This window comes from Oryx dammah, unplaced genomic scaffold, assembly GCF_014754425.2.
Source record: "Oryx dammah isolate SB20612 unplaced genomic scaffold, SCBI_Odam_1.1 HiC_scaffold_8, whole genome shotgun sequence".
Classification (NCBI taxonomy): Eukaryota; Metazoa; Chordata; class Mammalia; order Artiodactyla; family Bovidae; genus Oryx; species Oryx dammah.
The window spans coordinates 29,322,889-29,394,375 of NW_024070192.1; the positions used below are offsets into that span (position 1 = coordinate 29,322,889).

The 71,487-nt window shown below is 48.5% G+C and overlaps 1 protein-coding gene across 2 annotated transcripts; it reads left to right on the forward strand.

Annotated features, from left to right (window-relative positions):
- Positions 1–8,906: 8,906 nt before the first annotated feature.
- Positions 8,907–34,190, forward strand: CDRT4 (CMT1A duplicated region transcript 4). Of its 2 annotated transcripts, none has more exons than XM_040245928.1 (4): positions 8,907–9,145; positions 22,976–23,057; positions 29,103–29,177; positions 30,823–34,190. In XM_040245928.1, exons 3-4 carry the CDS (start codon positions 29,138–29,140, stop codon positions 31,275–31,277), a joined length of 495 nt encoding a protein of 164 aa, XP_040101862.1. In that variant the 5' UTR covers positions 8,907–9,145; positions 22,976–23,057; positions 29,103–29,137; the 3' UTR covers positions 31,278–34,190. The 2 variants fall into 2 exon arrangements, with proteins under 2 accessions (XP_040101862.1, XP_040101863.1); XM_040245929.1 differs by having other exon boundaries at positions 30,826–34,190.
- The last annotated feature ends 37,297 nt before the right edge of the window (positions 34,191–71,487 follow it).

Below are 71,487 nucleotides of genomic sequence, written 5' to 3' on the forward strand. Positions count from 1 at the left end.
CATGTAGTGACCACTTGCCTGGGAGTGGAGCCCAGACTGAGGATGGCAAAGCTTAGAGAAACTGAGAATCACTGAGTTCTGATGACATTGCTTTTTCTGCTTCCGCTAGTGTCCATCTGTATTAGTTTTCTAGAGTTGTCATAACAAAGTACCTCAAACTGGTTGGCTTAGAGATCCAGGCATTTTGGATTGGGGCCCACCCTAATGACCTAATTCTAGCTTGATTATCTCTATAAAGACCGTATTTGCAAATGATGTCACATACACTGGTACTAGGGCTTAGAACTTCAACATTTTCTGGGGGGGGGATTGGGGAGGGACATGATTCAGCCCTTAGCTCATCTCTTGCAGCTGGGAGCTTTACACAGTTAATGTTTCATGAAGCAAATCAAGTTCCATAAGGCAAATCAATAACATCAAGTTTGTCTTCCTATGAAAAACTACCACTTTCTGGCGTTGGTCCATCTCACGGAAGTTTGCAATAGAGTAGCCAATGACCAGCATTTATTTCCTGAACATCTTCTGCATGGATTTTGATGTGGGCACAAGGTCCACTGGAGGTCAGGAGAGCCACAGGCCACTTCCAGCTTCCTGGACTTATAAAAACCAGAAATGAGAAAGCAAGTGTCTAGATTCATTGTGAGAGTTTTAATGTTTATGTGGAAAAAGTAAAGATTTTATGCTCTGCATGATGTGTCATCTGGGGGAATTGCAAATTAAAACACACACTTGTTAGAATGGCCAAAATCCAGAACACAGATAACAACAGGGGCTGGAGAAGATGTGGAGCCAAGAGAACTCTCGGTTGCTGGCGGGGATGCAAAGAGGTGCAGCCTCTTTGGAAGACATTGGTAGTTTCTTACAGAATGGAACACTTTTGCTGTGTCATTGTTGTTCAGTTGCTAATTTGTGTCTGATTCTTTGCGACCCCATGGACTACAGCACACCAGGCTTCCCTGTCCATCACCAGCTCCCAGAGTTTGCTCAGGCTCATGTCCATTGAGTCAGTGATGCCATCCAACCATCTCATCCTCGAGCCATTGTGCTCCTTGGTATTTATCCCAATGAACTTAGATCTTCATTCACATAAAAAGCTGCTGCTGCTAAGTTGCTTCAGTCGTGTCTGACTCTGTGCGACCCCATAGATGGCAGCCCACCAGGCTCCCCCGTCCCTGGGATTCTCCAGGCAAGAACACTGGAGTGGGTTGCCATTTCCTTCTCCAATGCATGAAAGTGAAAAGTGAAAGTGAAGTCGCTCAGTTGCACATGGTCATTTACAGCACTTTTATTCATAATTGCCAAAACCTGGAAGCAACCAAGATGTCCTTCAGTAGATGGATGGAAAAACTGTGGTCCATCCAGACAATGGAATACTATTCAGTGCTAACAAGAAATGATCAAGTCATGAAAGGATACAGAAGAATGTTAAGTGCCTATAACTAAGTGAAAGAAACCAACATGAGAAGGCTTCATATTGTATGGTTCCAACTATAGGACACTCTGGAAAAGGCAAAATTATGGATACAATGAAAAGATCAGAGGTTTCCAAGGGCTTGGGGAGTGAGGTGAATATATAGAGTATTTTTAGGGCAGTGAAAATATTCTGTATGTTACTATAATGATGGACACAGGTCCTGTATACGTTTGTCCAAACCCATGGAATGTGCAGTGTCAAGAATGAACCTTAAGGTAAACAATGGACTTTGGGGATTCTGATGTCTCAGTGTAGATTCATCCTGGGTGAAGCATGTCTCACTCTGGAGGGTGATGCTGATTATATGGAAGCTATGCATATGTGGGGGCTGAGGGTGTATGGGAACTCTGTACCACCAGTGTGTTTAAACAGGAAATCATCCTAGAAAATAAAGTCCTTATACAGAGGGCCTCCCAGGTGGCGCTAGTGGTAAAGAACCTGCCAGTGCAAGAGACTTAACAGATGTGGGTTCAATCCCTGGATGGGGAAGATCCCCTGGGGGAGGGCATGGCAACTCAACTCCAGCATTCTTGCCTGGAGAATTCCATGGATAGAAGAGCCTGGTGGGCTAGAGTCCACAGGGTTGCAAAGAGGTGAATGTGACTGAAGGGACAACACAAACACACACATACATACAGGGTGAAGGCAGTCAGAAAGAGAAAAAAATATTGTACATGAATGCATATATGTGGAATCTAGAAAAACGGTATAGATGATCATATTTGCAAAACAGAAATAAAGACACAGATGTGGGGAACCAACATATGGATGCCAAGGGGGAAAGTGGGGGTGGGATAAATTGGGAGATTGGGATTGACGCATGTACACTGCTGCTACTGCCGTTAAGTCGCTTCAGTCGTGTCCGACTCTGTGCGACCCCATAGACGGCCTCCTACCAGGCTTCCCCGTCCCTGGGATTCTCCAGGCAAGAACGCCGGAGTGGGTTACCATTTCCTTCTCCAGTGCATGAAAGTGAAAAGTGAAAGTGAAGTCGCTCAATCGTGTCCAACTCTTAGTGACCTCATGGACTGCAGCCTACCAGGCTCCTCCGTCCATGGGATTTTCCAGGCAAGAGTACTGGAGTGGGGTGCCATTGTCTTCTCCGGCATATACACTACTGTGTATAAAATAGTGAGAACCTACTATACAGCACAGGGAACTCTACTCAGTGCTCTCTGGTGACCTAAACTGAATGAAATCCAAAAAAGAGGGGATATGCATATATGTATAGCTGATTCACTTTGGTTTATAGCTTTAAGCAATAAAAAGCAATGCTTTTTAGTCTTAAGCAACTCCAATGAAATAAAAATGAAAAAATGTATTTAAAAAGGACCTACCTCCCAGAGTAATGGAAATAAATGCAAAAATAAACAAATAGGACCTAATTAAACTTTAAACCTTTTGCACAATGAAGGAAACTATAAGCAAGGTGAAAAGACAGCCTTCAGAATGGGAGAAAATAATAGCAAACAAAGCAACTGACAAAGTATTAATCTCAAAAATATACAAGCAGCTTATGCAGCTCATGGAGCAGGAAATGGCAACCCACTCCAGTGTTCTTGCCTGGAGAATCCCAGGGACAGAGGAACCTGGCAGGCTGCCGTCTATGGGGTCGCACAGAATCTAATATGACTGAAGTGACTTAGCAGCAGCAGCATGCAGCTCAATACCAGAAAAATAAACAACCCAAGCAAAAAATGGGCCAAAGAACTGAACAGACATTTCTCCAAAGAAGACATACAGATGGCTAATAAACACAAGAAAAGATGCTCAACATCACTCATTATCAGAGAGATGCAAATCAAAACCACGATGAGGTACCATCTCATGCCGGTCAGAATGGCTGTCATCAAAAATTCTGCAAACAATAAATGCTGGAGAGGGTGTGGATAAAAGGGAACCCTCCTACACTGTTGGTGGAATGCAAACTAGTACAGCCACTATGGAGAACAGTGTGGAGATTCCTTAAAAAATTGGAAATAGAACTGCTTATGACCCAGCAATCCCACTGCTGGGCATATATACCAAGGAAACCAGAATTGAAAGAGACACATGTACCCCAATGTTCATCACAGCACTGTTTACAATATCTAGGCTATGGAAGCAACCTAGATGTCCATCGACAGACAAATGAATAAGAAAGCTGTGGTACATATACACAATGGAATACTACTCAGCTGTTAAAATGAATGCATTTGAGTCAGTTCTAATGAGGTGGATGAAACTGGAGCCTATTATACAGAGTGAAGTAAGTCAGAAAAACACCAGTACAGTATATTAATGCATATATATGGAATTTAGAAAGATGGTAACAACGACTCTATATGCAAGACAGCAACAGAGACAAGGTTGAGAAGAACAGACTTTTGGACTCTGTGGGAGAAGGCGAGGGTGGGATGATTTAAGAGAAGAGCGTTGAAACATGTGTATCACCATATGTGAAATAGATCGTCAGCCCAAGTTCAATGCATGAAACAGGGCACTCAAAGCTGGTGCACTGAGACTACCCAGAGGGATGGGATGGGGAGGGAGGTGGGAGGGAGGGAGGGTCAGGATGGGGAACACATGTACACTCATGGCTGATTCATGTGAATGCATGGCAAAAACCACCACAATATCGTAAAGTAATTCAGTTCAGTTCAGTTCAGTTCAGTTCAGTCGCTCAGTTGTGTCCAACTCTTTGAGACCCCATGAATCGCAGCACGCCAGGCCTCCCTGTCCATCACCAACTCCTGGAGTCCACCCAAACCCATGTCCATTGAGTCAGTGATGCCATCCAACCATCTCATCCTCTGTCGTCCCCTTCTCCTCCTGCCCTCAATCTTTCCCACCATCAGGGTCTTTTCCAATGAGTCATCTCTTCACATCAGGTGGCCAAAGGATTGGAGTTTCAGCTTCAACATCAGTCCTTCCAATGAACACCCAGGACTGATCTCCTTTAGGAGGGACTGGTTAGATCTCCTTGCAGTCCAAGGGACTCTCAAGAGTCTTCTCCAACACCACAGTTCAAGAGCATCAATTCTCTGGTGCTCAGCTTTCTTTATAGTCCAACTCTTACATCCATACATGACCACTGGAAAAGTAATTAGCCTCCAATTAAAATAAATACATTAATCTTAAAAAAAGGTAATGCTTTTCAATATACTTAGGTCCCAGGGCAATACAATTGCAATATGTTAAATTAGTTATAGGATTTCCAAAAAATGAGCTCAGTCATTTAGTTGTGTCTGACTCTTTGTGACCCTGTGAATATACCCTGCCAGGCTTCTCTGTCCCTGGGATTCTCCAGGCAAGAATACTGGAGTGGGTTGCTATTTCCTTCTCCAGGGTTCTAAGAAATAGTGGTTCAGTAATGTACAGCAGGAGTGTGCCAGGTACATCGCCAGCCCTTTATGGCTCAGATGCAGCTGCCAACTAAAACACAGCTGCTACCCTCAAGAAGCCATTGACCATTTCTGCCTTATAGCGAAGTGAGTCAGCCATATGTATACATATGCCTCTTCTTTTTTGGATTTCTTTCCCATTTAGGTTGCCACAGAGCATTGAGAAGAGTTTCCTATGCAACATTGTAAAGCAACTATACTCCAATAAAAGTTAATTAAAAAGATAAGGCAAAATTAACTTCTCTGATAAATATTATTGTGTAGTAAACACTTTGATTATATTTACAATATTGTTTTCATGCCTTTATATTTTTTTATGTGTAATTTATTTGTATTTACACACTTCTGTAACTATTAGGAGGGAATTGCTCGATCTAATATACCAATGAATATGTTTGTGTGTTAGATGCTCAGTTGTGTCTGACTCTTTGCAACCTCATGGACTGTAGCTCTCCAGGCTCCTCTGTCCATGGAATTCTCCAGGCAAGAATACTGGAATGTGTTGCTATTTCCTTCTCCAAGACCAATGAATACATAATGGCCAAAAAAAAAAAAAGAAAAGAGGAAGAAGCCATTGACCCACTGGGGGTAAACATGCCTATGAAGAGGTGATGCTGTTACCATGAGACAAGTATGCATGCCACATCGGGAACCTCCAAGGGGGAATTAGGGGCTCTGCCTGGTGGGATGAGAAGCCTCATAGAGGTGAAGTGAGCCTTGAAGAATGAGCGGTTTTGCATGTAGAGAAGAGGGCTTTTTGGGTGGAGGGCCCAGCAGGAACACACCTGATGGAGCTGGGAATGGGGAGCATTCTGGAGCCTCACTGGCTCAGCTCAAAAGGAAGCAAGTCCCCACCCCAAATTTCCACTTGATTTCTACAGGGCAAGATTTTGCTTTCATGTCCCCAACCCATCATGAGGCTTTTGAGTCTCTCCTCCTGCTGGACTGTGGGGGGGCTGTTGGATGGTGGGTGTCTATAGTTGATGGGTCACTCAGGGCCCACAGCTGAGATCAGGTTGGCCAGGGTCCCTTGCTCTCAGGGTTGCAGGACTCCCACTGTGGACTTGGCTCCCTTCTCATCTCTCCTCCATCCCCTCCACCTGCACCTGCTGCTCCAGAGTTTCACCTGGGAGCAGTGGGAACTCCTATTAATAGACACCAAAAGACTCTTCCCACAAAGCGGGAGACCTGGGTTTGATCCCTGGGTTGGGAAGATCTCCTGGTGAAGGGAATGGCTACCCACTCCAATATTCTTGCCTGGAGAATTTCACGAACAGAAGCTACAGTCCATGGGGTCGCAAAGAGTCAGATACCACTGAGTGACTACATACAATAAGAGGTAGAATTAGGTATGTGGATCTCTTGTGAAATAAATTATGCAGTGTTTCAAAGAGAAAAATTCCTGCGGGCTTGCCGGGGTCTGGAGCACTGTACACAGCAATTTGTCTTGAGTTGAGAGTGAGGGCTGACTGGGGGAAATCCGTCTTGTGCTCCGACCTGATAACAGGATTCCGAGCTGGGGGCAGCGATGCACAGAGCAGCAGTCTACCCGGACCGCGTTGGGTGCCGGGACTGGTCCGAAAGCGATGTGTGTATGTGGCTTGGTGTCTAATGCACTCTCTGCTGTTTGCTATCTTCTTAATAACTTAGCGACTCTCATGATTTATTGATGAGCCTTCCATTTTCTTACACTGATGATCTCGAAAGGTAGGGCATGAGGAAGAACATAGCCAGGAAACATGTCTATTATCTACCTATCTAGGTGTCTGTCTAGGTGGCTTGCTAGCTAATCTATCATTGCCTGTTTTTTTTAATTAACTGTAACTTTCATCTATTCTCCTTCTTATCTAATCTTTGGCATATACTTGGAAAGATAACTCAGAAGGTGGTTTTCTCCTTTTTTTTAAAATAGCTTTATTGAGATATGATTCATATGCTGTAGAATTCATCAGTCTAAATTGTACAATTCAATGGTTTTTTTCAGTATAATTAGCAGAGTTGTGAAACCATCTCCACAGTCAGTTTTTGGGGGGCATTTTCATCACCCTAACAAGAAACCCCATAGTTTTTAGCTGTCATGCCCCCAGCTTCTCCATCCTGTCCAGCCCCTGCCCAGGGCAACCCCACTTTACTTTCTGTCTTTATGGATTTATCTATTCTGGATGTTTCATAAAAATGGAATCAGCATATGCTGTCTTTATGACTATCACATAGCCTTTATCCATGTATGTTCTGTAGTTGATTCTTCTTATAGACTGTGTGTCCATAGACAACTCATTTACCAGCTCTGTGCCTCACTGTGTTCACTTATAAAATGGGGATTGAAGTAGTGAAACCTGCCTGTTAGCACTTGGAGAAGATTTTGAATGGTGGATTGGGGAGGCCCTGGTGAGTTGAGGACAGTCCCTGGCATGGGGGGCATGTACCCGGAGCTGGCGCTTGACCCCTGGGTGTCCTAACTCATTGTGTGCCCAGTGAAGGGAGGGTGGGGCTGAGCACGTGCTGCAGGGCGATCACAGCGGAGCCAGGGAAGAGGCTGGCCCTCCCCCCCGGGGGGGGACGCTGGAAGCCTCGGGGGCACCGGGAGGCCCACGGCTCGCCCTGCACGTTCTCTTAGGGGTCCCTTTGGAGGTGACAGCAGTGGGTGGGTGACTGCAGAGCCACCGTGTGCTGACTCTCAGGGAATTTTCTGCCCACAGAGAAGGGGAAAATGCACCTCTCCAAGAGGGGACAATCCGAGGCCAGGCAGGCCCAGTGGGAGGAAGAGAACTCAGGCTGTAGGTTTCCTCTGTGGGGCCTGCAGCCTCGCCACAAACAGCACAGACACAGCGTCACTAGCATCATGGCCCCCTGTGTGCTGGCAGGCTGTAGGGCTGAGGTCACTCCCAAAAGGCTCCTTAGCTGGTTGGTCCAAGGGCCTGGTCCCTGTTACCTGCAGCGCTAGGCCTGTGAGGGCTTAAGCTGCAGAAGGCTTTAAGCTTAAGCTGCAGAAGGCTTTACGGGCTGGTTCTTTGGAGGTTCTTGTGAATCTGTGTTTACCTGCCCACCCTCCACGCTGCAAACCAGCCGCCAACCCAGGCCTTTGCACACAAGTGTCCACAGTCTCCTTAGACTCCCAAGGAGAAGGCAGAATGTTCTCTGAGCCCCCAAATATCACACAAGTGTCCACAGTCTCGTGTCTCTACACCCACCAGGAGAGAGGGCAGATTCTCAGAGCCCCCAAATGTCCAGAAATATGGACAGGTGAATTCCAGATCTACTGAATCAGAAACTCTGGGGTGGGGTCTGGCAATCTGGGTCTCAATAGACCTTCCAGGTGACCACTGAATAGGGGTTTATTTGCCTCTCTGGGGCAGAGAACCCCCCTGCTACCTGGGCTAAGGCCCAGAACCCAGTGGGCGTTTACAACCGGGCCAGGGGTGGGGGGATCCCATACCAGGGTTTGAGGACAGCACCCTGCAGCAGGCTGAGCTCCAGGGGGATGAAAAGAAGAGGGCAGGAGCCTCTTTTGCTGCTCTTCTGCTCAGGGTGGGGACCATACCGCCTGCTGACATCACAATGCCCATTTACTCTGGCCGCAGGCTCCTGGACCCCCTGGGGCAGTGGAGAGAGGATGGCTGGCGGCCACGAGTAGAGGACCAACGGGGAAGTAGGGCCAAGGACACAGGGACGTTTGAGGGCGAAAATAAGCCCCGGGAGGGAGAGTCACCAGGCTCCTGAAGGCAGCATGGAGAAGCACAGAAACCTCTCAGGTAACTCGGGGGTAGGGTCCTGTCTTGCCTTGGAGCACCAGGTATTCCAGAGAGGTCAGGAATGAATGTGGAGCAAGGCCAGCCTGTCCCAGCAGCAGGAGCCCTTTTGCTGGACGTCGGAGCCTCGGTCTTCCTCCTTCCCTGCCGTCCACCCCTGGACTCTAACTCTACTGAGGTCTGGATTAACTTTGCAGGAACTTAGGCCTGTCTTTTAAAATGGTCAGGTGACTCCACAAGGCAGCCAGGGCAACAAGTCTATTTGAACAGCAAAGAAACCAAAACAAACACACGAAATACACCTGCTTCCTCCCTAGGGGTTGGGGACGAGGCTCCTATAGGATTCCCTCCCCACCCACCAGGAGCTCAGCACCCAGGACATGCTACACCGGGACTGGGGAGGCCTTGACGGTTAAGGACCTATAGGAACCCGGAGGGGAGAAGGTCGTGACAGCCACACAGACAGCAGATTTTAGAAAAAGTGATGATGAATATTCCAGTTGCTTATTGAAGAATAACAAAGAACAGGCGGAAAAAGGGTGAGTACGTGAACACAGCAGTCCATAAGCATTCTGATCAGCGTGGACACAGTGTGGATGGGGGAGGGGAAGAGGCAGGGGGGCTGGGCTCAAACCCAGGCCCCCAGAGGCCACCTTGTCTGTGCCAGCAGCTGCGGATTTGCATGTGCTCGAGGTCTGAGGAGCTGCTGTGGGAGAAGCAGGAAGGGAGGGGAAGGGCAAGGATGAGGGGGCTAGAGTCCTGGGTTCAGTTCAGACTGCCCCGTGTCCGGGAGAGGGTCACTGGCCAGCCTGGGGTCAGGGAGCCGGTCCTGTCCACTTCACCCGCTGCGTTCCAAGGTCACAGTCTTCCTTCAGGCCTCCAACCAGCACTTCCCTCCTTCCTTTTTGGCTGAGTTAGTTTGGGGTGTCTTCTGAGTGCTCCCAGCTGGGACCTGTGTAGAGTACAGGGACGCTTCTTCCCCAGTAATGAATGGTCAGGCCCACATGGCCTGGGTTGGAATGTAAGGCAGCCATTCCGGTGTCTTCTCTTTGCCCTCCTGGTGCTGCCACGAGGGGTCTGGAGCCCTGGGATCCCTCCTCCTCCCCTAGTCAGAGCGGGGGCCCTTGGTTGCTGTATCGGAATGGGTTATTGTGTGTGTGTCCTTGTGTCTGTGTGGGCATGTGTATATATGTGCTTGTGTGTGTGTTGGGGGCTTTCCTGGTGGCTCAGTGGTAAAGACTCCACTTGCCAATACAGGAGACTCAGGAGATGTGAGTTTGATCTCTGGGTTGGGAAAACTCCCTGGAAGAGGAAATGGCAACCTGATCCAGTATTCTTGCCTGGAGAACTCCATGGACAGAGGAGCCTGGTGGACGATAGTCCATGGGGTCGAAAGAATCAGACATGACTGAGCATACACATATGTTTGTGTTTGTGTGTGGATTTCTGTTGCCTCTGTGTACTTGTGTGCGTCTGGTGGACTCCAGTCTCCCATGGACACGGCTGAGCACGCACACGTGCATGTCTGTATGTGTTTGTGTCTGTGTGTGCATTTGTTGCCTCTATGTACTTGTGTGTGTCTGTGTGTGCATGTCTGTATTTCTGTGTGTGCCTGTGTGTACATGTTCATGTGCATTTGTGTATGTCTGTGTTCCTATGTGCATTTGTGTCTGTGCTTGTGTTTTTGTGTGCATCTGTGTATGTGTGTGTGTGCACATGGGCCCAACCCCTGCACTTTCGAGCCCCTCCATGGCCGTGCTCCCTGTCCTTCCCCGTCAGGCTGTCAGTGGGGCTGTGGGGCTTGGTGGATGGGTGCCAGGCAGCTGGGCCTGAGGGAGTGAGGAAGGAATAGCAGCTGGTACAGGCCACTCCCTGGGGAGTTTTGGCAGAAAAAGGAGGAAAATAGAAGTCAGGGAAGCTTGGGGTCAAGGGAAGAATTTTCTAGAGGAGGGGAGACTTGGGAATGTTTGAAGCAGAGAGGGAGGGACATTTGGAAAATGCTGGTGATTGGGGAGAGGAGTGAGGCCAGAGGGCGGGGTGAGTGAAAGGGGCCGAGCGTGGACAGTGGATGTCAGCACTGCTGCAGTCTGACTCGGGCCAGTCGCCATGTGCCCAGTTGCTCGCACCCCCAGCATCCATGCTATCGATGTCCCCAGTGAGCGGTGACCAGCAAAGGGCGCAGAGAGAAGATGCCGAACACCATGCCCAGGCCGGGAGCTGGTCTCTGCCTTTAACAGGCTCAGCATCTCCTGGGACAAAGACGTATCAGCCTCCGGCGCCTGAGGGCTTGCCTGGCCCATGGGTCTTCACCCCTCTGCCACCCTTACCCTCACCCCTGCCCCACCCCCACCCCACCCTCTCTTCACTGGAGAAAAATGAGGCCAAGCGAGGTTGGTAATTTGCCCAAAGTCACACAGCTGGCAAACAACAGAACTAGGACAGAAACCCAGCACCCTCTGACCCCAGTGTTCGCGCTCTGGGCGAGTGTAGCGCATTGGGTTCCCAGCCCCTCTGGGAACTCTGACTCCGTTGCCTGTTTGACCTCCTGTCACTTTGCCCACTCTTGACACGGCCCTTCACTGTCCGGACCTCAGCCAGTCCACGTGCCAGTTCTGGCTCTGCCACCAACTCCTGGCCCCTGCTTCTTCCCCAGGACCTCAGGACCTTCTCCTCCCAGTTCCCGTTTTCCTCAGGCTACCAGGTCTCGGGGATGGGACAGGCGGGTGTGTGGGCAGGCAGGCTCTGAGGAGGGGCTGATGACCGGGCGTTTCAGAGGGAAGACGGGAAGCCGCTTCCACAGCTCCTGGAGGCTGGTGCTGCAGGGAAAATGCCCGGAAATCAACAGAGGAAGGAAAGGTTGGCCAAGTTGCTGTGAGGGATGCTCACGAGAAGACTCTTGAGAGTCCCTTGGACTGCAAGGAGATCAAACAAGTCCATCCTAAAGGAAATCAACCCTGAATAGCCTTTGGAAGGACTGATGCTGAAGCTGAAGCTCCAATACATTGGCCACCTGATGTGAAAAGCCAACTCATTGGAAATGACCTTGATGCTGGGAAAGATTGAGGGCAAGAGGAGACGGGGGCAACAGAGGATGAGATGGTTGGATGGCATCACTGACTCAATGATGAATTTGAGCAAGCTCTGGGGGATTCTGAAGGACAGGGAGTCCTGACGTGCTGCAGTCCACGGGGTCACAAAGAGTCAGACTTGACTGAGCGACTGAACAACAACAAGCGAGTGTCTGGTCTAGGTTAGGCATCAGGAATGTGCAGCAGGTCAGGCCAGCAGCCTGGGAAATGCTTGGCCCATTTTGATTTTCACTTTTCATTGTTTATTTCTAACAAATATTTATTTCACCGTTGTAATTCTTAAAGTTTTTAGGAACATGCCAGAGAATGACTTTGTTCTGGTTTTTAGACTCTTGACTTTTGGTTGCAGAGAGACAGAAGCCAATTAGCTAATCATAGTCATAGGCTGTCAGCCAGGGCTTCTTGGAGGGGCCACCGGCAGGATGTCTCCAGCCTGTACTGTTCTCCAGCCTGTACTGTTCTCCAGCCACCCTGGAACCAGCATTTCACTCTTGCTCATCGAGACTCTGACCCTGCCTGACTCTGTAGCCCACTGGTTTTTCCACCACATCTGATCTTTTTTTTCTTCTTCCCAACTTCTTCAAATCAAGTCTCCTCTCTGATGCTAAAGAGAATCCCCTCTCCATATCTAGATGCACCTCCAACTGGTGGCCCTACAGCTGTGCTGACAGTGAGGGATGTAAGGGTCCCCCGACTCGTCTCTACAGTCTCTCATCTCTCTTTTCACTTCCAAGTTTTGGTCCATTCCTGCCCACACTCTCTGCTCCCTTTTCTGGCCCCTGCCATCCTTACATCCTTAAAACATTTTACATTAATATGTGGTCTGCTGAGTTGCTTCAGTCATGGACTCTTTGTGACCCCATAGACTGCAACCTGCCAGGCTCCTCTGTCCATGGGATTCTCCAGACAAAAATACTGGACTGGGTTGCCATGCCTTCCTCACAGGAACTTCCCAACCAAGAGACTGAACCTACATCTCTTGAGGCTCCTGCATTTACAGGTGGGTTCTTTACCACTAGCACCACCTGGGAAGCCCTTTACATTAATACACTTTACAATCAGCTTGTGAGTTTCTATAGATACTTTCAACTTGGTTGAGGTTACATTGAATCTACAGCCCAATGTAGGAGAACTGATATTTTTACAGTGAACATGGCATTTTTTCCATTTATTCAGACTTCTAAACTAACACCCCCCAAAGATGTCCTTTTCATTATAGGGGCCTGGAATGCAAAAGTAGGAAGTTAAGAAACACCTGGAGTAACTGGCAAATTTTGCCTTGGAGTACAGAATGAAGTAGGGCAAAGGCTAATAGAGTTTTGCCAAGAGAACACACTGGTTATAGCAAACACCCTCTTCCAACAACACAAGAGAAGACTCTACACATGGACATCACCAGATGACCAATACTGAAATCAGATTGATTATATTTTTTGCAGCCAAAGATGGAGAAGCTCTATACAGTCAGCAAAAACAAAACTGAAGCTGTCTATGGCTCAGATCATGAACTCCTTATTTCCAAATTCAGACTTAAATTGAAGAAAGTATGGAAAACCACTAGACCATTCAGGTATAACCTAAATCAAATCCCTTTTGATTATACAGCGAAGTGAGAAATAGATTTAAGGGATTAGATCTGATAGAGTGCCTGATGAACTATGGACAGAGGTTTGTGACATTGTACAGGAGACAGGAATCAAGACCATCCCCAAGAAAAAGAAATGCAAAAAAGCAAAATGGCTGTCTGAGGAGGCCTTAGAAATAGCTGTGAAAAGAAGAGAAGCGAAAAGCAAAGGAGAAAAGGAAAGGTATATCCATTTGAAGCAGAGTTCCAAAGAATAGCAGGGAGAGATAAGAAAGCCTTCCTCAGTGATCAATGCAAAGAAATAGAGGAAAACAATAGAATGGGAAAGACTACAGATCTCTTTAAGAAAATTAGAGATACCAAGGGAACATTGCATGCAAAGATGGGCTCAATAAAGCACAGAAATGGTATGGAGCTAACAGAAGCAGAAGATATTAAGAAGAGGTGGCAAGAATACACAGAAGAATTATACAAAAAAGATCTTCATGACCCAGATAATCACAATGGTGTGATCACCCACCTAGAGCCAGACATCCTGGAATGTGAAGTCGAGTGGGCCTTAGGAAGCATCGCTACGAACAAAGCTAGTGGAAGTGATGGAATTCCAGTTGATCTTATTTCAAGTCCTAAAAGATGATGCTGTGAAAGTGCTGTACTCAATATGTCAGCAAATCTGGAAAACTCAGCAGTGGCCATAGGACTGGAATAGGTCAGTTTTCATTCCTATCCCAAAGAAAGGCAATGCCAAAGAATGCTCAAACTACTGCACAATTGCATTCATCTCACACACTAGCAAAGCAATGCTCAAAATTCTCCAAGCCAGGCTTTAATAGTACTTGAACCGTGAACTTCCACATGTTCAAGCTGGTTTTAGAAAAGGCAGAGGAACCAGACCTCAAATTGCCAACATCTGCTGGGTCATTTAAAAGCAAGAGAATTCCAGAAAAACATCTATTTCTGCTTTATTGACTATGCCAAAGCCTTTGACTGTGTGGATCACAATCAACTGTGGAAAATTCTGAAAGAGATGGGAATACCAGACCACCTGACCTGCCTCTTGAGAAATCTGTTTGCAGGTCAGAAAGCAACAGTTAGAACTGGACATGGAACAACAGACTGGTTCCAAATAGGAAAAGGAGTACGTCAAGGCTGTATATTGTCACCCTGCTTATTTAACTTATATGCAGAGTACATCATGAAAAATGCTGGGCTGGATGAAGCAAAACCTGGAATCAAAATTGCCAGGAGAAATATCAATAACCTCATATATGCAGATGACACCATCATTATGGCAGAAGGTAACGAAGAACTAAAGAGCCTCTTGATGAAAGAGAAAAGGAGAGTGAAAAAGTTGGCTTAAATTTCAACATTCAGAAAACTAAGATCATGGCATCTGGTCCCATCACTTCCTGGCAAATAGATGGGGAAACAGTGGAAACAGTGGCTGACTTTATTTTTGGGGGCTCCAAAATCACTGCAGATGGTGATTGCAGCCATGAAATTAAAAGACACTTACTCCTTGGAAGGAAAGTTATGACCAGCCTAGACAGCATATTAAAAAGCAGAGACATTACTTTGCCAACAAAGGTCTGTCTAGTCAAGGCTATGGTTTATCCAGTAGTCATGTATGGATGTGAGAGCTGGACTATAAAGAAAGCCGAGCCCCGAAGAATCGATGCTTTTGAACTGTGGTGTTGGAGAAGACTCTTGAGAGTTCCTTGGACTGCAAAGAGATCCAACCAGTCCATCCTAAAGGAGATCAGTCCTGGCTGTTCATTGGAAGGACTGATGTTGAAGCTGAAACTCCAATACTTTGGCCACGTGATGCGAAGAAGTGACTCATTTGAAAAGACCCTGATGGTGGGAAAGATTGAAGTCAGGAGGAGAAAGGGACCACAGAGGATGAGATCGTTGGATGACATCACTGACTCGGTGGACATGAGTTTGGGTAAACTTTGGGAGCTGGTGATGGACAAGGAGGCCTGGCGTGCTGTGGTCCAGGGGGTCACAAAGAGTCAGATGTGACTGAATTGAACTGAAACATGTTTTTTTAAATAATGTATAATTTTCTGCAGAGAGGACTTGCACATCTTTTGTTGGATTTATTTACTGACTTTGGCATTTTTGAAGTAATTGTAAATAGTAACGTTGCAGACATTTATTTCTGGCTGGTATTTAGTAGTATGTTGTCTTTCCCTCCAACAAGCTTGCTAAACTCGATAATTCTAATAGTTTATTTGTAGATTCACTTGGGTATCTACAGATATAGTCAGAGTCTTCCCTCTGTGTCCTTGGGTGATTGTTCCAGGACCCAAGGTGATCACCCACCTAGAGCCAGACATCCTGGAATGTGAAGTCGAGTGGGCCTTAGGAAGCATCGCTACGAACAAAGCTAGTGGAAGTGATGGAATTCCAGTTGATCTTATTTCAAGTCCTAAAAGATGATGCTCCCTTACAGTTGGTCCCATATATGCGGATTCAGCACCCATAGCTCCAAGGGGCACCTGTCTGCTAGTTACAAGCAGGTTTTAGAATCAAATTGACTTGCTTTTGAATTCTAACCTCAGCATTTGCCAACTGCAGGGCTTTGAGACAGTTGCTTGGTGTTTCTGAGGCTCATTACTCCCTTTACAGAATGGGGACACCATGTCATAGGTGGACAGTGGTAAGGAATGAATGGCGTGAAGTGTGTCCCTCTGGTGGCAGTGCTGGCCCTACCATTTACATTATTTCCATCCCTGTCCCCACATCCGCCTTCCCCACGCACTCTGTAGCTCTCCCAGTTCTGGCTTTCACCCCCATCATTTTATGGAATCACCCTCATACACACTCCTAGGGTCAATGTCAATGGATTCATTTGGTCCTTGAGTTTCTTGATGCCTCTGTGGCCTTCACACGTCCATGTCTGTGACATCTTCTTTGTGACACCAAATGTGTAGCTTCTGACACCAGCTGATTCTCCCCTCCTCCACCACCAGCTGGGTGCCCACACGTGAATTCAATTCAGCTTCTGTCTACCCGGAGGGCGTCAGATAGAGGGCTCAGTCTCACAAGACTGCCCCCATTTCAGTTCAAGTCCCAAAGGCCTCCTCTACTTCTCACTGGCTATAAATTTGGGGGTTCCCATCACCCCTTCCTTAGATTTGCTCATTTGCTAGAATAACTCACAGAACTCAGGAAATGCTTTACTGTTACTTTACAGGAAATGTTCACCAGGTTATTGTGGAGGATACAGTTCAGGAACAGCCAAATGGAACAGATGGAGTTTGGTGACATGCAGTTGGTCAGTTGCTCAGCTGTGTCTGACTCTTTGCAACCCCATGAACTGCAGCATGCCAGGCTTCCCTGTCCTTTACCATCTCCCAGAGTTTGCTCAAACTCATGTCCATTGAGTTGATGATGCCATCCAACCATCTCATTCTCTGTCACCCCTTTCCTCATCCTGCCTTCAATCTTTTCCAGCATCAGGGTCTTTTCCAATGAATGGGCTCTTTGCATCAGGTGGTCAAAGTATTAGAGCTTCGGCTTCAGCATCAGTCCTTACAATGAATATTCAGCATCATTTGCCAAAGGGACAAATGAGATTTTACTTCCTCAGTCAGTACTTTTCTTTACAAGTCCGCTCAGTCAGAGAGTCTGGCTGTATCCTCTCCTCGTCGCCCTTTGAAGCACTAGATGAGGAGGGAGCCGTGGCAACAGCAGGGCCTCCAAGCAGAGCTGTGACGCGCCCAGGGCCGGCAGCTGCTGCAAGAGCCAAGAAATCTCGTCGTTTTCTTGCCTGCCCCTTGGCTTCAAAGTAAAGTTTTAGAAACCACCCGTCAAGGGTGACCACACTGAGGTGGAAAAAGTGTTTCTGAAGCTGGAGTCAAAAATTTCCACTGACACCAGAGTTTGGCACAGCAGTTCTTAGTCCAGGCGACATTCACACACCATTTCTGTGACTTCCTGGAAGCCAACATGAACCTCTCAGCCTTTCTCTGCTATCCGGTGGGGAGATGGCAGAGGACAGCTCTCCTGTGAACCAGCATCACCTTGCAGGCTTGTTGAACTCAGGTCCCGGCCCCATGCCAGAATTTTCGATGCAGCAGGCCCAGGCGGACCGGAGGGAAAGCATTGCGAGCAAGCAGCCAGGTGATGCTGAGGCTGGTCCCCCGACCACCTTGGTGACCTCTGGTCCGGGTCATACACTCGCTGAGAGCAGGGAAGTGCCAGTGGGAGTCATCAATGTGTGCATGTCCAACCCTTGGCGACCCTATGGACTGTATGCCATACTCCTCTGTCCGTGGGATTTTCTAGGAAAGAATACTGGTTGCCATGCCCTCCTCCAAGGGATCTTCCCGACCCAGGGATCGAACCTGAGTCTCTTAAGTCTCCTGAATTGGTAGGCGGTTTCTTTACCACTAGTGCCACCTGGGAAGCCCAGTGGGAGGCATCAATAAGTCCACTTAAATATGCCCTCTGTGCATCCTTTGGGGCTGAGGATGGGGTGAGAGCCGTGGTGAGGGTCAGGGCCCACAAGGTGGCCGTGCAGCTCTGTTGCTGCCCCTAAACTGCCTGGCAGCCCCGCTGGAGGTCCTGGGGCAAAGCAGCTGTCCTCAGGTTCTGTCTGCATCATCTTGAAGCCTTCCTGACTTGCAGGGTTCCTCCTGAACTGTGACTGTCAGAAACTGTCAACAGTTCCAGTCAGGCCTACCTGTTGGCAGGGGCACTTTAGGCAGAGGGATGCCATGACCCACAGACACCTTCCTGGGACCACCACGTAGCCCCAGGAAAAGTCAGCCCCTCGTCTCCCCACCCCAGAGCCAGAGAACACGGGGTGGGGCCAGGCCCACGGCTCCTACAAAGCCAGGTAGATGCTGGCGGTCACAGCGAGCCCAGCACTTGTGGATCCTGGTTGCAGGTGCTGCGTCCCCGCTGCATACACAGAGCCTCCTTTCTTCCTCCAGGAGAAGCCACTCTTTCATGAGCGGTGCAGTCGAAGGAACTGGAAAGTCCCAGACAGAGCCTATGAGCCCCTCTGGGTCCCTTTGCCTCTTCTGGCCCCTCCTAAGGACAGGGAAGCACGGCCTCTGCAGGTGGGCTGGGTCCTGCCCAGAAATAGGGTTTCTGGAGCCAAGGCCAGGATCGAGGGAGGGAAGGGGAAAGCCCCAGGCCTGGGCTCTGGGCTGGACCGCAGCCCCGGCCGGCCCTCCAGCCATGGCCCAGGAGGGCCGCGCTGAGAAGCTGCTGATCTCCACCCCGCCGGCTCCACATTCCTAGATGCTGAGGGAGGGATCCCAGTGTTTATTCCGAACAATGTTTTCCTCTGTCTGAACCGACTGGGCATTAAATTCTTCCAGATTTCTGGCTCCAGCGGGAGAGAAACTCCAACGGGAGAGAAACAGGTTTACGGCAGTTGGCAAGGGTGGGAACGCAGGGTCGGTTCCTGTACCTCGTGCGTCGAGAATTTCCATGGGTGGATGGAAAGACTGCTGGCTGTTTGGTGGTGGTGGTGGTGGTGGGGGCTCGCCCTGGCTCTGCACCCTGCCTTTCACATTTCCCACCCTAGAGGGCAAAGTGTGCTTTCTCTTCTGGAACCGGGCAGAAAGGGGGCTGAGTGCTGAAGCTCAGGGCTTGCTGTGCTTTCTTGGTTGCAATAAACTCAGAAGTTGGGCTCACATGGAACTCATTTGGTGGGGTGCTGGGAAGCTGGCGTGCATCCTGGGTCCTGGGCTGCTGTGTGGGGAGGAGGTCAGAGCTGGAGAGAGAGAGAGAGGGAAAAAAAAAAACCCTATCTTCACAGAGAAATCTAGTAACATGAGGGCTAGACTGTTGGGTCAGAAAGACCCCAACATAGCTGGTTGGGTCTCAGAACCATGCTGGTTGGTGCCTGTGATGATCTGTGACTGTTACTGTCCTTTAACAGGATGTCCTTTAGCAGGATGATCACACAACGTGGCCACAGAGACCCTCTTCTCTTTATTAACGATATAGAGACCTTTGGGAAACCAGTGGGATCAATTCAAAGATAAAGGCACCCTTCCCTTTGAACACAATAACCTGGTTCCTGGTTTTTTCTCGGGGATGATTTGCTCTCTGTGGGGTCCTGGGTGAAGCCTCAGCCTTGGGGGCAGGTGCCCTTCAGCCTTTTGGATAGGAACAGCCTAGATCCACATCAGGCAGGGGGTAGATGGTGGCCTTGAAACCCCCAGTTTTCTTATCCTGTGCTCTCAGACCCTGAAAACCTACTCCTGAATCCCTTTCATGGTTTGTGTGTGTATGCGTGTGCACGAGTGCACACATGCGCTCATGCACACACAGCAGGAGAGAAAGGTGGCTGGCCAGCCACCCAGATCCAGAGCCCAAACAGCATTTATGTAGTAGAAGGGGTGGATGGGTAAAATAATTGCATGATAGAACTTGACTTTATAATCTGGCTGCTTTCACAAAGCCATTTTGATGCAAAGTCATTTTTACTTGGTCTTAAACCACTAAAGCTACAGCTTTCTGAACCTCTCAAGGAACATGTGAAGAAAGCATCCTGGCATCATCTCTGAGCCCGACCTCCACCCCTTCCCACCCTTCCCTGTCCCCTCTCTGCCTTGACCCCTCCAGCCACAGCAGTGTGTCCACAGCATCAAGATGGCCTTGTCCAAACTGGCTTTGTTAGACGATGGCCTCATTTCTGTGGTGTTTGATAGCCATGAATTATTTATGTACACATGCTCCCTTGTAGCAGGAGTTGCATTGTTCCCCAGAGATGGGAGCAGGGTGGAAGGAGGAACTGTGTAGGGGAATTACCCCCATGGCTGGCAGAGTCCACGTCTCTGTTCAGTATCAGGAGTAGGATCCTTCCTTGGGAAGTCTGATGTGGGCCTTGTATCAGTTACTTCTTGCTGTGTAACAAATAACCCCGAATTTAGTTTCTTAAAACACACATGTACCGCCCAGTCTCCATGGGTTGAGAATCTGAGTGGGACTTAACTGCCTCTGTCTCCAGGCCTCTCTGTGGGGGACAGTTGTGGTTTTGGCTGGGGCTGTGGTCCCACCTGAGAGGCTAACTGGGGAGGGTCCCTGCCCAAGCTCACTCGCATGGTTATTGGCAAGATCAAGTTCCTCACAGGTTGTGAAACTCAGGGCCTCAGTTCCTTGCTGGCTAGAAATGTCCCTGGCCATTAGCTTTCCCCTAGGGTGGCTTATAATAGGGTTCCCCTCTGACGTACAGAGACAAAGAGAGACAGACAAGACAGAGACAGAGAGTGAGTTCGAAAAGGAAGCCAAGGTTTCTGTGTAACCTAATTGCCATGTAATGTCCCATCACTTTGATCACATTCTATCTGTTAGAAAGGAGACATTAGATGTGTGTGGCGGGGCTGGGTTTCAGAGGACGTGCGTGCTCGGCAAAGGATATTTGGGGGCCTTCTGGGAGGCAGCCTGCCAAGCCTTCTGGGCCCAGTTCTGTTCAGTCTGTTCAGCCTGTGGGCCCTGGCACCCCAGTGGTTCTGATAAGCCTGTGGCTGTGAGGGGCAGAGATAAACGAGTTTTACGGTCACCAGAGAGTAAGACACAATGTTCTGAAGACCACCCGGGGGCTGGTGATTCTGAGCTCCTGAACTGGTTACACTTGCCCTCCACTCTCTCCTCTCGTCCCACCTCCACACTCTGCCCTCTCTGGAATTCATCTAGTTCTTGTCTTGGGTGCCCATGTTACGGCATTATCTTGCTACCCACACACGCCCCAGTCACACATCAGAGAGGTATGTTCATGCCATTAGTTCAGGCTTCCTGATCTCTACAAAAGCAGATAGTTTAGAACTTACTGATCATGACATCCTTCTCCCTGAATCAACTGGATTGGAGTAACATCTGTGGGACAGGGTGTTTCTCACGGAGAAACTGAAATTTGGAAGGACCGAGTAACCTGCTCAAGACTGGACCTAAGATGCAGAGCTGGGTCTCAGAACTCTCCTCCAGCCCACGTCCCCTTTAAGCTGCTCACATACCCAAGTCTCCAGATTGTTTCCAGCAGGAATCTGGCGAGACTTTTTGGCCCGGTTTGCTCATGAAGTCATTGCAGGCTGGAGCTGCAGTGGCCTGAGGAGAAGAGAAATGGGGTCAGCTGGGACCAGGGGTGTTGAAACTGAGGGTTGTCCAGAGGCATGCCTGGGGACATTGGGGAGTTGCACGGGGCATGTGTGTGCATGTGTGCATGTGCACATGTGTGTGTGTAGGTCATAGACACACCCCCTTCACCTTGGGGGTCAGGGCCGTGCATATATCTGTACATTTGGACTCGAGTGGCTGCAGATTGACTGGGATGCCTCAGACCTGCTGGGCTTGGGTCACCTCCAGAGGGTGTCCTTTCTGCAAGCAGACGATATAAGCAGGGCTGCTGGGATCTGAAGAGTGGCATTGATGTGGGGGATGGGTGAGACTTGGGGACAGAAGTGTGTCCCCCTCCCATAGCCCATCCTGTCATCTCCCCCTGCTCCAGCCTCTTCCTGGGTGTCACAGTCCTGCATGACAGTCACCCAAGGAGGGTGAGGGCGATCCAACCTGGGCTCCTACCTGCTTCACATAACGTACCTCACGACAGAGCTGTCAAGGCCAGAGAAATCCTGTTACTGCCCCTAGTTTACAGACAAGGTCATCGAGCCTCAGGAAGTTTAAGTATCCCACTGCAGGTCACACAGCTGGGCAGCAGCCGGCCTGTCCTGCCCTCATGCTCTTAATTGTACGTGCTGTGCTGTGCTTAGTCTCTCAGTCGTGTGTGACTCTTTGTGACCCCATGGACTGTAGTCTGACAGGCTCCTGTCCATGGGGATTCTCCAGGAAAGAGTACTGGAGTGTGTTGCCATGCCCTCCTCCAGGGGATCTTGCCAACCCAGGGACTGAACCCAGGTCTCCCACATTGCAGGTAGATTCTTTACCGTCTGAGCCACCAGGGAGGCCCACGAATACTGGAGTGGGTAGCCTATCCCTTCTTCAGGGAATCTTCCCGACCCAGGGGTCGAACTGGAGTCTCCTGCATTGCAGGCAGATTCTTTACCAACTGAGCTACCAGGGAAGCCCCTTAATTGTATACTTTACTCCAAACAACTGTTTCATATGCATCTTTGTCCCGCTAGGCACATTCTCGTATGTTGCCTCCCTGAGATGTTGAAATACAAACACAGTTAGATCATAGAAACACTGTGGGAGCACCGAGGAGAGAGCTGGTTCTCGTGCAGGGCTACACGAGGGTGGGTCTGCAAGGTCGGGCCTCTGTCAGGAGAGGGTGTCCCCCCAACACATACCGTGGAGGGCCCGTTCCCGGAGAGTAAAAGTGCTCCATGCACCCCTCCACTGTGCCAAGGAGAGACACATTAAAACCCTTGTTGAATTGGATTTCTGACTCAACAAAAACTCCTTTTGTCAGAACCTCAGGACTTCCTGGCACGTGACCCGCACATATTTCCTATGTGGTAATGGGTCGCTGTGGACTGTTTGTATATCGGTGCCTAGAAAAATTCATTTAAAATGAGTAACTCAGTATTTCTCTCCAATTTCAAAGACCCCTTTCTTGATCTTTGGGTACTCGATCTTTGCTATTTTCTCTTTTAACTGCAGGCTACAGTTTTCCTGCATATTCAGCTGTCCATTTCCCCTAGAGCACCCATGGTAGTTACATGATAGTGTATTTTACCAGTTTACCTTCCTCATTCTGTGTTTTTCAGAAACCTCTTGAAATGAGCCACACCAGAGACTTTCAGATGCATGCACGCTGGAGAAACAGGAACCAGAGACGGTCAGAGTGAGGTGAGCAAACCTGGGGAGAGAGACCCCAATACCAAGTCATGCACAATGGGACAAAGGGCCCTGGTAGACCAGGCACAGATAAGACACTTGAGAGAAGAGGTTAGAGCAGGTATAAGGCCCCTGGGGGTACTGATCGGCCTCCCAAAAGAGGAGTCAAAACAGTCCTGGAGGGAAGAAAAGACCACTCCATCCTCTAAGAGCAGATGGGAGACTGCCCGGGGCCGCCTCTAGTAGCAGTGACATCCCTGTGTACGGTGGGCATGCAGGAGACGGAGCGCATGTTGGACCAGACAGGGAGATGCAGCTTCTGAGGAAAAGCGGGGTTGGAGTTCAGTCTGTTCAGGCCCTGTGGTTTTCTGTGTGAGACAGGGTTTCAGTGAAGCCCGAATCCTGGACTTGGTGGCTTCAAGCCAGTGTCTTGGGCTCATTTCTGGGCAGGGCTTCCCAGGTGGCACTAGTGGTATATCCTCCTCCCCTCACTCCGCCACTTTGCAGGAGACATAAGAGAGGCAAGTTCGATCCCTGGGTGGGAAGATCCCCTGGAGAAGGGCATGGCAACCCAGTCCAGTATTCTTGTCTGGAGAATCCCGTGGACAGAGGAGCCTGGTGGTCTATGGGGTTGCAAAGAGTCGAACACTGAAGCGATTTATATGTATATGTATGCATGTAAATGTATATGTATATGTATATATATGCTGTGTAGTTGTTCAGTCCTATAAGACTCTTTGAGACCCTAGGGAGTGTAACTCATCAGGCTCCTCTGTCCATGGAATTTCCCAGGCAAGAATACTGGGTGGGCTTCCAGTTCCTTCTCCAAGGGATCTTTCTGACCCAGGGATCGAACCCCTCTCTCCAGCATTGGCAGGCAGATTCTTTACCACTGTGCAACCAGGGAAGCCCATAGGTTATGTGTAGGTTGGGATAACTGACCTCTGAAGAAAGTGGCCACATTAGCTGTTTGCTTCCAGGCAGAGTCTCAAATGCAATCACCTTTTTTCTTTTTTTAAGAAAAAAACAAGATAGGGGTTTTAATATGATTAAGTGAAGTCGCTCAGTCATGTCCTACTCCTTGTGACCCCATGGACTGTAGCCTACCAGGCTCCTCCGTCCATGGGATTTTCCAGGCAAGAGTACTGGAATGGGTTGCCATTTCCTTCTCCAGGGGATCTTCCCAACCCAGGAATCGAACCGGGACCTCCTGCATTGCAGGCAGATTCTTTACCAACTGAGCTATGAGGGAAGCCTCCTCATATTTTATCCTTTTAATATGATTAAAGTGAAGTTAAAAAAAAATCAGGTGAAACATGGCCTTATAAAAATCTTCCAATTAAGAAAAATATACAGGTAAACAGGCAAAAAAATCAAATTAATATTATATAAGGAGAAGGAAATGGCAACCCACTCCAGTGTTCTTGCCTGGAGAATCCCAGGGACAGTAGAGCCTGGTGGGCTGCTGTCTATGGGGTCGCACAGAGTCGGACACGACTGATGCTACTTAGCAGCAGGAGCAGTAAGGATACATAAATAAAATTTTGCTCATAATTATTATCTAAAATATTAACTTTTGAAAAAGAGAGCATTATTTCTAGGATTTGCTTGATATTTATTATTTTTTTCTTAAAGATATTTGAAATGAAAGTAATACATGCCAGGTTGAAAATTCACAGTGTTCATTGCGAATGAAATGAAATTTGATTTCCCTCTTTCACTCTCTGGTCTCCAGGTCTGTGACTTGAAGGGTAATCAATGTTAGCTGTTAGCAAGTCACCATCTTTAAAGCAAACCCTGGGTTCCTGGTGCTTTGAACACTGTAGAATCGCGTGGTGGGGCCCGCTGATTGCGGCCCACCCTGGAGATGCCTGTCTGTCCTCTCATTGTTCCAGTGGAGCAGGGCTTCCTCTCTCTGATTGATTACACTCTGCGAAGCCACATGTTTTCATGGTCCCTTTACTCCTGAGCCAGCTGTCAGGCAGAGAGAAGGTCCCTGGGCACACACTGCTTCACGCCTTTCATGTCTGATTTCCTGAGTACGAAGGCAGGGCTGATTCCTGCTGCCTGTCTTTTCATCTTTCCTAGCCGTCTTGCCTGTCAGTGTACCCGGCCACCAAAAACTTCCACGGAAGGAAAAGGTTGAACAGTGTTCCTCTGATTGTGCCTGTTAAGCTCATTTTGGAAATTTTATTTAAAAATTTGAACCTTGATCTCTAGACAGTATGGCCACGGGTGCTGTTTGTTGAATGAGTCTTCATATTACATTTAAATTGGGAATTTTACTATTTATCATTGAACAGTCCTCAGATAAATATGAAATTTAGATTTGTAGTTTTACCCAAGGCTCAGTTCTACTTCCTGCAGCACGTCTGCCAAGTGTTTATTCTGCCAATTCAGCATCGTGGTTCATAGGCAGAAACTCTGCAGCCTGTGTGAGCTGCACCCAGAGAGGAAGGTGGGACCGAGTAGAGATGCACTTCACTCGGGACTTGAACTCCTCAGGACTCACTGCCCGTCACCCGCCAGTCCATCAGGACTCAGCACAACCATCTTCTCTTCTTGAACCTGTTTCATGCTTTCCCACCCTGACCTGAGTTGAGTTGGGAAGATTGTGGTCTGGCTCCTCAACGAGCCGGGTGTTCCTTGAACCGAAGCTCCAGGCCTGGTATGTGGTGACAGTGGACCCCCCATCTGCAGAGTGGCTGAGAGGACTGCTTCTGGTCTCTGCAGGAACTTCTCTTCTTTTATTTCTGGTGACTCAGATGACACGGGCCAGTTGTGTTTGATGTGTTATGGGCATGGGAGACACATGTGCTTTGTGGACCCTTGGTACTGCGAAGGGTAGACCCCTTCCCCCGACCCCCCGAAAGCAAGAGATGAACATGGAGAATCCACTGTGGGTTCTCGGGGAGAGTGGGACCCACACCTCTTAAAAGTGCTGTGTTTGGGGCTCAGTATGGATTTGGTGAACACCTGTACCCATGCATGAACTGATGTGCGTGGCAGTGGGCACTTCAAATCTGCTTCCACTTCTGCTGTCCCTCAAAGTCCACGTGTAGTCATTAGAGAACATGGATGTGCAGAAGTGTCTTCAGGAAGCAGCGTGTCCCCCTTCTCCCTCCTGCCACTGTGATAAGTCAGTGATGCCAGGCCTGTGTCAGAAGATGGGCACTTCGATGAGGCTCCTGCCTCCTGCCCCAGGGTGGTGCCCACCCCCTCATCCCCTGCCCTGGAAAGAGGCGTGGTCTCGATCATGACCAGCTGATAGCTACCAAAGCTGCCCATCGAGCACAAGTAGGCTTTTTAGCAGAGCTCAGTAATGGGCTTGTTTCTCCTCTCTTGGAGTAGGCGTGTATTTGAGGTTGAGAAGGTGACCAGCAAGTTGTCTCATAGGGAGGGGGCAGGGGAGGCAAGCTTGCCCCTCCCCACCCCTGTCCCCTCTGTCTTAGCTCTGGAATTCTCAGGGCTTCCCAGTATCATATCAGGATCTCCTGGGTGCCCCCTGGAGCCTGTCAGCTCCATAGTATTGGGTGGGGGGATGGGGCAGTGTGAAGAGGTGGAGGGAGTCTTGGTAAGTGAGCGGTGGGCTCATGGTAAGTCTGTCGGGGGGCCCAGTGCTTCTCTAGGTCTGAAGTGCGGGGTGTCAGAGAGTGTTCTCAGCCTATAAGACCAGGGTCTGCTCAGGATGAAAGTCACCATGGGAACACCACGTGGCACCAGGCTGGTTCACGTCTTAGAGATAAGACTCCCAGGACACTTCTGCCCTAAGTGGAAGCTTCCTCTTCAGACCAAAATAAATGCAGAGTAACCAGAAGGCAGACAAGGAAACGGGCAGGCCAGGGAGGAGACCGGAGGTTGAGAAGGGTAAGTGCAGAGGTGGAAAGAAACTCTGCACCAGCTTCCTGCTGGGAAAAATATGGTTCTCCATCCGTGGGGGGTGAGTTGGGGGTGGGGGTCGAGGGGGTCAGACAAACTCCTCTGATGGCTCAGGAAGAAGAGGGAGATGAGATGCAAGCAAGACAAGATGCCTGCAGGCTGAAGCAGAGCAGGGGGCAGGCCAAGCAGAAGGAAGGAAGTGGGTCTACTTTCCAGGGAGCACTGGGCCCTCCATTTGGCTTGGCTCTTCCCAGGTGGCCCTAGTGGTAAAGAACCCACCTGCCAATGCAGGAGACATAGAGATGTGGGTTCGATCCCTAGGTCAGGAAGAGCCCCTGGAGGAGGCCATGGCAACCACTCCAATATTCTTGCCTGGAGAAACCCTATTCTTGGCTGGGAAATCCCATGGACACAGGAGCTTGGCAGGCTATAGCCCTTGGGGTTGCAAAGAGTTGGACATGACTGAGTGACTAACACTTTCACTTTTTTCACTTTTTCTTTTGCATTCTGTGGGGCACAGCTTGGGAAACACTGGATTAAGACACTGTCCTGCCCATCAGGGGTGTGCATACAGCACTATTTTCACAGTTTTTGTGGGGCAAACAATCTGAGTGTTCGGGGTGGATTTGTACCCACTGATTCATCAGTCTTGCCTGGAACCCACGAAATCCGTTTGCAGGATGGTTTCCTGAGATAAGAATGTGGCTGGTGGCCATGGACAGAGTGTGAACCAGTTCTGCATGAAAGCACCATCCTTAGCCCCCACTTTGAGACACTGGTTCTTTAATCTTCCTGATTCCAGTATTAGCAGGTGGTGGTGGGAATCCTCCACAGCCCTTAATTAAAAAAAAATTTTTTTTTAAGATTTTTATTTTGATGTGGAATTTTTAAAAAGTCTTTATTGAATTTGCGGCAGTATTGCTTCTGTTTTATTTTTTTTTTTGGCTGTGAGGCATGTTATAGTAAAATTCTGACCTTGGAAATGATTTACTTTATAACTACAGTAGGATTGATGGTGGCCCTGTCAAGAGCTCTCTTCCCTGCCTTCCCCAGTGGCTCCTCAGTGGGGAGGGAAAAGGGGCAGAGAGTCTTGGAATTGCTCACCTGAGGGGCGTTTCCTGCCTGCACAAGCCAAGCCTTGTGTATGTTGCAGCTGAAAGATTTAGAATCGTCATTCAGCCTCTAACAGGGCCACTAAAAGTAGGTCCTCACACTGGCAGCGGCACCTTGGCGTGACTTCGACACGCACATTCTCAGGCCCCCAGAGCCGGCGGCAGACCCTGCATCCCTGGTGCGGACCCTGCTGGTGTGTTTTCCCAGCCCCAACCCCCAGGGTTCCCATGAAGTGGCACTGCTCTGGACCCATGGTTCTCAAAGCAGGGTCTGCTGGACACAGCTCTGGACTCACCCTCAAGCTTGTTCAGAGCCACTCAAATTCTTAGTCCCTGGGTGTTGACAGGATGCAGTGGGCATGCTCCCTGGGCCTTCCCAGTGCTCAAGGAATGAATCTATAAAGTCATCCATTCTCCGATGTGCATTTCTGGGGCTTGGAAGTAGAGAGGAGCTGAAAAGGTCGCTAAGTGGTTAATAATAAAAGCTCACCAATCTTCCTTGCTGAAGATTTGAGTTGTGGCTCTGGACCTGGGCCCAGGGATGTTTTAACAACCCTCCAGGCGGATGGACCCTCAGGTTCGAGAGTCCCTAGACTGCAGTTACCATTGGTCATGTTGGGCAGGAAGGCAGCCTTATTGCAGCCTCTGCCTGCGGGCCTGAGGTTGACTCCAGGCAGCTGCCCATCTCTGCTGCCCCTTCCCCTGATAGCAGGCCAAGGGTGCTGCCAGGGAGAGACGCGCTCACTTGGGCTCTGGTGGAGAAGAAGACGTGGTTTTGAAGTGGGGGCGTTTCTTTCTTCACCTTTTCCCTAGTCCAGCCTTGATGTAGCCCCCAAGCCAGCCCCGCACTGGGTCCTCAAAAGCCGGCAGTCAGGAGGTGGAGGCCTGGACCTGGCCTGCCCTCCCAGCATGCCCTGGGCTCAGCCCATCTCTCTGGCTCCCAGAGGCTCTTCCTTGTCTCTGAGCCGACAGAGACCCTTGAGCTCAGGCTCCCAGGGAGGCTGCTCATTGCTTTCTTCCAGGACTCTCTGTGGGAGTCCAGGCTTACAGATGTTTTTCTCCAAAGGTATCTAGGCCTTTGCTGTGAAGAATTCGGTAAACATGGAGAGGCTCGATGCAAGAAAGATGAAGATGGAAGAAGGTAAAGCTCAGGTCTTCGCAGTGGGTGGGGCTGGCCGAGGTTGGGGGGTGGTGGGGGCGGGGGAGACGCTGAGGTGGCTGCTCTTGTCACACTGGTGCGAGGATCTGGTGGCTTGGAGAGACAGAAGGGGCAGGTCTCTGGGTAGTTTCATCTTTGTCCTGTACAGTGGATGCCCTAACCCACAGGACCCTGGAGTTTTGCGTCTGCTTTGGGCAGGCAAGGACGGGTGGTCATGTCTGTGCCTGGAAGCTTGGATGCTCTTCTTCTAGAGCGAGGTGATGTCATGCATCCTGTCTCCCCCCAGGCACAGTGACACCCTTGCTGGGACCTGGAACCTTCCACGATGCTCTTCCTCATGGCCCTATCTCCAAGGAGCTCTTGTTTCCCCACAAGGGAGCCTGGGAATCACTTTAGAATCTGCCTCTTCTCTTGAGTTATAGTGCTTTTCACTGAATTCAGGCTGAACCTTTTAAGTCCCCTGCCTCTCCAACTCATATCAAAATGACCAAAGGACTATAACATTAGGGCAAGTAGGCGACACCTGAGGAAATAGGGGAGGAGACGCTGCGGGAGGGAAATTTGGAGGCCTTTCTTCTGGACCAAGTGAAGCTGCAAAGGAAAGAAAGAAGATCTGACCTGGAAGGACTTGGTATTCACAGAGGGATGGGCTGCTTGGCAAACTAATGGGTGGATTTTCCAGTAAAGCTCCCCCCACCCCAGACACCTAAAACTTCTGGCCAGCAGCTAAAGTGAAAAGCTTATGTATGTGTGAGCCTGTAAGACTTGAGTTCAAACCCACCATGTGCTAGCTGAGCAGGATGGACAGCCTTGGGCTTGTCCTCTCTTAAAGGGAGATGACATCCATTATCAGGTGTAACAAGGATTAAATGAAAAAGGCAGTGAGACTCAGCCAAGATGTTCATCGTTGCTGTTCACTGATTACTCTGTGCCAGGTACTGTGCTAAATAAAATCTTTACATATATTGCTTCCTTTAATCCGCAAGAAAGCTCTTTGGGGTTGGTCTTTTTCTAATCACTGCTTTACACACAAAGCAGCTGGAGTTAAGGAGGGGCAGAGACTTGCTCGGGATTCACAGATAAGAAGAGGGGGTGGAGAATGAATTTGAACTCAGATAGTCCAAGTGCAAAGCCCATGCTTTCAACTCCTGAGCTGCACTGTTATAAGTCCTTGACTTATATTACTTTATTTCATCCTTCCTATAGCCTTATGGTAACCATTTTTACTGGTGAAATAACACAGGTTTATAGGTTAAACAATTTGATGTATGCAAAGATTTGAAACCAAGCCTGTTGGACTCCAAGGTCCCACTCTTGACAATTGTTTTCCTTAATTAATATACTCTGTGGAGTGTCATTCTGTCTCCCAACTTTACAGATTTTCCAGTAAAGCTCCCGCCACCTCAAACATCCAAAACTTCTGACCAGCAGCTAGAGTGAGAAGTTTATGGATGTGTGAGCCTGTTAGATTTGAGTTCAAGCCCACCATTTCATTCCCACTGAATACAGGGGGTAGAGGGGCTATCACGCCTGATGGGGAGAAATCCAGACTCTGATTCCTCTGACCCCTAAAGAATGGAACCATTGCTGCGAGTGCCTCTAAAGTGCCCGTGTTTCTCTTTGCCAGTAGAACTCACTGAGAACATCGGGCTCCCAGTGAATCTGCTTGACAAACACAACCCGTGGCCGGCTTATGTCACATACACCTCCCCAGTGGTGAAGAGACTCATAGAGAAGAGCAAGGCCAGAGAGCTGGAGTGCCTGCAAACGGTGGAGGAGAGTCGGCGGGTGGGCAAGCAGAGCAAGCCAGCCAGCCTCATCCAGCTGAAGAGGAGGAAGTCTTCCAAGTCCTCGGGCACTGCCACCTTCAAGGACCTGAGGTCCGAGACCATGCTGTCTGTGTGGAGTCCCCTCACCATGTCGGCCATGGGGCCCCCGGGGGTCCCAGAGCCCCTCCACCTGCACTCAGACTCCAGGGCGAGTCCCACCACCAGCTACAACAAGATCATCTTTGCCCGGGCGCCCACCATGAGGACACTCCCTTACACGGCCGGGCGGCCGTCAGAAATGTTTTGCCTCTAGCCAGAGTCCCCGCAGCCGACCCCCGAGCTTGTATGGCAATTAAGCGCCGTTTGCCACACGTTGTGTGGCGGCCCTTGCGTTGGAACTCGCCCCTGCTGGTGCAGAGGTTGGCTGAGATCAACCCCAAGGGATGGGGGCCACGGGTGGGCGGGTGCGCTCCCTCTGGCAGTGCAATTAAGTGGGCCTGGGAATGCCAGGCTCCAGTTCCTCGTGTAGATGCTTAGGACCCAGCTGAGGATGAATCGGTTCTGGTCCAGGCAGCAGACAGAAACCACACCAGAGAGCAGGCCACTGAAAAGGCAGGAAGAGGGTTCAGAGGGCGTGGATGGAGAGGCACCTGCAGGAAGCAGCCTGAGGCATGCACCCAGGGGAGATGCAAATATATTAAGCTAGACGCTTGGTGATGGGCAGGTGGGCTGATCTCTGATTCCTGAGGGGGGCTAACGAATGCTTCTCAGCAGACGCTGGTGTCCTGAGCTCAGAGGATAGCCCTGTGGGGTGGCACCCCCGCCTCTTGGCTCATGGATGCCCATGCTTGGTTCCAAGAGTGTTGGGGAAACCCAAGAGGGACTCAGATGTTTCTGGAAGGAGTTGACACCGCCCAAGTGAATGAATATTGCTGAGGACAGGAAGCCAGCAGGAACCAAATCTGGAGCAAGTCCCTTCTTCCTCCTCCAGTCTTGACGCCCCCTCTGCCTTTTCTGATAGGCAGAGCCTAACTGGGAGGGAAATAGAAATGTGGTTTGCAGCAACCCAAACCCTGCATCTCGAAGCAGAGTGTGAAAGGATGGACTTAAAGCCAGGGAATTAAGCTTGAGTCCCTGCCCAGTGGGTTCCAAGAGATCCCACCTTGCTGTCCCATTTGGTTCCTGAACCTGTATTGGGAGGTTTCTTCCTTGGGGCGGGGGCTTACAAAGTGGCTATGGGGATCCAAGTGTCTGCTGCTGAGAGATGGGGGATTCTGTCCCCTGGACTTCTCTGAGGCTTGTGGAGCAGAGCTGGCGGGGAGACAGCTCCAGCTGAACCCCAGCTGTGCTTTGTCAGACAGCTGAAATCGGTCCACCCATGCTTGGGCTATTCCCAGCTGGCCTCAGAGCAAACGATGCTGTCCCATCTGGAGGCAGACACACTATGTGTTTAGTCACAGAGGGGACCCAATGTGACAGGCAGACCACCCAGTCTCGGCTTTGGGGCTCCTGCACTGAGCGTGGCTTCATTGATTGCATCTCTCTTCTTTGCCTCACCCAAGTGTCTGTGCTTGTGTCAGTGAAACGGTTAATACTCACCCAGCTTCTCACAGAGACACAGAAGATGCAATGAGTTAGTTGTTGGAAAAGGTGGAAGCTGCCCTGAGAATGTGCCCTCTCCACCCAGGAGCCCTGCAGAAACACTTGGCTGCACTCTGGCTGCTGTGAGCTGTGTAGAGAGCTGCACAAGTTAGGAGTTCCAGATCCATTCCTGGGTCCGCAGCTCTTGGCCAGAATGAATTCTTACAAAAATAATATGATTTACAGTGAATCTGAATGACTGTTTTTTGGGTCCATGGAACATTTACAGACTTGGAAGCAAGTGATGAATTCCTAACAAAAATTTTTCTTTTCTCTATCCCTTTATGGGAGTTTATAGCTAGAGTATACTTGGGAAGTGATGGATTATAGATTTTCATTGTGTCAGTGTTTGCAGGGGTTTGGGCTGATTTCTTTCCATTGCTTTGAAGGTAGAGTTGTTACATGGTGTTTTGTTTTATTTTTGGTGGCTGTTGCTTTTTAAATTTCTAGCTGTTTCACAGTTTTTACAAATATATACTCTCTAAATGAATGGTTGTTTTATAGATAACATTGCTTAGATTAATTCTCAGTCTGTTATAACATACAAGCAGGAGCTAAGCACACCAGCACCTTACATTGTGATGAGAATGGCTTGTGTTTGTGGCTGCAATCCAGACGCGGTGGCTTCTGGGGCTGTTTTAAGAAAGAAAAACTCTTAATTGCTTTGAAAGGGAGGAGTCTGTTCAAGGCCAAACTGGGTTCATAGGTCCAGCCACTTCAAGGACTTGCCATGTTGGCTTGAGGACTGAGGGGGCTGCCTGGAAGGGGTTCTCCTGGGGAGGCAGCTGATGGACGGAGTAGCTGGATCAGTGATGAAGCCTCCGTCACTGGAGGAAGGAGGGTGACCCTGAGGTATCAAAGCGGCTGTTGCTTAAATTTGTCTCCAGGCCCAGATGCCTCACTGGAGGTGGGGGCCCTGGAGCTGAACTTGTTCTAAACTCGTGGAGGACTCTTGCTAAAATCCTGGGAGGCCCTGGAGTAATGACAAAAAGTGGGGGAGAGACTTCTTGATGTCACAAGGCACCCACGTGCAGGTCCCCGCCCTGGGCGTGGACACGAAGCTGTGGGTCTGTAGAGCCCAGTAGATGCTTGGTGGGACTGGACTGGCTTTGTTCATGAAGCTGGGAGACTTCCTGGTGCTCCCAAGGCCTGCAAGCAGCCTTCCAGCTGCCTGGAGTCGGCCCAGGGGCGGGGCTTGGAAAGGAATGCGGATTCTTCCGAGTGCAACCTCAGCCGCCTTCTGAGTGGAGGGCCTGGGGGAGCTCAGATTCCTTTGGAGGTGCTGGACTCACAGCACATGTGGAGTCCTGGGAGTCTGCAGCCCGTAGCCACTGCCTCTTTATCTCCACAGCATCTAGAAAGTTCTGTTTGGCAGGGGAGCTGTTTTGTCTCCCCACTCTGGTTGATGTGTGAAACACCAGAGTGTATCTTTTGTTAGCCCTTCTGTGCTGCTCAGTAACTAAGGACCCCTCTGCCTCTGACACGTTGAGTAGCTGTTTTTGAGCAAATTCTCTGGCTTCCGTGCATGATATGGTTTTTGTCTGTTTGCAGATTTCACAGTTGGTGTTTAAACAGTTGACGTTTACCTTCAGCTGAGCCTGTGGTCCTTGCCATTCAGGGGTTGGGAGGGGTGGGGTGGGGAAGGTGGGCTGTAAGGACAGATGATCTGGCAGTTCCTGGAGCTGGGGTGTGCCAGCCAGATGTTTGGGGGTGGCCCAGGGATCCTCCAATTGGCAAGGGAGGCCAGGGTGGGGCCTAAGGCCAGGCACTTAGTGGAGCCGTGGACTTAAGTGACAGCGCGTGTGATTCCAAATCCTTCTGGTCCATTAGGGGGCCTGAGGGCCTTGTGTGGGAGGCACAAATGCCTCACAGTCCCCTTAGTCCTTTTTTTTCAGGACAGAGATAAAATAATGGGCCCCCTGAGGTAGGGGTTTGGACCCCTGGGCTTTGATGGGGGCCCTGGGAGGGAGAGGGGACACAGCCCAGGAATCCCAACCAAGGGCCAGCCCCATGTCCCTGGAGACGGAAAGCCAGCAGCAGGAACCCCAGCCCTGCAGCCTCACTCCGCGTGTCCACAGAGGTGGTAGAAAAGATTGTAAAGTGCTTTGTGGGATGTGGGTGTGCCCGTGTGCCTGTCCTGCCCCTGCGGCTCTCTTCAGCTCTGAGTCAGTCACTCCTAGAAGCTTCTTGGAATCCCCACCCTTCTGGAGTGAGGGGCGTGTGTGCAAAACCCGCACCTTATCAGTGATGAGACCGAATGAGAGCTGGAGGGGCAGTAAACAAGGGCCTGGGATTTACCAGGATCCAGTGTTGCTGAGCCTCGGCTGAAGCTCAGATAATCAGGAAATCTTCCCTCTTCCTTGCTCACTACCCTCTTCCCCAACCCCAACTCTCACCAGGGACCCAAAGCCTCAGCCACCTGCCTTCGTTCTAAGTTGCTTCAGTCCGACTCTTCGCGACCCCATGGGCTATGGCCTGCCAGGCTCCTCTGTCCATGGGATTCTCCAGGCAAGAATACTGGAGTGGGCTGCCATGCCCTCCTCCAGGGGATCTTCCGACCCAGGGAGGGAACCCGTGTCTCTTGTATCTCCTGCTTTGGCAGGCGTGTTCTTTACCACTAATGCCATCTGATTAGGTACTTGGAACTTACACTGTGCTGCCCTAAACCAGTGAGGCATGGCTGGGCATATGCAAGGGGCTCCCTCTGGGGCACTGGGATGGGCAGAGGGGGGCAGGCAGGGGATGCGGGAACACCCCAGTTGTAGGTGGAGCCCACCACTGCCCCCATATTCTGTGCCTTGGTCCCGAGCACGATCCAGTTTCCACATAGGACAGGAAGGATAAACAGTGATGTGGAGATGACCTTGGACTCGGTGCCGAGAGCCCCATCTCTTCTCCCAGGCTCTCTGTTCCAGGGCAAAGAATTCCCTCCCCACCCAAGGCCTTTCCAGGAAGCTCCTAGTTATGAGGGCCCAGCAAGGCTCCAGGTAACCCACTTCCCCTTCAGGTCCAGTTTCCAGCCACCCAGTAACCTCCATCATTTTTGGTAGACAAGGCAGGCAGGAAGCTTCTGCATTTCAGACAAGTCAGAATGGTTTCTGTGGGTCCACCAGTCGGGAGCGGTGTTGCAGAGAGATGAACTGGTCCCAGGGAAAGTGACCACTGGAAGGACAATTGCCCTTTGGGCCCTGAGTGCACCAGGCCCTCTGTGCCCACTTCTGTGTGTTCCTGCTTGTCCAGGTCCATTCACTGCCTGGGGGCTTCTGTCTGTTGTCTGGCTAGAAGGGAGCCCTTCTGGGATTGGACCCAAGCCCTCAGGTCCAGGTCCTGGCTACCTTCCCTGTACCCGGGTCCCCTTCCCCACTATTCCTTCTCTTCCTCCTTGTTTTCATCACTGGCAGTCCTGCTGATGTGTCCTCATGAGGGCCAGGTGAGCTTGGCCTGTGGCTTTGACCCTCAGGGTCAGTGCCGGGCATCCTTTTGGAAGGCATCCACTCCTCCTTGTGAGTGGCTTTACCAGAAGCCAGTCCTTCATGGCCCATTCCTCAGGACCAACTCACTTGCCGCCGGACCAGCTGAGTTGGGAAGGAGGCTCTGAAAGTGTCATGAGAGCCGGACAAGGTCAGCCGTGCTCATGGTCATCTTCCCAGAACATGGCCCATGGCCTGGCACATGACTGAAGCTCAATTACAAATAATTTACAACAGCAGTTCCCAACACCTGGAACAGAATGAATTGCTATGTATCTTTTGTAATGTCTATAGGCTGGAGAAACCACTTGGCTGGGGTTGTGTAAAAAGTTTGAGGCAAGGGACAGGCAGCTTTGCTGGAAAGCTCCTTCTGGTCCTGATCGTGTGATTCGAATAAAGGACCCAGGTGGTACCCTGGATGTGCCCTTCCCTGAAGGACATGGAGGAGCAGCAGGCACAGTCTCTCAAAATTCAACATCTAGTTACTCTGTCGTCTTAAAACGACCAGCCCATGCCCGTCTGATGGAACTCCAAATTAATGTGTTTTCTCCATGCTTTATCAGAAGGGATGTAAATTCACAGGCCTAACACCATCTCCTTTTCTGACGTCGGCAGCCATCCAATGGGCACCCTACAAATATGTGCTGGGTGCTGGCTTGTGCCAGGGACCCCATGGGGGCCCAGCGTGAGCACGTCAGACACTCAGTCTTCCGTCTGGCGGTGCAGACCCTGGTCCGTCACCCTTGCATGTTACAGAGAAGCTTGGGGTTTGTGGAGTGCTCTTGCTTGAAGCACCTGGTGTGTTCTCCCCAGGCTCATGAGAAAGGGATTAGGGAAGAGGCAGGATTAGTATCAGGACAGCTGCTTATGAAAAGGGGTGAGGTCATGTCGAATTTTTGGCCAAACTGAAGTTTGGCGGCCTGGTGAGTTTTTTGAACTTTGCCAAACTGCCTTCAGTTTACACTTACCCGGCTGCCGTGTTTGTTTCTGTAGCACCATGGAGCTGTCCCCGGGCTCGGGAGCGAGCTTTGGGGTGTGGCGCCTCTCTCCCAGCCTGGCCCCTCGTAGCAGAACAGAGGCGGCACCCACATCTGCAGGCTGCTTGCCCTAGGATTCTTACCTCTAGCCTTCCTGGCTGGAGGGCTGGGGCTGGGCGAGGCAGCTGCAGATGTGGGGGGGCCCCTCCAGTGTCTGTACTTTCCCCACCGGGTGGTGGTCAGGTCCAAGCCCTTAGCATCTGGGCCCCTAGACATATGAGCCTCACCTGAACTTCCCCACATCTCAGAGCAAAGAGACCAGGTCTGACTTTCCATGGTTTCTACTTGCCTTTCTGGGTTTGGGGGGACCTCTCTGTAGACCAGGGCGAGGGGTGTCCTTTAACCAAGGGACGAGGCGTGGTCTCCGGCTCCACCTCGTTGTCGTCCTGGTTATACCTGCAGAGCCCTCCCTCTCTGCTTGCCTCTCTCCCTCCCTTTTCCTCCTTCCTTGCCATCTGATTTTCATTGTTTTCTTTTTTTTTTTTTTTGTCATTGTAAAATGAAATGATGCTTGTTGTGACTCACTCTCCCTATGGTAGAAGTGACTGAGATGGCCTGGGCTGCACAAATTTTGGAGAAGCAGGCCCCTTTATGCTCAGATCCTGGGTCTGAGCCTCTATCCTGAGGAGGTGAGATGTGCTCAGGTGCACCCTGGGAAGCTCGAGCACTGTGCGTCACTTGAGGTCACCCTGGCCATTCTCTCACTCCAGAGCCATTGCTCCGAAGTCCCAGGCAACTGCTTTCCCTCTTCTCCACTGGGTCCCCCTATGGTCTCCCAGGGCATGGCTCCCCCAGGTTGACACACATCAGTAAATCTGCCCTGAAGGCCTCAGGGTGGCAGAAACTCAACAGAATAAATTACAATTCTACTGGAAGTGTGTACTTTGGGAGGTCCACAGTCTAATTCTGAGTGGTGTTCCCTGGTGAGGACCAGCTCCACCTCCAACACGAATCTCAGGGCATCTCCGTTAACTCAGATTCCAGAACCAGTTCCCCCTGAATCCTTCATCTTCCCTTCCTGCATCAATAGCTTCCCTCTTGATCACAGAATTGCTGATGGGATACCAAGCACCCCAGTTCTTTTTTTTTAATTTTTATTTTTACTTTATTTTACTTTACAATACTGTATTGGTTTTGCCATACATTGACATGAATCCGCCATGGGTGTATATGAGTTCCCAATCCTGAACCCCCCTCCCACCTCCCACCCCATATCATCTCTCTGGATCATCCCCGTGCACCAGCCCCAAGCATCCTGTATCCTGCATCGAACATAGACTGGCCAAGCGCCCCATTTCTAAGAGGAGGTTTAGTAGTTCTGAACTGGAGAAGGCAGTCCCAATGTTCAACAGAACACACTGCAATTAAGAGCTCAGAATGGTTAGCAGGGGGCTTTTGTCTAGTCCTCTTTAGGGTCCTGCTGGCAGAATTCAGGCAAACTTTGCCTTCTGTTGTGCCAGAGTGGGGAGCTCCTGGCAGAACACACACTACCGCACCACCACCACCATTTCCACCTGCAAATCCATCACCATGACCGTGACCATCACCACCACCAACACCGCCACCACCATCACTGTCATCATCTCCATCACCACCACCACCACCACCACCACCATCTCCATCACCACCACCTTCACCACTTCCATCAGGCCACATCACCTCTGAACAAACTTATGAAAGTGCAGCCCTTATTTATTGAAAAATTACAAAACCAGCAAAGACACAGTCTCATTAAAGCTAAGTTAAGTCCACTTCAGTTGTGTCCAACTTTGTGCGACCCCATAGACGGCAGCCCACCAGGCTCCCCCGTTCCTGGGATTCTCCAGGCAAGAACACTGGAAGGCCTATTGATAAATTAGAGAGAGGAAGACAAATACTGTAGAGTGTGTGAGTGCGTAGTCACTCAATCGTGTCCAACTCTTTTGGGACCCCATGGACAAGAGCCCACCAGACTCCTTTCTTCATGGACTTCTCCAGGCAAAATACTGGAGTGGGTTGCCATTCCCTTCTCCAGGAGATCTATCCAACTCAGAGATCGAACTCAGGTCTCCTGCATTGCAGGCAGATTCTTTACCACCTGAGCCATCAAGGAAGCCCTCGCTGCTAAGTCACTTCAGTCGTGTCTGCCTCCATGCGACCCCATAGACGGCAGCCCACCAGGCTACCCGTCCCTGGGATTCCCCAGGCAAGAACACTGGAGTGGGTTGCCATTTCCTTCTCCAGTGCATGAAAGTGAAAAGTGAAAGTCAAGTCACTCAGTCGTGTCCAACTCTTAGCTACCCCATGAACTGCAGCCTACCAGGCTCCTCCGTCCATGGGATTTTCCAGGCAAGAGTACTGGAGTGGGGTGCCATTGGTAGAATCTAAGAATGCTGAACTCAGAAACGGGGAGAGTAGAGTGGTGGTTCCCTGGGGGCTGGGGGTGGGGGAGGAGTAGATATTAGTCCAAGGGTAAAATTTCCAGTTATAAGGTTGATGAGACCTAATGTACAGGATGCTGATTATAGCTAATAATACCATGTTAAATGTTTGAAGGAGGACTGAAGAATGCATTCTGAGAAGCCCCAGTATGAGTGGGTGGGGTGAAGTGAGGGATCCAAGTAGAGGTTGGGGAGTAAGGGGTTGAGAGTGGGTCACCTCAGGACACAAAAGTGAAAGACCATTTCCCCCCTAAGAATGACCAACAGCTACAGCAGGGTTTTAGGCAGGGAAATAGCGAGATCTATGAGAGGCTAAACTCTGTTTGGAATCCTGGCTCCCTGGCCTGCTACCATGAACATTAGCTCACCAACCACCTTAAATATCAAGAGGTGAGGAAAAGGGGGATATGAGGCCCGCCTCTGAAGAGTAAAAAGTCTTATACATACATGAATTTTGTTCTCAAGTGAGAGCTATCCCCTCCCAAGTCATCCATGTGATGCTGTGTCCTCAACCTGAGAAGCTGTGCCCTGTTCAACAAGCTGGCTCTGCTTGAACACTTTCTGAGCTCCACTTTCGTTGGCATTTTCTGATTCAGTTCACGGGCTGTAGCAAAACTCAGCTGCTCTAGGGCCACAGAATGAGGAGGGTGCATGTAAGAGTGGCTCCTTTAATCTCCCCCAATCATTCTGAAGATAAGGAGACAGAAGGTCAGAGAGGCCCCGTGATTTCATGGAGGATTTGAAAGCAGTCCATCCTCGTCTTCCTGATCCACTGCTGATGTCTGCGGTGGATCAGGGAAGGGGGCCTCTCCAGATAGCCCTGAGCACGCAGCTGGAATTTCCTTGTAGAGGGGGTGGGTAGACCACTATCTGCAATTCCTTTTCTTAAGAAAATCGCCAAATATAGTTTTTGCCAGAGATTTTGTTGAAACTTATTTTCCCAGCAGAGCACCCCAGGCAAGTCGTGTTTGCGTGCAAACCCTCCTTCCAAGGTGGTCCTAGTTTCTTGTGCTCCGGGAGAGTTTTTTGAAACATTTCCAAGCCCACCTGGTTCTCCTTTACTGATTTCATCTTCATGTAGAATGAGTTAAAGACCAGCATACTTTACAAAAGACAGGGTGAAAATACCCATGGGGCAAACCACTGCCAGGACTTTTTAAAGGCAACATTCACGTCCCCTCCCCTGCCCGCACTCCAGGCACCAATAACTCTCCACCTGGAGCTTTCTCTCAATGCCCTGGAGGGGACAAGGAGTTAAGGTCCCGGGAAATGCCCTCAGTATGGCCAACAGTAGGGAGAAGACAAACAGCCCAGCTTCCTACCCCTCCCCCACTCCCCAGTTTGGTAAGTGAGGAGGTCCAAGCTGGTGACAGACAAGTATTTGAGTGGCCATCTGCTCAAGGACGCCCTGTGCCTCAGCCTATGTTCTTCCTCTGCCCACTTCTCCACTCCCCTGCCCGTGTCTCCCGGGTTTATACCCCCCAGTAGGCTCCTTGTTCTCCAATCCTCATCTCAGAGTCTGCTTTTGGGGAACCCAAGCTAAGACATCATGCAGGCACCCCCGGCTTATCCAGCCACCCAGGAATAAAGGAGTCCCTTTGCGGGGGAAGTTCTTTATTTTGTGTTTCACTCAGGGCACAAGGGCTCTTTGAAACGTGAAAAAAAAGCAAGGCGTGCATGTTTGTGGTCAAGAAACAAAAAAGACATCCACGGAATATGATGAGAAATCATTCTCTGCCCCCACCTCCCTGCCTGCCCCCTGCCGTTCCTCTCCCTGGAGGTGACCACCATTAACGGGTGGATGTGCATTCCTTGGGGGATTTTCTCTGTGCGCTCTTAAACCCTGAAGTCAGGTCATGTCACATCTCCTCTCAGTAAGAGACCAGAATCCTTTGTACAACCAGCAAGCTCTTCTGGCCTCCTTTCTGTGCCTCTTCTCCACGTTCTCCTTCCAACTGGCAGCTCTAGCCTGCCTGGACCGTCAGGCTTCCTTCTCTGCGCCCTCCTGGCTGAAACGCTCCCGCCCCATCCTCACCCTTTCTCTCTCACATCGTAGGAGTCTTGGCTCAAATACCCTCTTCTTGGTAAAGCTCCAGCCTGTCCCCTGCATCCCTCATATCTCTTCATTTTTTTCTCCATCACTTTCCGCCTGGTGGCCACCCCCACCACCTACTTACTGCTTGTCACTCTCCCAGGAGGATACATTCTCAGGAGAGCAGAAGGTCTGTGTTGTGTTTACCGCTGGGTCCCTGGCTCTTGGAACAGTTTCCATATCAGGTAGCTGCTTGGCAAAGCTTTGCTGAATGCACACACTCCCCCCACCCCCACATGTTGTATGATACAGTGTCCTGCTGGGTGCTTTTCCCACTTAGCCATCTTGGAGGTGGTTTCTCCGGGCACATAGAATCACTGCGTCCTTTTAAGCAGCTGCAGAATGTAATGTTGTGTGTGTCCACCATGAATATAGCTCTTTAGCCGGACATAGTGGACATTTGGTGGGTCCTGGACGCAGAGTTGCTGTGTCTCTGCTCACACGAGGGGCACATCAGCAAGGTGAATTCCCGGAGTGCAGCTGCCCTGGTTCATTCTTATCTGGACAGGAACTATTACCAAATTGACTTCAGAAAAGGTCACACCCATTCACACTCCCCCTACAGTTGTGAGAAGCCCTGTTTCCCCACTTCCTAATTGGCACATGTGTTAATGAATTTTTGGTCTTTACTGAAAGACTTCCCTGATGGTTCAGATAGTAAAGGATCCACCTGCAATGCAGAGACCAAGGTTTGATCCCTGGGTCGGGAGGATCCGCTGGAGAAGGGAACAGCTAGTCCAATATTCTTGCCTGGAGAATTCCGTGGACAGAGGAGAGTGGAGGGCTACAGTCTATGGGATTGCAAAGAGGAGGACACAGCTGAGTGACTAACACTTTCACTTTTGACCTAATTAGTAAAAATTTTTACAGATTTTAATGTGCCTTTTCTTTCTTTGCATTTGTTTATTCACCATTTCTAACACACTCTTTCTGTGAACTATTTTAAAAATATGTTTTACTGATTTAAAAAAATTGACTTGGCCTTTCACTTGTGGCTTTCAAGTCCTCTTTTTGTATTAGGCTCTTCAGTCCTTTGCTCATAACCCATCTTTCCAATATTTCCCAACCTTTCCTTTGTATTTTGATTCCATTTTAGTACTTTTGAAATGCATAAACTTTAAAATATTTATATAGTCAGCCTCATCAATATTTGTCTAATTCAGACAAAAAAAATTTGTCTTAATTATAAAAGCTTTTTTCTCTCCTAATCAGATATGAAAAAATTACCTCATGTCCTTTTCTAGTACTTTTACAGTTTTTCTGTTTTTAATTAATTTTAGTATAAATTGTAATTAATTAATTTTAGTGTAAAGGCAGGAAGGAGGATTTAGTTGAACTTTCCCTCTCTGGTGAGCCAGTTTTCCCAACAACATTTATTGAATAATCCATCTTTCCCTCAGTGACTGGAAACTTGCCTTTCTTATACCTTAAGTTATTCTATGTTTTCCAGTCTCTTTGGGGACTTTCTATTTCAGTTCATTGATCTGCCTGTCTGTTTGCCAGAGTCAGATTGCTTCCATTATGGCAGCTTTAACATGTCTTTTATTGTCTGATAAGAGTAAGCCCAGAGATCCTTTCTGAAATTGTTTTCCTGATGACACCTGAGCCTCTTGGTGAGAATGAAAGTGATTTTCAGGTAGTAAAATTGCCCTCTTTTCTCTTAGGTAATGAGACTGGTGACTAGAAGGCAGGCTCCTTGACCCTTGTAACTGACAATCCTCTTGTTCCTGCTGAAAGGCTGAACTCCATAACAAGGTGACGGCGGGGTGCCTGTATTCCCTCACCTCCAAGCAGTGATACTTGCCTGCCGTTTGAGGCGCTGAAGGTGTGCTGGGGCTGGCTCCCCTCCAGCAGGTGAGATGGGAACATCAGAACTTGAATTTGCCAACTCACGTAGTGGTCTGAAGGCCTACCCTTTCCACTTCGGAAAGTGATACCAAAATAGAAGGGAAATGCAGTTCAGAAGGAAATTCCTCCTTCTTCACTCTTGGAAAAGGACTGGTGCAGATGATGCTGACAAATATTTAAGGACACTGAAAGCACAGAGCACGGGGCCGAGGCCTCGGGGCTGCTGCGGACCTAGAAGTGGTGCAGAGCTGCCGCCCCCACCCTGACAGCTCCCGTCCCTGGTCCCCAGCAGTGGGAGCTTGGTATGAAGTTAATGTTCGCAGTGGGTGAGGCGTGGGAAGCAAAACAGATACGAAGACATTTTTCCTTCTCGGCTTCTTTCTCTTAGACTATTCCTGGTTCCTCAGGAACAGACTTCCATTGTGCATGCCCACCCTGGGCAGCTTGGCCAGGGTGCCATAGCCCGCCCCAGGAGAGAGTGTGCCGGGCCCTGGGGGGCAGAGCTCGGCTCCAGAGTTGCAGCTACAAGACCACTCAGACCTCCCCTCCCAGCATGCCCCTTCTGCACCAGCATCTTTCCTGCAGAATCACTCAAAACTCAGGAAGAGTCCAGAGCTTGACACTCAGAGATGAGCCCACTAGTGGATCCTCATACCCAACCGATGAGCAACACGTACAACTGGGCTCATCCAGTTCTCGAGGACCACACTGGTGTGTGTCTGAGATGGAGAAGGGCGGATGAGGATAACGGGGAGGGGGAGTGAAGGAGCTGCGTTGTTGTTCATTTGCTCAATTTTGTCCGACTCTTTGCGACCCCATGGACTGCAGCACGCCAGGCTTCACCATCTCTCGGAGTTTGCTCAATCTCATATCCATCAAGTCAGTGATGCCATCCAACCATCTCATCCTCTATTGTTCCCTTCTCCTCCTGCCTTCAATCCTTCCCAGCATCAGGGTCTTATCTAATGACTCAGCTCTTCATATCAGGTGTCCAAAGTATTGAAGCTTCAGCTTCAGCATCAGTCCTTCCAAAAAATATTCAGGATTGAGTTCCTTTAGGACTGACTGGTTGGATCTCCTTTCAGTCCAAAGGACTCTCAAGAGTCTTCTCCAACACCACAGTTCAAAACCATCAATTCTTCAGCGCTCAGCATTCTTTATAATCCAACTCCACATCTGTACATAACTACTGGAAAAACCATAGCTTTGACTATATGGACCTTTGTCAGCAAAATGATGTCTCTGCTTTTTAATAAGCTTTGAGTACAGGTCAAGTGAGGGAAGGGCCCCTGCCTCTAGCCCAGTGCCCAGTAAAGCCCTACCCCCCTGTACTTTTGTGAGTGTTCAGCTCAATCAACAGGTACTAGAGACTTTTGGTTTTTTGGTTTTAGAGTTACATTTGTACAAAACAATTTTTAAATTTTTTTAAGAAGAAAGTGTGAATATGTAAAGAAGTAATTACAAAACATTTTAATATAAATAGTACAAGTTGTGGAAAAATTGTAAACCTGCCGTCTAAAACTGATTACCCTTAAGAAAATTTCATGCTGTTTGACAGCTCCAGAGTGACTTGTTATAGGCCTTGGCTCATGCAGTGATGGAGGCCAAGAAGGCACATGGTCTGCCCTCTGCAAGCTGAAGAATCAGGAAAGTCTGTGGTCTAACTGTTGTTATTTAATTGCTCAGTCACGTCTGACTCTTTGTGGACTGCAGCACACCAGGCTTTCCTATCCTTCACTGTCTCCTGTCAATGCTTCTACTTTCCCCCTCTTTATTTGCCATGAAGTGATGGGACTGGATGCCATGATCTTAGTTTTTTGAGTGTTGCGATTGAAGCCAGCTTTTTCACTCACCTCTTTCACCCTTGTTAAGAGGCTCTTTAGTTCCTCTTCACTTTCTGAGTGGTGTAACTGAGTCCGAGTTAAAGATCTGGGAATTTGGGCCCAAATGGTGTAAGAACTGGTCTGCATCCCAAAGTCCAAGAACCAGGAGCATCAGTGCTAGAGGGCAGGGGAAGAGGAGTGTTTCAGCTCCAGTGGAGAGAGAGAGAATTTGCCTTTCTCTGTTTTCTTATTCTATTCAGGCCCTCAGCAAGTTGGATGAGGCCCACCTGCACGGGGGGCTGGGGGGGGGGATCTTTATTCCATCCATGGATTCAAAGGCTAATCTCCTCCAGAGACACCCTCGCCACTGACACTCAGAAATAACATTTTACCAGCTCTCTGGGCATCCCTTAGCCCAGCCCAGCTGACACTGTCACAGTTTATCCTCAAGGAGATCTGTCACAAGGGAAATTGTGGCATCATCTTCCCCATGCCTGACAGACAGACATTGGCTGCCCTCAGCTACTGAAAAGAGTAAATGAAATGGGTTATGGAGTAATAAGGACAGTTATGGTTGTGTTTGTTTACTGAGAGCTTCCCATGAGCCAGGCAGGGCTTAGTCACCTTGTATGACTTCAGATTTTACAAAACCAGAGAGGTAAGTACTCTTAATTGTTCCTATTGTCATAGATAAATCGCAGTTTAAATGCTAGGATTCAGTGAACCTAAAGAAATGCCTAGCTCCTAGAAAAATCTCAGTAAATGTGGCTGGAACAGCCACTCGTAGGGGCTCATAAGAGCTAACTGTATGAATACCTCCAATGCCAAGAACAGCTGGCCCCTTGCCGACTCCGTGACATTATGTTGGCAGCTTGAAATGGACCAGGGTGGGAGTGTTCACACCACAGAAATCAGCAGATACTACAAATCAGTTTTTTTTTTTTTTTCCTAAACAGCCCGCTTCAGCACCATGACCACTTACTAAGATTATACTCCTATGACCTAGAAATCAACCTAGAATTGACCCCTACTAAAATCAATATGGGCTTCTTTCCTGGCTCAGATGGTAAAGAATCTGCCTGTAATGCAGGAGACCTGGGTTTGAACCCTGGGTCGGGAAGATCCCCTGGAGAAAACCAATACACTGAAAGAGGGGACTGGCCTAATTGGCTTAAGCGCTGGCAACATCTTTATCGTACTGATGATAAATTTCAATCAGGAAAGAATTTTACTCCTGTGGTCTTCAGCCTCAGGGGCAGGAGAACACCTTCGAGGGGTCTGTGCTCACAGGCAAATGGTTTGGGGAACCTCCAGGTACAGGTGTGATGTCAGGGACAGGTAAGTGGGTGTCACGGTGCCCTGCCACATGTTTTTCTGAACGGGTCCTTGAAAGCAAACATGCTGCCCGGAGCCCACGTCCCTGCAGGAACTTAGGAAAGCCACTTGGAATGTCTGTTCTTTTCCGTAAAGTAAGGGAATTTGATCTAGAAGGAGCTCCAGAAGCACCCAGCCCATCACTGCTCCATGCAGACTCTCTGTTCACAGAAAGTTCTGAAGACTGTGAATCATCATCGCCCAAGTGCAATCACCATGATTTTCATGATAACAGGTCTCCTTATTTTAGCACAAACCTAAGTGTGTGTTGTAAGGAATAAAGCTGACTGGAGGTTTGTATGCAATGACTTAAGGGAAGAACAAGACAGCCGGTGTGCACATCATATCAAACAACCAAACTTTCGCCAAGCACTTGGGGTGATCGCTGCCCCGCCTCCTGCTGCTTTGCAGTCCTTTGTTATCATTTCCCCTCCCCACCCCCAGATTATGAGTTTCTTCAAGGGCAGGGCTCAAATTGTATTCATGTCTTCATTCAACAAACATTCTTAAAAGCCTATTACATGCTTCAAAGGGGATTAAAAGAAGATGACATGAAATTCTTCTGTTAGGAGCTCACCGGGAGGAGGAGTCAGAGAGAAACCGGAGGCAGGATACGATGAGACAGACCCTGGCTGGGCAGGTGGAGCTTGAAGGTGCCGAAGATGCTGAGAAAGGGTGAGGTTAGTAGCGGGTGGTGACAGACAGGGCTAGAAGAAGCTCTGAGGTGAGGGGCTCGGGACTGAAACTGGCAGCCACGTGGCTGATGAGAGTTTACAAAGAGAGACAGCCCCCGTGCTCACAGGGAACTTGATGCACTTGAAATAGTGAAAAGAGACCCCTGAGCCATGGCAGAAACAAAAGGCAGGAAGTTAGGACCCTCCTGGGACTTTCCTGGTGGTCCAGTGGTTAAGAATCTGCCTTCCAATACAGGGGATGGTAGGTTCAACCTCCTGTAGGGGAACTGAGATCCCACAGGCTGCATAGCAATGAGGACCTGATGCAGCCAAATAAAATAAATGGAAAAAAAAAAAACCCACAAACCCCACTCTCTTGCTTTAAAAAAAAACTCTCCAAAGCTAAGATTGAGCTTGACATATACATACCACTCCCTGGAGAAGGAAATGACAACCCACTCCAATATTCTTGCCTGGAGAATTCCATGGACAGAGGAGCTTGGTGGGCTACAGTCCATAGGGAGGCACAGAGTTGGACCCAACTGAGCGACTGAGCATGCAAACATAGATAATAGAACCTACTGTATATCGCAGGGAAACCTGTCCAACACTCTGTAATGACCTACGTGGGAAAAGAATCTAAAAAAGCGTGGATATATGTGTTTGCATAACTGATTCACTTTGTTGTATGCTTTAAATGAACACAACAGAGTAAATCAACTATATCCCCATTAAAAAACAAAAGAACTCTTGAAAGCCAGGAAGGCAGCACATCCGAGTGGAGCCCAGGGCACTGTGAGCTGAACTGAGCTGGCCACCAGGCTGGGTGGAGCCCTGAAGGCTTAGGTCACCGTAGGCCCCATGGCTGAGCAAGAGTACAGATGGGGGGCATCAGGTACTGTGCCCCCGACCTCTGGCCAGGCCGACTGCCTTGAGAAGCACATGCCATGCCTGGAGAAGGAGCTGTGAGCCTCCAGAGGGACTGTGGGCAGCTGGCCGCCCCACTTGGGATATAACCCAAGGCCTGGCATCCCTAAGCTTGGGGCCCTGCGCATACCTGAGCAAGCCAGACACCCAGGGAACAGCTTTCCTCAGCCTTGCACACCCCAGAATGGACGCTGGCTCTACAGAGTAGGTGCCTCTGAGTGGATGCCAGCTAGTCCAGCCCCTGGCAGGTGGGAATGAGCACCCCGTCCTGAGGGCAATCAAAAATGCCAATCCGTGGAGGGTGTCCTGGAGGGGCTTCCTGCCTCAGACCAGTGTGTGGGTTCATGGAGATGGGGGTTGCTCCTAAGGCTGAAATTCTATCTCTCTGAGGAAGTGCATTCACTGTGACTGGAGATATTTATAGACCCCAAGTCCATAAAGACAGTCCTATAATGAGAGTGCTGGCGAGGTTGCCCGGAGCTCAGAAAGCCTCTCTAGGTTTCCCATCAGGCCCTGCCTCACCCTGGGGCCCTGGAGCAGAGATATCTCACACAGGACATTCCATCACCTGTACGTAGGGCCCCTCCCCCAACCTCACCACAAGGACCCTCCTCCCCATCTCAGTCCCCTCAGCATGGAGCTCGATGCTTCCCAGAGAGAAGGCCCCACTAAGGACTGGGGACAGAATGAGAGTGGGTCCAGTACAGGCTTCCCAGGTGGCTCAGTGGTAAAGGGATCTGATTGCCAAGGCAGGGCACACGGGTTTGATCCCTGGGTTGGGAAGATCCCCTGAAGGAGGAAATGGCAACCCACTCCAGAATTCTGCCTGGGAAATCCCATGGACGGTAGCCCGCCAGGTTCCTCTGTCCGTGGGCTCGTAAAGAGTCGGCTGAGACTGAGTGACTGAACCCACAGTGCAGGCAGCACCCATGTCTGTCCTGGAGCCGCTCTGCTCGCTGCACCCCACGCCCACCTGTGAGGACCTTAAGTCAGGACGACGGCCCAGGGCCTGCTTCTTGCACAGCACACCTCTGAGGCCGGGCCCTGCGGCCACCTGACGAGCTCAGCCCTTCCTTTCCCAGGAGGGCCTTCCACAGAGGCAGCCACATCTGCACAACATCTCGGTGCTCATGGCCTCTTTGGGGAGGAAGAGCCGGTCCTCTCGGCTGGCTTGACTTCGAAGCGTTAATTCAGGACACACAAGACCCGCCAAGGGCATTCCTGCCAGAGATCATCTCCATCCAAACAGTCCTCATTTTTGACGTCTGAGCGTCTTCCCTAGGGACAGATCTCCTCCAGAGTTAGTTTCCTGTTGGCCTGAAGCGCTCTTTCTCATTAGGAATGAATTGTAGACACACATGTCGAATCCATGTGATTCAGAAAAGGCATCATAGGCAAGAGGAATGTTTATATTTAAAAAATTAAAAACATTTATTGATGTATAGTTGATTGACAATGTTGGGTTAACTTCTGCTGCACAGTGAAGTGACTCAGTTATGCACACATATATTCTTTTCCATGATGGTTTATCACAGGATATTGAATGTAGTTCTCTGTATTTCACCATAGAAACTTTTTGTTGGATATTTGTATTTTGAGTAATTTTATATGCATGTCGAATCAGCTAAATCAGTGGCATATATACATATTTATAAGTATATATATAATTAGTATATTATGCTATATATAATATATTACTGTGTAATACTATATAATACATATATATATTATTTATTATATGTGCGCTCAGTTGCTCAGTCGTGTCTGACTCTCTTTGTGATCCCATGGACTGTAACCCACCAGGCTCCTCTGGCTATGGAATATTTCAGGCAAGAATACTGGAGCGGGTTGCCATTTCCTCCACCAGGGGATCTTTCCGACCCAGGGGTCAGACCCCTGTCTCCTGTGGCTCCTGCCCTGGCAGGCAGATTCTTTATGACTGGTACCAGCTGAGAAGCCCCAACACTACATATAATATTATACTAATTATATACCGTTATATATAATATAGTATATTATAAATAATATATACTGATATTATATATAGAATATTTATTTTATCTACTCTTTGTAATCATAGAGACCTTTCTTCCCAGGAAATGTTGTTGGGGTGAAATCAAGCAGGTGAAAGCTGGGTGGTCTGCTTGGAGGCAGAGAGAAGGCTGGGACTGAGGGGGAGGGAGGGGCTCTGGAGCTGGTCGGGCTCACCCCCTTCCCTGCAGGAGGCTGAGCACATGCTGGGAGCTCAGTAGGCAAACCAATAGTTCTAAGAAGCCCTGCAATTACTATCCTCTAACATATGATTTAAAACCTTTCCCAAGTGTAAATTGCTATTGTCAGGAGCTACAGTACCCCTCATCACCCCCTCCCCCCATATCCACACCAGGAATTTGGTTTAAAATATTATTATTTTAAACTTTATATTGCTTTTTTTTTTTTTTTACTATGAGAGAACAAATAGGCTATTTTTATTTTTAAAAAATTATTTTATTTTTACCTTGATGGGTCTCTGTTGCTGCACGTGGGCTTTCTTTAGTCGTGAGTGGCAGCTACCCTCTAGTCACAGTGTGCGGGCTTCTCATTGCGGTGGCTTCTCTTGTGGAGCTCGGGCTGCAGAGCATGCAGGCTCAGTAGTTGTGGCTCCTGGGCCGAGCGGCTCTGTGGCAAGAAGGATCTTCCCTGAACCTGTGTCCTCTGCATTGGCAGGCAGCTTCTTAACCACTGGGCCACCAGAGAAGTCCAGGCCTAATTTATTTTGCTTTGTTTTGGCCACACTGTGCAGAATGTGGGCTCTTATTTCCCCAACCAGGGATTGAACCTGTGTCCCTTGCTTTGGAGGCTCAGAGTGTTAACCACTGGACCGCCAAGGAAGCCCCAGGAATTTGGGTTTTCAGGCCAACTGTTTGCTCCTCCTGCAGATCAGAGGAGCCTGTTGGGCTACAGTCCATGGGGTTGCAGAGAGTTGGACATGACTGAACAGAGCACAAGAGGATTGATGTTTTTACAGAGGCAGCACTGACCGAGGGCTACCTTGTCAGCACCCATCTCTCCATGTCAATGCACTGTTGACTGCTTTGGACATTGAGGGGGCATCTTGGTGGAGTCATCTTCTGGGTGGGGAGGAGGTGAGGGCGGGGAGGGCAGGAGAAGGAATGGGTTGAGTAGGCTTCCCACAGTACTATACTCAGGTGACAGATTGAGTAAAACAACAAAGACAAGTTTTTCAAGGAAAACAGCTAACTTATTTGGGACTAATTATGATACCTTTAATAGAGGGATTTTGAATCTTGGGAGGGTTGTCCTTAACTGAGCTCAAACGATATTCTCTGCTGACTGTTAATTTAGGCTTGTAGAGTCATTCTAACTTCAAGTTTAAAAGTCCTGCATGCAACAGCCAGCTGCCAAATCTCACTAATGAGGATCCCAGGGGCCTATGGAGGGGTGTTGGGGTGAAAGCTTCAGGCTTGATTTATGGATGCAGGGTAGTCAATAAATCTGGGCAAACTTGAGGAACCACCCACATTTGAGGGAACTTTTAAAAACCAAACTTTCTGGGATTTTTACATCACCACACAAAAATTTCCTATGACTTAGACAACCAAGAGGGAAAACAATACTGTTTTTCATAAGCAGTTGAATCTTTTGCTCAGAGAGCAGAATCATGCATATATGTCCACCTGCCTTTGCTAAGGTCAGGTGCAAGACCACCGAAGCTGCTGCCTGGCACTGTGTGTGACTGTTGGCTGTGATGGAGGCAGACGGTCTTAACGCCCCAGTGGCTGCAAAGGAGCAACACTAAGACATCTGTCACCCTGGATAAACATTCCAGGCCATCCAGGGGCTCCTGGGCAGCCTGGGTGAATTTCAGAGGGACGAAATATCCACCTTCTGGGACGCCCCCACTCCCCAAAATGGACCCTTGATACCTGTACATGTTCATGATTGGATAAGAAAGATATTCCCAGCCCAGCAGCTCCCTCCTCCTCACTGACACTGAAGTCAGCCCTGGGTGGCCACTTTCTTGGGGTGCAGGGACCCCCTGCCCTGCCCTGCCCAACTCAGCAGGTTGGATTACATGTGCCCTGTCCCAGGAAGTGCATGGCTGCTTCAACTGCACAATTGGGCTCAAAAGGTCAAGCTCCTCTCTTAGTTTGTATAGGACAAACCTGGCATGTTTATGAGCTGGTATGAAGAACTACACCCCCAAATGCCAAACCCACCGCCTCCCCCCACCCACCCACGTTAAAGTAGATCTAATTTGCCAGTTCAGGTTTCAGCCCCCACCTTCCCAGCCCCATCCAACTCCAGGCATGCATATTTCCACATAGATGTTCAGCTCCCTGCCCCCGACAGTTATGAACATTTTTGATCGCAGCCACCTCTGTAATAACAGGTTGAGTTCCACCTTTAGGGGGCACACAAGATCCATCTGGGGATGGGACGTGCCTGAGGTGAGGCCTGGCATGAGCTGGGCCCCACCTGCCCCAATGCCCAGCCCATTTGCTGAGCGCACGCCCTGCCTCTGCTTTTCTCGAAGGCTGATCACCCCAAAGCTGGCCACCTGGTTCCTGCTCACATGCCCAACAGCTTGTTGGTTCTGCCTCCTTGAATAGGGTGACTAGTGAAAGAAAGACATTGATCTTTAGGGTAAAAGGTCCTGATTTTTAACTTTTTAAACACTGTGGTAAAAGACATATACATGAAGTTTACTATCTTAACCATTTTTTTTTTTTTTTGGTGGGGGGGTTCCCAGGTGGTGCTTCCCTGGTGGCTCAGACAGTAAAGAGCCTGCCTGCAATGCTGGAGACCTGAGTTCGATCCCTGGGTTGGGAAGATCCCCTGGAGAAGGAAATGGCAATCCATGCCGGTATTCTTGCCTGGAAAATTCCATGGATGGAGGAGCCTGGCAGGCTACAAGTCCATGGGGTCACAAAGAGTCGGACATTGACTGAGTGGCTTTTACCAGGCGGAGCTAGTGGTAAAGAACCCGCCTGCCAATGCAGGAAGACTTAAAGAGACACAGCTTTGATCCCTGGGTCAGGAAGATCGCCTGGAGGAGGGCATGGCAACACTTTCCAGTATTCTTGCCTGGACAATCCCATGGACTGAGGTGCCTGGTGGGCTACAGTCCATGGAGTTTCAGAGTTGGACGCGACTGAAATGACTTAGCAGGTAGGCATGCACATTGTACTTAATCTAATAGATGCAAAATATGCTCATTTCAGCATGGCAGGAACATAAATGTTTTCAATTTGATCTTTCACACCATTTCTGCACACTAAGCTCTTGACACCTGTGTGTGTTTTGCACTTAGCAGCATCTCGGCTTGGATGAACCATGTTGCTCAGTGGCCACGTGTATTTGTCAGTTCAGACCTAAATCAAACCTTACAGCTCACCTCTGCGAAAACCTATTGTCTGAGGAACTGGCTAATTCCACCTCCCTTGGCGCTCAGGTGGGCCATACCTTGGGCTGGCTGAGAATGGGGGATATACCAGCCTCGATATCAGGGTTCTGTGACCTTGGGAACCAGTCCTTGGTCGGTAGCCGCCTCCCCAACCCTGTTCAGTGGCTCCCACATCAGAGCTTGTCTAGAGGGTCAGGGAAGAAGCATGTGCCCTGAGATGCACGTGGACCACTTTGGACAAGCAGAGCCAGCAGCAGCAGCTTTTAAAGGACCTGAAATGGACTCCAGGCGGTAGAAAGGGAGTGGAGCTCTGGAAGCTGGTCCAGTGGCCTGGACTGGAGGGACTGGGGATTCTGCACTAGTCCTCTGGGTTGATCTGCGGGCCTCCAGCATCAGGGCCAGACAGAGCATTCCTTCCAGGACTTGGCAGTGCCGCCCCCATGCAGCCACCTCTGGAGATGGCTGGAATGCCAGCAGCCCACGGGCCTCCTGTGTCAGCAAAAAGAGCCCTGGAGATGGGTGGCTGGATAAAAAGTCCTCTGTGTGCTATGGGCGGGGACAATGTCCACGACGGCCCACGCTTCCATTATGGGGACATTTCTCGCTCTGCTCTAGGCTCCTGAGAGAAGTGCAGATTTTCTGCAGACTTTGTGGCTTAGTGGGCTTCCATGTCTACTGTTTCCTTGGAGAGACTGCTGTTCAGAGCCTGGCCCCCTACTCCCCGCCCGCATCCCCCACAAGTCCTGGCAGGTGCAGAGCATGTTTTGAGCTGGTGGAAGGAGTCCGTATATTTTGCATTGACTGGATGAAATATATTATGAATGAAATATACTATGATTCATTTCAGTTTTTATTTATTTTTATTAAAAAATTTTTTTTGGCCATGTGGCCTGTGGGATCTTAATTTTCTGACTGAGGATTGGACCTGTGCCCTCTTCAGTGGAAGATCAGAGTCTTAACCACTGGACCACCAGGGAAATCCCCATTTCACTTTTTAAAATGTTTACTTTTATTTTTTAGGGGTATAATTTTTAAATTGAAGTACAGTTGATTACAACGTTGTGTTAATTTCTGCCATACAGCAGATTGATTCAGTTATACATGTATGTGTTCTTTTCCATCATGGTTTATCTTAGGTTATTGAACATAGGTCCCTGTGCTATACCGTAGGACCTTATTGTTTATCCATCCTATATGTAGTATGTAATAGTTTGCCTCTGCTAATGTGTTTGGATATAATCTTATTATACAGTCTCAACAACTCAGTACAGACTTCAATCATAGAAAAGAAAAAGCTTGTGTTTAGGTTCATATCTTCAACATTTTTTTAACTTGGCATAATTCACTTTTTGATCTAGACGCCGACTTCACTTTTTAAATGGGGCGGCTTGAAAGTTAAAAAGCACAGCTGGGGCTCACATCTTCTTTCTGTCGGGCAGCGTGTGCCTGGTGGGTGCTGGGTGTTATGACATCATGATGTCTGAGTTTCAGTATCACCTATCAGTTCAGTTCAGTTGCTCAGTTGTGTCTGACTCTTTGTGACCCCATGGACTGTAGCACGCCAGGCCTCCCTGTCCATCCCCAACTCCCAGAATTTACTCAAACTCATGTATCACCTATGGGCCCTCACAAAACAAAAGACTTCGAGCAAATACTTTCTCTGGGCCTCCATGTCCTCTTTTGTGAAATAGGGGAGTTGAATTAGCTAACATCTGAGCCTCCTACAATTCTTTTCCACTTCTCTGCTACCCACTCCAGTATTCTTGCCTGGGAAATCTCATGGACAGAGGAACCTGGCAGGCTATAGTCCCTGGGGTTGCAAAAGAGTCGGACATGAATGAGCGACTTACACTTTCTGCTACCCAAATAATGTGGGTGAACTGGGAAGCAGTGCTGGTTGGCCCAGCCTGTCTCGGTTCCTGCAGGAGTTAGGGTCAAGCTCACCTCTCAGATCAAAGATTAAATAGCACAGTGTTGGTGAATAGATGTCAGGGGCATCTCGGGAGCTTTTATTTATTCATTAGCCAAAGCCTGCCGAATTCCCCGAGGACAGTTCTTCCTTTGGAAACCTGACCTCCCCGAGTCCCATCAAAAACCCACCCGGGAGAGGGGATGTATCTGAGAAACCCCACTGGCGGCCAGCCCGTGAACACCTGGACTGCTTCTCAGAAATGGATTTCAGGGCCGGGAGCAGAGGCATTAACCACCTCTTCCAGAAACACTCCTCTGGCAGTCTTTTAAGAGCCGGAGGTGGGGGCGGCTACATCTGGGCTCTTATGTACGCAGACATTGAAATAAATATTTAAGATGAGCAGAGAGAAGGGCTAGAAGAAGCCCAGGTCTGTCTGTACATATCAGTCCTCTCTGCCGACCCCTAGTCCACTGGCCGGTCATCACTTCCTTCCCTGCTGGTCGCTTCTTTGCCTTACATACCTTGACCTGTCTCTCCTTCTCCGGAGCAGAGTCTGGTCTGGTGTTGGGTGTTCCCTTGCTCTGGCCCCTCCCCCAGCCCAGTCTCCCCTCCCCTACACCCCCCCAGATCCATCCAGCCCAGCCCTGCGTCCTGGCCCAGGATCCCCTCTACTGGAAAGGCCTTTTCCTCCGGTTTCGAGCCCTGGAATCCCACCCATCTCTGTGTTCTTAGCTTTTATGGCCTGGAATTCCCCCACAGTCATGACCCTTTACTGTGGGCTTAGTCTGTGCCAATTCGTTTTCCTTCATCTTGCAGACAACCACACCCAGTGGGACTGTCCCCTGGGGAGGGTAGGTGGGGAGTTTGAACCCAGTCAGTTGGCTCTGGAATCCACAAGAGTGGCCCCTGAGTGGACCATTTTCCGGTCTGCCATCTTCTCTGTCTGCTGGCTTTCTAAATAAAGTCGCTATTCCTGGCCTCAACGCCTCCTCCCCCGCCATGCAGTAAGCAGAGTGACCTTGGTCTTGGTAACATACACAGTGTCCCCTCGCCCCTGCCTCACCCCTTGTGTCTTTGTCCTGCTCTCCTCTTGTCAGAAGAACACTGGTCAGATTGGATGAGGGCACATCCCCGTGACCTTATTTTATCTCTACTCCCTCTTGGCTTCATCTTCAGATACGTCACATGTGTAGGTGGCAGAAGGAGGATGTCCAGATGTGAATCTGGGGACACAACTCAGCCCACAGCAGCAGGATCGGGGTCAACTCTAGACTGCAGTGGTGTAGGTGATACCTACCCTGATTCAGCCCTGAGTCCCTCCTGGTGCTAAATCCTGCTCAGCACCTGTAAGGAGACACTTGAGATTTTGAGCAAGTCTGGGCCTTGAAGCACGACAGCCTGAGGGTCACTGTGCATGGCAGGAGCATGAGTGACGTCATTTGCTTTTACCTGGATGTTTCGTGTGTCATCAATCAGAGCATCACTGTCACCTACTCTGCTTTCAGCTAGAAGAGAGTCTCAGAAGGCCTGGGGGTCCTATGGGCTTTGCAGGAGGTCCCGGGGTTAGGGAGAGAGGTTCAGGCAGAGCAGACAGCCTGCATGAAGGTCTCAGAAGTGAGGGAGTGTGGTCGGATACCCTTGTGTGTGAGCACAGGGCAGTGAAGGCGGGAGAGTGACAGCTGACATCCCCAGGTGTAGCTGCCGCTTGGCTTTGGGATATTACGGACTTTGGCCCAAGGGGCTGGGTCTCTTGGCTCCTCTTTTTTTTTTTTTTGTATAATAACAGCTAATATTTATTGAATGTTTATTAAGTGTGAGTAACTATTATAAAGCTTTTATTGGGATTATCTGAATTAATGCTCCAAACAAGTAGTTGTCAAACTAAGGCCTATGGGCCAAATCTAGTGCTTCATCTTTTTTTTTTTTTTGGTGGGGGGTGAAGTTGTTTTACACTGTTGTGTTAGTCTCTGCTGTACAATGAGGTGAATCAGCCATACGTACACATGTACCCTCTTAGACCTCCTCCCATTCCCACATCCCACCCCTCTAGGTCATCACGGAGCACCAAGCTGAGCTCCCCGTGCCATACAGCAGGTTGCCCCTAGCTATCTGTTTTACACACAGTGGTACAGAGAAGGCGATGGCACCCCACTCCAGTACTTTTGCCTGAAAAATCCCATGGATGGGAGAGCCTGGTAGGCTGCAGTCCATGGGGTTGCGAAGAGTTGGACACGACTGAGCGACTTCACTTTGACTTTTCACTTTCATGCATTGGAGAAGGAAATGGCAACCCACTCCAGTGTTCTTGCCTGGAGAATCCCAGGGACGGGGGAGCCTGGTGGGCTGCGGTCTATGGGGACAGAGTCTGACACGACTGAAGCGACTTAGCAGCAGCAGCAGTAGCAGCAGTGTGTATCTGTCCATGCCTCTGTCCCCATTCATCTCACCCTTCTCCCATTGCCCACACATCCATTTCCTATGTCTACATCTCTACTCCTGCCCTGTAAATAGGTACATCTGTACCATTTTTCTAGATTCCACATATATGCTTTTTTTTCCCTTTCAAGTAAGAAAGATATACCACATCTGGCTGAACTGTCCCCAGGGCTCCCTGTCTTGGTAAATGTCACCACATAGGTGCCCAATTGGAAATGGGACCACTGCCCAGACTCCTGAATTGCTTTCTCTGGAGCGAATGCATCCCCAGATCCCAGTGAGTTCATCTGCTGCAGGCCTCGTGGGCCCTGCAGGACCATGCACAAGGCTCCAGCCTCTCCCTGGGGACCTGTGGGGGCTGGGTTTCCTGCTGGCCTGAGACCCCTCCCCTGGGATTCCTCTTACTCTCATGATCATCTTTCCAGAATGTGAATCCTTCCGCTGCCTGGGAGTTTCCCAGGGCTCTCCATGGTCCTTTAAGGTTAGTCCAAACTGTTAGGTGACCTCCAAGCCTGTGTGAGCCCAGGGCCGTGTGGCTGGTGGTTTGAGTTGTGCCCTCGGCTTGGTCCGCATCTGCCCCCTTTGTTTCTCTAAACCTCACTCACCTTGCTCAACCCCTCGTCTGGCGTCACATACAGCTCTCTACACCCTTCAGCAAAGTATGGCCCTTTGGGACTTCTGGTACAAGAGGGCAGGTGGGACCCATATTCACAAAACTCCGTGAACATCACTGAGGAGGGGCTGGGGAAAAAAAAGGCTCACATCTGTAAAGGTAAAGAAGATGAGAGAGAAGTCAACTGCAGGGACATTTTGGAAGGCAAAGATAGGGACACACAGCAAGTGATTCTGCAGATGTGGGAGGCTCACTGCTAACCCTGGGTGAGAAAAATGAAGCCCAGTTTCCAGCCCAGAACTCCCCAAAGCCTCAAGAATGGCAGCTCCCATGTGCCTTTAAAAGTGGACGTCAAAGTACATCATTCCTTGGAAAGCTGTTTAAGAAGAAGTGAGATATTCCTTCCTTACCTCCCCTTTCCTCCTTTGCTCTGTTCAGCAGGTGACCACCTGGCCCACAGGCTAATACAAAATCAGATGTTTTTCTCTCTGGAAATGCTTCAACTGCAGGTTTCTGGACAGGAGGACACTAAACACAATGAGCCAAAACGCAAATGGATGTTTTGGAACTCTTCTTGCAGGCGTTGAGCTGGATCCTGCAGAAGCTGGTGGCTCTGAATTGATGGAGGTATTTAGCACAAAGGCCAGGGAAGGCCAGTTGTGGAGGAGATGGTCTTGGCTGGAGCCAAAGAGGGATGGTATGGGGCAGACAGGAATGGGAAGTTGAAGTGGGCTCTCAGGGCAGCGATACTGTCAGACTGAGGACTCTGATTCAGTGAGAAAGATCCTTGCTGGCTTAGCAAGCAAGACATGGAATGATGGACATGGGACTTCAGAAAGACTTTTCTGAAGCTGAAGATCTAGGCTGGGGCCTGGGGAAGCAGGGAACCCAGGAAAATGCCTTTGACAGTAACTGAGGAGCTGCTGTCTATGGGGTCACACAGAGTCGGACATGACTGAAGTGACTTAGCAGCAGCAGCAGCAGCAAGGGGTAGGAGGGTGCGGGTGAGGACAGGGGTGGGATGGGAGTGAGAAAAACCCCCACAAACCCAGAAGGCAAAGGCTTGTCTATTCCCGTGACCCTGCCCATCAGCTCTCCTAAGACACTGCTGAGCTTCATAAATGCAGATTTTTTTTGGCAGGGAAGAACACTAGATTTGTGAAAACAAAACCCCAGCTCTTTGAATTATTTGAAGGAATCCCAGCCAAAAAATAAATGAATTCGACTTTAGACAGAAAAAAGAAATTCTCTTAAGAGATTTTTCAATCCATTAGTAACCTTTGTCCACCTCCAGAGCACTGGATGTAGTGTCCACACAGGGGAAGGCAGTGAAGTCTCACTTGCTGTCATGAGGCCTAAAGCCTCCACGAGGTCCTCTGGGCCCCATCCTTAACCACTGTCCTTCCTCCTGGGCCCACCTCTCTCCTCTCTGCCACTAACCCCTTAAGGCAAGCAATCGCTCAGTCATGTCCGACTCTTTGCAATCCCATGGACTGTTGTCTACCAGGCTTCTCTGTCCATGGGATTTTCCAGGCAAGACTACTGAAGTGGGTTGCTATTTCCTTCTCCAGGGGATCTTCCTGACCCAGGGATCGAACCCAGGTCTCCGTAAGGGGGCACAATATACCTTGCAGGTAGTAAGCGTTCAATAAAGCCAGTTGGTATTTTTGATCATTACAATTAAACCTCAGTGACCCTCCTGACATCGCTAATGGTTCAACCTCTGACCTGCAAGGGATATAGGACTTGGAGTTGCTGGACATCACATGGCCTGTTCCACGAGCACAGTGGGTGGGCAGCACTGCTCCAAGTACCCAAGACATGAAAGCAACCTAAATTCCCATCGACAGAGAAATGGATGAAGATGTGGTACCTATATGCGGTGGAATATTAATATTACTCAGCCATTAAAAAGGATGAAATAATGCCACTTGCAGCAACAGGGATGTACCTAGAGATTGTCATATCGAATGGAGTAAGTCAGGCAGAGAAGGAGAAATATCATATGACATTCTTTATATGTGGACTCTAAAAAGAAATGATACAAATGAACTTACAAAAACAGAGACAGACTCACTGACTTAATGAATTTGTGGTTGTCAGGGGAAAGGATGGGGGAAGGGATAGTTAGGGAGTTTGGGATGGACATGCACACACTGCTGTATTTAAAATGGATAACCAGCAAGGACTTACTGTATAGCACAGGGAACTCTGCTCAATGTTATGTGGCAGCCTGGACGGGAGGGGAGTTTGGGGGAGAATGGATACATGTTTATGTATGGCAGGGTCCCTTTGTTGTTCACCTGAAACTATCACAATGTCGTTAATTGGCTATTCAGTTCAGTTCAGTTCAGTTGCTCAGTCGTGTCTGACTCTTTGCGACCCGGTGGACTGCAGCATGCCAGGCCTCCCTGTCCATCACCAACTCCCAGAATTTATTCAGACTCATGTCCATTGAGTCAGTGATGCCATCCAACCATCTCATCCTCTCATCCCCTTCTCCTCCTGCCTTCAATCTTTTCCAGCATCAGGGTCTTTTCCAATAAGTCAGTTCTTCCCATCAGGTGCCCAAAATATTGGAGTTTCAGCTTCAACATCAGTCCTTCCAATGAATATTCAGGACTGATTTCCTTCAGGTTGGACTGTTGGGGTCTCCTTGCCTTCCAAGAGATTCTCAAGAGTCTTCTCTAACACCACAGTTCAAAAGCATCAATTCTTCGACATTCAGCTTTCTTTCGGAGAAGGAAATGGCAGCCCACTCCAGTGTTCTTGCCTGAAGTATCCCAGGGACGGGGGAGCCTGGTGGGTTGCTGTCTATCAGGTCATACAGTCGGACATGACTGAAGCGACTTAGCAGCAGCAGCAGCTTTCTTTATAGTCCAACTCTCACATCCATACATGACTACTGGAAAAACCATAGCCTTGACTAGATGGACCTTTGTTGGCAAAGTAATGTCTCTGCTTTTTAATATGCTGTCTAGGTTGGCTATAACTTTTCTTCCAAGGAGTAAGCATCTTTTAATTTCATGGCTGCAGTCACCATCTGCAGTGATTTTGGAGCCCCCAAGAATAAAGTCTGCCACTGTTTCCCCATCTATTTGCCATGAAGTGATGGGGCCGGATGCCATGATCTTAGTTTTCTGAATGTTGAGCTTTAAACCAACTTTTTCACTCTCTTTTTTCACTTTCATCAAGAGGCTCCTCTTTAGTTTTTCTTCACTTTCTGCCATAATGATGGTGTCATCTGCATATCTGAGGTTATTGATATTTCTCTTATACTTCAAAACAAAAGGAAAAGTTTTAAAAAAGAATGCTATTGACTCATTTTTTGGTCATCCCTCTTTATCAAAATGCCAAGATATGGCCAGTCTAGCGAGGGGCCCATGACATCTACAATAACATTGGAACCTTCTGTGTTTGAACCTGTTTTCAGTCTAGTTGTGGATCTGTCCCCTTTTCCCCCTTTTACTGACTTTGATATTGTGTAAAATACACACAATGTAAAATTTACCATTTTAACCATTTTGAATGTACGGTTCAGCAGCATTAAGTGCATTCACATTGCTGTGCAGCCTACTTCATGCATTTTAAGCCTCATCTCATGCCCACATTCTTTATGAGCAGCCAACTCTCTCTGCCCCGATGGAGAACTCTCATTCTAGCTGCAGTCTTGAACTTGGTAGAGCTTTAGAAATCAAGTTTCAACCTCCAACCGGAGGTAACCTTCTTTGTAGTTTTCTGACATCTGGTCTCAAGACCTCTGCTCTGGCCCACTCTGATGGAAATTCATCACTTAGGAAGCTCAACCATTTCCCTCCTTGGCCACCCCTGTGCCTGCGCGCCTGGCTGGCCCCTCTGTACTGTTGCCCACAGACCCCTGCTCTGCCGATTTAAGCACATTCCAGGAGTTTCTTCCCTGTTCTACAGGAGAGTTTGTCAAATATCTAAAAAGGCGTGCAGTAGCAGAAACCCCACTGGCTCTGTGGCCAGATGGATCTGAGTTTCAACCTAAAAATCTACTGATGGGCCCCAGGGCAAATCAGTTCTTTTCTCTGAGCCTCAGTTTTTCCTCCTGTAAAATGGGGATCTTACCCTTAAGTTTTTGTGAGGCTAAGAAATGATGCACAGAAAACATCCAACATCATTCATGAGACACGAGAAGCTCTGACATCATTTTTGTTTAAAGATAGAAAAGACTTCCCTGCATTCACATCCCCAGGGCTCCCTTATTTCCCTCAGGTGACAAAACGTCTATTTATCTACAACTAGAGAAGAGGGTGACAGAAGACGAGATGGTTAGATAGTATCACAGACTCAATGGACACGAATCTGAGCAAACTCTGGGAGACAGTGAAGGACAGGGAAAGAAACCTGGCATGCTGCAGTCCATGGGGTCACAAAGGGTAGGACACAACTGAACAACAACAACAGCAAAATCTGCAACTGGCCCCTTCCACTATCACTAGATTTACATCCGACTGAGAGTCTATGGTTATCCATCTGCATTTCAAAAATAGTTCTGCACTTAAGCTGGACTAAATGATTCAGAGAGTCAGTAAATCAGAGGCAATACTCACCCACCCATCAAATGTTCATAACACTGTGTTTTTGCACAGAATTAGAGGGTCTGGGTATTGTTTACATAAATGACTATGATTATTTATGTAACAGCTTATGATTATGTAACAGCTTAGGAGCCTGAGATGGAATTCAGACGAGCCTGTGGAAGGGGGATGGGGTGGACCCTGGAATCTGCATGTTCACAAGAGGGTGAAGGGCTTGCTGGGAGGTGCCCCTCCCCCGGCAGGAGCAGCCAAGTATGATAAGGATCTCTCTACTCATTTTGAGGGAGGGTGAGTCTGTGTGGGTGTCACTCAAAGCCACCCCCAGAACACAACAGTATTTGAACACACTTCTGGGTTCAAGGGAAAGTGAGGATCTGAAAGCAAAAACAAAAAAAATATGGTATTAAAAATGCTGATGGAAGGAAGGAAATAAAAAAAGTTCAGAGTGGAAATAAATGAAACAGAAACTAAAAAAAAAAGAAAAGATCAAAGAAATTAAGAGCTGGTTTTTTGAAAAGATAAGCAAAATCAACAAATTTTAACTAGACTAACCAAGAAAAGAAAGAGGACTCAAATGAAGCAGAAGTGAAAGAGGAGATGTTACAGCTGATACCACAGAAATTGTAAGAGACTATGAACAATTATAAGCCAACAAATTAAATAACCTAGAAGAAATGGATTTATTCCTAAAAACATACAAGTTTCTAAGACCGAATCATGAAGAAATAGAAAATAGGCTGATTACTAGTAAGGAGATCGACACAATAATAAACAAAACAAAACAAGACTCCCAACAAGCAACAGCCCAGCACAGAGAGTTTCACTGGCAAATCCTATGAACATTCAAAGAAGATTTAATACCTTTCCTGCTCAAAGTCTTCCAAAAAGTAGAAGAGGAGGGAAGACTTGCAAACATTTTATGAAGCTAGCATCACCCAGATACCAAAGCCAAACACTACAAAAAAGAAAGTCTCAGGCCAATATCCTTGATGAACATAAATGCAAAAATTATCAACAAAATACTAGTAAACAGAATCCAACAATACATTAAAATGACCATGTAACATGATCAAGTGGGATTTACTCTAGAGATGAAACAAGAGTTCAGTATAGGCAAATCAGTCAACGTGGTTCATAAAAAGAAGGGTAAAAATGACACAATCATCTCAATAGAAGCAGAAAAAGCATTTGACAAAATTCAACATCAATTTATAATAAAAATTCTGAACAATGTCGGTATAGAGAGAGCATAGTTCAGCATAATGAGGACTATATATGACAAACCCACAGCTAACGTTATAGTCAATGGTGAAAAGCTGAAAGCTTTTCCTCTAAGACTAGGAATAAGACCAGGATTCCCACTATCACTACTTTTATTCAACACAAATCTTAGCCACAGCAATTAGGCAAAAAAAAAAAAAAAAGAAAGAAAGAAAGAAAGAAAGAAAGTAAAGGCATTAAAAGTGGGAAGAAAGAAGGAAAACTGTCACCATTTGAAGATGATATAAAACTATATAAAAAACCCTAAAGACTACCAAAAAAGCTGTTAGAACTTATAAATAAATTCAGCAAAGTGGTAGGATATAAAATAAATATACAGAAATCTATGGTGTTTCTATACACTAATAATAAACTATCAGGAAAAGAAGGAACCCATATGGACCCAGCTATTCCACTCATGTGTGTTTATCTGAACAACAGAAAAACACTAATTCAAAAAGACAGCTATCGTCCTGTATTCATTGCAGCGTTATTTGTAATAACCAAGGTATCGAAACAACCTAAGGACTTATTGATGGACAAGCGAATTAAGAAGACATGGGACACACACACATACACACTGGAGTATTAGTCAGCCACGGAAAGAATGAAATCCTGCTATTTGTGACAACGTGGATGGACCTTGAAGGTCTAAGTGAATATAAGCCAGATGGAGAAAAACAAATATTGTATGGTTTCATCCATATGTGGAATAAAAAAAAAAAGTCAAGACACACTGACAAAACAAAAACAAAGTCAGAGGGGAAGGGGGTTGGGGGCGGGAGAAATGGGTGAAGAGGGCAACCATATGGTGGTGGATGGTGAGACTAGAGGTGACCACTTGAGTGTACACAAGCGTTCAATTACAGTGATTTACACCTGAAACAGCATCATCACCATCATCATCATAGAAGCTGCTCATAGACTCTGGGTCAAAGTTAGGAGGCTGGCCAAGAGTCAGGGGAGCACAGATCATTGTGGTGGACATTGTCGCAGCTGTATCCACTGCTGGTGTGGACAGGAGAAATTCCAGTGAGTTCAACATGGAATACTGCCCTATGGGTGACCAAAGTTCATCAGGGATATAATAAAAGAACACAACGGCTATAAGAGGGTAGGAAGAGCTGTGTGCTGGGAGGGAGGGCCAGGTAAACTACTCTAGGAATTCAGGAAATGGGGAGATGGCTTGTGGAGAAGGTGACCTCCTGCCGTACCACCTCTGCCTCATTCCTCACGAGTGTCTGTCCTGTTTAGAATATTTCTCACTCAACTCACATTTGCACAAAATACTTGCCCCCTCTCCTCTTCTGCTGACCTCCTGCTTATCCTCCAAGGATCTCCCAACCACCATGGTGTCCAGCTTCTCCCAACTGTCTTGGGAAAACTGAGGTGGTCATTCCTCAAGGCTTACCGCTGTGTCTGGCATCATCACATCGATTGCCAAGTTGTGGCTTGTTGTCTACACCTGATGGAGAAACCCAACTTGCAGTCACATCTGTCTTTGTCTCCCCAGAACCTTGCACAGTGTTCAGTATTTATGGATGCCCAATCAATATTTTAAAAAATATTTTATTTTATTTATTTATTCTGGCTATGTCAGGTCTTAGTTGCAGCATTCAGGATCTTCCATCTTCCTTGCGGCATGTGGGATCTAGTTCCTTGACCAGGGATCGGACCCGGGCCCCCTGCATTGGGAGCATGGAGCCAGCCACTAGACCACCAGAGAAATCCTAAATATATTTTCTTAACTCATTTATGGAATAAAAGGGGGGTAATAAATAAAGAGAAATGTTGAACGTGCCACTGATAGAAGAGTAGGTGGGTGGGATTCAATAACTGGATAGAAATCTGAGACAGAGAAAAGTATACTAAAACAGTGTTTGAATATTTTAAATAAATGTTGGCTTGGATATATAAGGACTATTGGTAAAATTGTTTTTTTCTCCATTCCTGAAGTTTTGGGGTCTGAGAGGTCAAAAATGTAACACTGTACTTTTCCTAAACAAAGCCTTGGTTTTGTCATCTGCGAATGAGGGGGAGGTTGCTGGGGAAGGAGGAGGGGAGCCGACAATGGCTTTTTTAACACCCATATTCTGGTCTGCAGGGAGTGGAGTTTGCCAGGGAGGAAAGCCCTGGGGCCAGACAGCATGAGTCATCCGTAGAGGAGTTGGAGTTACCCAGGGGTGAAGATTACAGAGATTTCCAGCTCTAGGTGGCTTTTGAATCTTATCTTGGACATTCATTCCTTCACATATTTAAAAAGATACCCCAGGTACCTGCCTTGTGTACCATAAGGAGGTACCAGGCACCCAGAGAGGCTTCCCAGGTGGCTCAGTGGGTAAAGAATCTGCCTGCAGTGCAAGAGACACAAGAGACATGGGTTCGATCCTTGGATCTTCCTGATCCCCTGGAGGAAGGCACAGCAACCCACTCCAGTACTCTTGCCTAGAGAATCCCATGGACAGAGGAGCCTGGCGGGCTACAGTCCATAGCATCGCAAAGTGTGGGACATGACTAAGTGACTAACACACACAGGCATCTGGAGTCGAGCTCTTAGCAAAGTCAGAGTCTAGTGGAGAAACGTTATTACAGGGTGATCATCCCAGTAGAATTCAGTAAGTCACCAAGAGCTGTGGGCACACAGAAAGAAGACAAACTACATTGGTTAGCTCAAGGTCCAACGCTGAGAACAGAAACCCTCAAAATACCAGTGGCCTACACTGGTTTGTATTTCTCTTGCACATAAAACATGTCCAGAAGTGGGTAATTTAGAGATGGTGTGAAGGCTCTTGGGCATCAGGAACCCAGGCCCTTGTCTTGCGCTCCGCCATCATCAACCTGCGGCTTCCTTGTCCTCTGGTCCTCTGGGGCTGCCCTCCCGGTAGAAAGACGAGCCCTTTCCACCTCAGGCAGCTCTTTTAGGCAGTCTTCCTTCCAGGAAGTCCCACATGGCATTCCTGCTCCTGTCTCCTGGCGGTATCTAACTGTGAGGGTGGCTGGACATTTGGTTGTTTTTCTTTCCCAACAGCACTGTCCCCAGCTACTAGTTAGGAGTCCTCTACCAAGGAGGGAAGGGAGAATGGATGGTAATGTGATCAACCTGCATTTTTTTGCCACACTAGGGAAAGATTGGAGGCAAAAGGAGAATGGGGTGGCAGGGGGTGAGATGGTTAGATAGCTTCACTGACTCAACGGACATGAATCTGAGCAAACTCCGGGAAATAGTGGAGGACAGAGGAGCCTGGTGTGCTGCAGTCCACGGGGTCACACAGAGTTGGACATGACGTAGTGACTGAACGACAAAAATCTCTTTGCAAGGGGAGTCCATTTGTATTGTAAAATTATCACTGCTTAAGATTCCTTGTCCCTGCTCCATAAAGTCAGGAATGTGTGAGCTGGGTGTCAAGACTGGGCTTTTGGAAGAGGTGGGGGCGGGCAGAGTGGTGGAGATTGTAGTCGGGCCTCTGCAAACTGGTTTTGGTGCTTGAATTCTGATGAATGCTGTCTCCCCTCTGAGACAGAGTGAAACACGCACGGATATGGCAGCTATGCCCCCGTCCCAGGCCAGAGCTCTCTGGGAAAGCTGAAAGGGTGGCTGTACTTTTGGTCAGGAGGCCACACTGATTACTGGGAGTCTGAGGTGGTCCATGCAGAGCACACCAGAGTGGACTTACTCATCCAGCCAGAGAACTGGGAACGGAGAGCCCAGAGCATGGATGCGTTTCCACCTCTCCCATTGAACTTGACCCAGTGAACTGCTCAGACTCTCCCTCATGAGACCATCAACCCTTCCTCCCCTGGGGATTGTCAGTGTGAGGTTTCAATGATTCTTTGACCTCTGGGCTGAGACTGAAGTATAAGGACAAAGAGGAAAGTATTTTCCTTTATTGCCAGCATTTAAGTGTGTGGGTGGTGTGCCATGTTACAGAAATGGCACCTCACCAGGATCTTACTTGGATGATCGAATTGCTCTGAACTTGAGTCTCCTTCTCCAGGATAGCTGAGAGTCCTGTCTGCTCTCCTCACCTTTCCAATGTTGTGATGATCTTACTGTTATTTCCAGTTTTTTTTTTTTTCTTGGTTCAAATTCCTAAGATATAGAAGCTGATGGGAAAATATAGGAACACGAAGAAAATCCATGCAGTGAATATTTAAATATTCAAACAATAAATAAAGAAGAAGTGCAAACAACTGTAAAAAAAAAAAAAAAAGGAAGCCCTAAGAATGAGAGGAGGAGAAACTAGAAATCACAGAGGAGCATGAAGTAGGTCACTATACCAGAAAGAATGTCAAGGCGAGTTACCATGTTATGTAAGAGCTAACTTTAATGGAGGTATGATTAATAAAAACAAAAACTTTTAAATTGTACAATGTTTGATTTTACAGTTAATTTACAGTGTCGTGCCAACCTCTGCTGTATAGCAAAGTGACTCAGTTATACACATATAGACATTCTTTTTCTTCATATTCTTCTCCAACATGGTTTATCACAGGATATTGAATACAGTTCCCTGTGCTATATAGTAGGACCTTGTTGTTTACCCATCCTATTTATAGTAGTTTATATCTGCTCATCTCATATTCTCAGTCTTTCCCTCCCCAATTTCTCTCTCCTTTGGCAACCACAAGTCTGTTCTCTATGTCTATGAGTCTGTTTCTGTTCATAGATAAGCACACTTGTGCAATAATACGGTATTTGTCTTTCTCATTCTGACTTACTTTGAGTTCAGTTCAGTCCCTCAGTCATGTCCGACTCTTTGCGCCACGGACTGCAGCATGCCAGGCCTCGCTGTCCATCACCAACTCCCAGAGTTGTCAACCTTATGTCCATTGAGTTGGTGATGCCATCCAACCATCTCATCCTCTGTCACCCCCTTCTCCTCCTGCTTTCAATCTTTCCCAGCATCAGGGTCTTTTCTAATGAGTCAGTTCTTCGCAACAGGTGGACAACATATTGGAGCTTTAGCTTCAGGACTGGTCCTTCCAATGAATATTGAGGATTGATTTCCTTTAGGATGGACTGGTTTGATCTTGCCATCCAAGGGACTCTCAAGAGTCTTCTCCAATACCACAGTTCAAAAGCATCAATTCTTCGGCACTCAGCTTTCTTTATAGTCCAACTCTCACATCCATACACGACTACTGGAAAAACCATAGCTTTGACTAGATGGACCTTTGTTGGCAAGGTAATGTCTCTGCTTTATAATATGCTGTTTAGGTTTGTCATAACTTTTCTTCCGAGAAGCAAGCGTCTTTTAATTTCATGGCTGCAATCACCATCTGCAGTGATTTTGGAGCCCAAGAAAATAAAGTCTCTAACTGTTTCCATTGTTTCCCTATCTATTTGCCATGAAGTGATGGGACTGGATGCCATGATCTTAGTTTTTTGAACGTTGAGTTTTAAGTCAGCTTTTTCACTCTCCTCTTTCACTTTTATCAAGAGGCTCTTTGCTTTCTGCCATAAGGGTGATGTCATCTGCATATCTGAGGCTGTTGATATTTCTCCTGGCAATCTTGATTCCAGCTTGTGGTTCATCTAGTGACTTACTTTACTTGGTATGACAATCTCTAGCTGTATCCGTGTTGCTGCAAACACCATTATTTTATTCTTCTTGTGGTTGAGTAGTATTCCATTTAGGTATGTACCACATTTTCTTTATCCATGCCTCTGGTGATAGATATTTAAATTGTTTCCATGTCTTGGCTCTTGTGAATAGTGCTGCTACAAACACAGGGATGAACGTATCTTTTTGAATTATAGTTCTGTCTAAGTGTGATATAAACAATTTTAAGTTTTTTCATGTACATCTATATACGTGTGTTTGTGTGTGTGTGTGTGTGTGTATTAGTCACTTAGTCAAGTCCGACTTTTTGTGACCCCATGGTCTGTAGTCTGCCAGTCTCCTCTGTCCATGGGATTCTCTTGGCAAGAATACTGGAGTGGGGTGCCATTTCCTTCTCCAGGGGATCTTCCTTACCCAGGGATTGAACCCGAGTCTCCTGCATTGCAGGCAGACTCTTTACCGATAGAGCCACCATATATACATATGTGTGTATGTTTGTGTATGTATAGCATATTCATGAAACAATCACCACCATCAAGGTAATGAACATATTCACCAACCACTAAAATTTCCTTGCCTCTCCCTCTCATTTCTCCCTGCCACTACCTGTCCCTAGGGAACTATGAATCTACTTTTTATCACTGTAGATCTGTTTGCATTATCTGGAATTTTATACAAAGAGAATCTTACAGTACAGTCTGTAGTCTTTTTTTGCCTGACAGTTATCTTAGGGTTCACCCATATCACTACATATAACAATTGTTCACTCCTTTTTGTTGCTAAGAAGGCAATGGCACCCCACTCCAGTACTTTTGCCTGGAAAATCCCATGGACGGAGGAGCCTGGTGGGCTGCAGTCCATGGGGTCGTGAAGAGTCGGACACGACTGAGCGACTTCACTTTCACTTTTCATGCATTGGAGAAGGAAATGGCAACCCACTCCAGTGTTCTTGCCTGGAGAATCCCAGGGACAGGGGAGCCTGGTGGGCTGCCACCTCTGGGGTTGCACAGAGTCAGACATGACTGAAGTGACTTAGTAGTAGTAGCATTGTATCAGATGGATAGATCATATTTAATTTATTAATCCAACTATTGATGGGTACTTCTGTTGTTTTTGATTTTTGGCTCTTAGAAATAAAGCTATTATGTCCATCAGCAGATGAATGGATAAGAAAGCTGTGGTACATATACACAATGGAGTATTACTCAGCCATTAAAAAGAATACATTTGAATCATTCTAATGAGGTGGATGAAACTGGAGCCTATTATACAGAGTGAAGTTAGCCAGAAAGAAAAACACCAATACAGTATACTAACGCATATATATGGAATTTAGAAAGATGGTAACAATAACCCTGTATGCGAGACAGCAAAAGAAACACAGATGTATAGAACAGTCTTTTGGACTCTGTGGGAGAGGGAGAGGGTGGGATGATTTGGGAGAATGGCATTGAAACATG

Coding starts and splice junctions, on each gene's coding strand:
- CDRT4 (XM_040245928.1), top strand. CDS start 29,138: ATGGAGAGGCTCGATGCAAGAAAGATGAAGATGGAAGAAG. Junction 29,178..30,822: donor AAAGATGAAGATGGAAGAAG/GTAAAGCTCAGG, acceptor TCTCTTTGCCAG/TAGAACTCACTGAGAACATC.